The 72,089-nt window shown below is 41.1% G+C and overlaps 3 protein-coding genes across 4 annotated transcripts in view; 1 reads left to right on the top strand and 2 right to left on the bottom strand.

Moving 5' to 3' along the window:
• The window catches only part of LOC110435974 (vegetative cell wall protein gp1-like), a 19,701-nt gene extending 7,926 nt beyond the window's left edge, over positions 1-11,775 (top strand). The window contains exon 2 of the mRNA XM_021462099.1: positions 11,391-11,775. Within this exon, the coding sequence (XP_021317774.1) occupies positions 11,391-11,775 (385 nt within the window). The remainder of the gene's footprint in view (positions 1-11,390) is intronic.
• On the bottom strand, positions 28,864-33,889 carry LOC8064833 (UPF0481 protein At3g47200). Its single transcript, XM_002449590.2, has 2 exons — positions 33,000-33,889; positions 28,864-29,788 (listed from the first exon to the last, which is right to left on the bottom strand). Exons 1-2 carry the CDS (start codon positions 33,771-33,773, stop codon positions 29,078-29,080), a joined length of 1,485 nt encoding a protein of 494 aa, XP_002449635.2. The 5' UTR covers positions 33,774-33,889; the 3' UTR covers positions 28,864-29,077.
• The window catches only part of LOC110435762 (replication protein A 70 kDa DNA-binding subunit B-like), an 11,971-nt gene continuing 2,407 nt past the window's right edge, over positions 62,526-72,089 (bottom strand). The window contains exons 4-18 of one of the 2 annotated variants that reach the window (XM_021461796.1): positions 66,361-66,528; positions 65,902-66,175; positions 65,695-65,797; positions 65,407-65,537; positions 65,232-65,313; positions 64,993-65,125; positions 64,605-64,756; positions 64,089-64,506; positions 63,912-63,976; positions 63,738-63,807; positions 63,587-63,657; positions 63,414-63,471; positions 63,191-63,285; positions 62,910-62,985; positions 62,526-62,803 (exon numbers count right to left, since the gene is read on the bottom strand). In XM_021461796.1, coding sequence (XP_021317471.1) covers positions 62,910-62,985; positions 63,191-63,285; positions 63,414-63,471; positions 63,587-63,657; positions 63,738-63,807; positions 63,912-63,976; positions 64,089-64,506; positions 64,605-64,756; positions 64,993-65,125; positions 65,232-65,313; positions 65,407-65,537; positions 65,695-65,797; positions 65,902-66,175; positions 66,361-66,519 — 1,887 coding nt within the window. In that variant the 5' untranslated portion in view covers positions 66,520-66,528 and the 3' untranslated portion in view covers positions 62,526-62,803. The remainder of the gene's footprint in view (positions 62,804-62,909; positions 62,986-63,190; positions 63,286-63,413; positions 63,472-63,586; positions 63,658-63,737; positions 63,808-63,911; positions 63,977-64,088; positions 64,507-64,604; positions 64,757-64,992; positions 65,126-65,231; positions 65,314-65,406; positions 65,538-65,694; positions 65,798-65,901; positions 66,176-66,360; positions 66,529-72,089) is intronic. The other variant, XM_021461797.1, reaches the window with a different exon arrangement.

The following is a 72,089-nucleotide window of genomic DNA, read 5'->3' as shown; positions in this document are numbered from 1 at the left end:
ATACAAAAAATAAAACATACATACATACTATATATATACTACAAATAATATATTAAAAAAATAATACATACATACATACATACAAACAATTATAATTCATACATACAAACTATATATATGTGTGTGTATATATATGTACAAAAAATAATATACATACATACAAAAAATAATACATATATACAAAAAATATTACATATATATATATACATAAAAATATATACAAAAAATAATACAACAAATCAAAACACCATATATACATAAAAATATATAAAAAAATAATACTACAAATCAAAACACCATATATACATATATATATATATGTATATGGTGTTTTGATTTGTAGTATTAATTTATGTATATATATGTAATATTTTTTGTATATATATTTCTGGTCTAGCTAGTCTATATAAATACATAATTAATCAATGGCGTTCTCGATCTATACTTAGCAAGGCCGGCCGGAGCTAGAGATCAGGGAAGATCGACGTGGCCTGGATGATGTGTGGCCCGCGCGCTCGATCTGGCCGTGGCCCGCGGCGGCGGCGTTGGAGGAGGGCCGCGGCGGCGCTGGTGGAGAGCCGCGGCGGCGCTGGTGGAGACGGTGGTCGCGGCGGCGAGGGAGTCGAGAACGAAACGACGGCGGCGAGAACGAAACGACCGCGGCGGCGCTGGAACGAAGACGAAGACGAAAGAACTGCCGGATCCAGGGAGCCGGCTGCTTATATAGGGGCGGACCCTTTAGCACCGGTTTCAGACACGGACCGGTGCTAAAGGGTCCAGCGCGCGCTAGGGCGGGCTCCTGAAATTTTCAGGACCCTTTAGCACCGGTTCCCACTATGGGCCGGTGCTAAAGGCCCATTTTTTTAGTTTAGGGTTTTTTAATTGTTTTATATATACAGTTTATATTATAAATTGTATAGTAAATTAAATATTTTGCATAATGTTTTTTAAACAGTGACATATATTGTAATTTGTTTTAATATACACATGAAAACTTTTAAACTTAAATATCTTATTGTATTTTTATAATTTGCAATGATTTTGTAAGAATTGTTTAGTATTTTGTTAATGCAAAAATATATTATTCCAATAAATTTACAAAAACTATATCCAATGAACTGGAAATTTATTTTCACATCATATTGACGTAAAACTTTTTATTTTTGTTATTTATTACTAGGAATGCTAGTTGGGTATAATTTTCATCAAATAAAAAATATAAAAATATATATCTTGATGAACACACCCTTTGACCGAACCCTAGATTGTCCCAAATGGAAAAGTCATGAATACAAAGTTTGCTACACTCATCAAGTTCTACATTTTGTCTAATGGTCAACTTTTCATTTGGAAAAGTTTGAACCACTGAATTTTGAATTTTCATAGAACTCATAGCCACGCAGCGGTTTCGGAACCCTAGATGGTCTCGAATGGAAAAGTCATGAATACCAATATTGTTCCACTCATCAAAATCTACATTTCATATACAGACCATTTTTGCATTTGACAAAGTTTTGGGAAGGTGTAGTTGAAAATCCACAATTGACACATATAGTTTCATATAGTTTGTGTGAGATTCAAGAATTGGTGGGTATTGTTAACTTAGACTTTCTCAAATGGAAAAGTTGTGTATATAAAAAGTTTAGATCTTGAAGATATCTAACAACTTGGTATTCAAAATATTTTCATTTGAAGTAATTTAGTTTGTCATTTGACCAAATTTGACCAAAACCCGTCTTGGATTTTATAGAAATGTAATTAGGATTGGCTCAAAATTATCCAAATGGAAAAATGGACAATATATAAAATATAGATCTTGATGATCTCTAACAACTTTGTATTCAAACTTTTTTCATTTCAAGTCATCAAATGGGTTATTTGACCAAGTTTGACCAAAGTCAAAGCATTGGTTTTTACAAACACACCCTTTGACCGAACCCTAGATTGTCCCAAATGGAAAAGTCATGAATACAAAGTTTGCTACACTCATCAAGTTCTACATTTTGTCTAATGGTCAACTTTTCATTTGGAAAAGTTTGGACCACTAAATTTTGAATTTTCATAGAACTCATAGCCACGCAGCGGTTTCGGAACCCTAGATGGTCTCGAATGGAAAAGTCATGAATACCAATATTGTTCCACTCATCAAAATCTACATTTCATATACAGACCATTTTTGCATTTGACAAAGTTTTGGGAAGGTGTAGTTGAAAATCCACAATTGACACATATAGTTTCATATAGTTTGTGTGAGAACTTAGAATTGGTGGGTATTGTTAACTTAGATTTTCTCAAATGGAAAAGTTGTGTATATAAAAAGTTTAGATCTTGAAGATATCTAACAACTTGGTATTCAAAATATTTTCATTTGAAGTAATTTAGTTTGTCATTTGACCAAGTTTGACCGAAACCCGTCTTGGATTTTATAGAAATGTAACTAGAATTGGCTCAAAATTATCCAAATGGAAAAATGGACAATATATAAAATATAGATTTTGATGATCTCTAACAACTTTGTATTCAAACTTTTTTCATTTCAAGTCATCAAATGGGCTATTTGACCAAGTTTGACCAAAGTCAAAGCATTGGTTTTTACAAACACACCCTTTGACCGAACCCTAGATTGTCTCAAATGGAACAGTCAAGCCGACACAACAGTGAACTTCTTCTTGACGTATGACCCTTGGTTATGATCCTGCCGTAACCATGGAGTATCCTCATTGTTTAACAGAATGCTTGGGTCTTTGTTGACTATGAAGGGCGGAATTCGATCATCCCTTTCGTAATCGCCTGACATGTCTGACTTGTCCTCAATTCCGACAATGTTTCTTTTCCCAGAAAGGACAATGTGGCGCTTTGGCTCATTGATGATTGAGTGGTCATCATTTTTTCCTCTCTTTGGTTTCGTAGACATATCTTTGACATAGAACACCTGACTCACGTCTGCAGCAAGGACGAATGGTTCGTCTTTGAACCCACTATTGTTAAGGTCCACGGTTGTCATCCCATACTCCTTGTCGACTGTTACCCCACCTCCGGTCATCTTCACCCATTGGCACCGGAACAAAGGAACTTTAAAATTAGCTGCATAGACTAGTTCCCATATGTCTTCTATGCGTCCATAATATGTTTGCCTGTTCCCATTTGGATCCGTGGCATCCACGCGTACACCACTATTTTGGTTGGTGCTCCTTTTATCTTGGCCAACTGTGTAAAATGTGTTACCATTTATCTCGTACCCTTTGTATGTGAGGACATGCCATGATGGTTGCCTGGCCAACAAATAAAGCTGCTCATCAATGTTTTCATCACCTTGACATTTTTTGCGCAACCAATCGCCAAAAGTTTCCATGTGCTGACGCATTATCCAAGCTTCATTCTTCCCGGGCCACTGGGACCGTAGGTAATCTTTGTGTACCTCAACATATGGTTCCACCAATGAGGAGTTCTGGAGAACTGTGTAGTGTGCTTTATTGAAGTAATCGTTTCCCGTACCAATATATGTTTTCTTCCCAAGTGTTCCCTTTCCGCTGAGTCTGCCCTCGTGTCGAGATTCAGGAATGCCAATTGGGTCAAGGTCTGGAATAAAGTCAACACAGAACTCTATGACCTCCTCTGTTCCGTAGCCCTTGGCAATGCTTCCTTCTGGCCGGGAACGACTATGGACATATTTCTTTAGGACACCCATGAATCTCTCGAAGGGGAACATGTTGTGTAGGAACACAGGACCGAGAATACGAATCTCTTTGACCAGATGAACTAGGAGGTGTGTCATGATATCGAAGAAGGATGGAGGGAACACCAACTCAAAGCTGACGAGACATTGAACGACATCATTCTGCAGAGTAGCTAGTTGCTCTGGATTGATTGCCTTCTGAGAAATTGCATTGAGGAATGCACATAGCTTTACGGTGGCTAGACGTACGTGTGGAGGTAGAATTCCTCTTAAAACGACCGGCAGCAATTGCGTCATTAGAACGTGACAGTCATGGGACTTCAAGTTCAGGAATTTCTTCTCTGGCACATTAATTATTCCCTTGATATTGGAGGAGAATCCAGATGGGACCTTGATGCTGCTAAGACATTCAAACATGCTTTCCTTCTCTTCTTTGCTCAGAGTGTAGCTAGCAGGGCTTAAGTAATGACGTCCATCATCTGTCTTTTCTGGATGCAGGTTGTCTCGTTCTTTCATGCGCTGCAAGTCTTGTCGTGCTTCAAGTGAATCCTTAGACTTCCCGTAGACACCCATGAATCCGAGCAAGTTCACACAAAGATTCTTTGTCAGGTGCATCACGTCGATCGCGTTGCGGACCTCTAGGACATTCCAGTAAGGTAGCTCCCAAAATATGCATTTCTTCTTCCACATGGGTACGTGTCCCTTAGCATCCTTGGGAATAGGTTCGCTGCCTCGTCCCTTTCCAAATACCACTTTTATATCCTTGACCATTTCGAGTACATCATCCCCGGTTCGATTGAGAGGTTTGGTCCGGTGGTCTGCCTTGCCTTTAAAATGCTTGCCTTTCTTTCGTACTGGGTGGTTCACAGGAAGAAACCGACGGTGGCCAAGGTACACGACCTTTCGACATTTTTTCAAAAATACACAGTCAAGGTCTTCATAACAATGTGTGCATGCATTATATCCCTTGTTTGACTGGCCTAAAAGATTACTCAGAGCTGGCCAATCATTGATTGTTACAAACAGCAATGCTCGTAGGTCAAAGTGCTCTTGTTTGTACTCATCCCACACGCGAACTCCTGGTTTGCTCCATAAAAGTTGAAGTTCCTCAACTAATGGCCTAAGGTAGACATCTATGTCATTGCCAGGTTGCTTCGGTCCTTGGATAAGCACCGGCATCATAATAAACTTCCGCTTCATGCATAGCCATGGAGGAAGGTTGTAGATACATAGAGTAACTGGCCAAGTGCTGTGACTACTGCTCTGCTCACCGAAAGGATTCATACCATCTGTACTTAAGGCGAACCGCAAGTTTCTAGCATCATTTGCAAAATCTGAGAATTCTCTGTCTATCGCTCTCCACTGGGATCCATCGGCAGGGTGTCTCAGCATATTGTCTATCTTACGGTCTTCTTTATGCCACCGCAACAACTTTGCATTGTCCTTATTTCTGAACAGACGTTTTAATCGTGGTATTATAGGAGCATACCACATAACCTTGGCTGGAATTTTCTTCCTATGACGTTCTTCACCCTCAACATCGCCAGGATCATCTCGTCTAATCTTATACCGTGATGCCTTACATACTGGACATGCATCCAAATTCTCGTATTCCTCCCCACGGTAGAGGATGCAGTCATTAGGACATGCGTGTATCTTCTGGATTTCTAATCCCAAAGGGCAGACAACCTGTTTTGCTTCATACGTAGTGGTGGGCAATTCGTTGCCTTTCGGAAGCATCTTTTTTATGATCTTCAATAACTGCCCAAATGCCTTGTCAGATGTACCATTCTTTGCCTTCCATTGCAGCAATTCTAGTGTGGTACCCAGCTTTTTTTGCCCCTCTTCAGCGGTGGGATATAGCGATTTCCTGTGGTCCTCTAGCATGCGCTCGAACTTGGCTTTCTCTTTATCACTTTCACATTCTCTTTGTGCATCACGGATGGCATCACCAAAAGCATCATCGCCCCGATCATCTTCTGCCGCCACCTCTTCTTCATTATCTCCCCCCATTGCAACATCATTGAAGCCACCGTACTGAGCAATAATATTGGCATGGTCCAATTCTTCTTCTTCTTCACCTTCATCCATTATAATCCCGCTTTCTCCATGTTTGGTCCAACAAATATAGTTTGGTACGAAACCAGACTTTAATAAGTGTGAATGAAGAGTTCTTGAGTTAGAATATTCCGTCAAATTCTTGCACACGGCACATGGACAGCACATGAAACCGTCCCTCTTATTTGACTCGGCCACACTTAAGAAATAGTGCACGCCATTAATGAACTCTTCGGAGCGCCGATCGGCATTATACATCCAATTACGTGTTACCATCTGCATTAAAGATAACATATATATTATGAAAACCATGCACACATATAGTTTCTCATCTTATTGCACAACATGTCTAAGATACATAGTTGATTAATTTAGAAAAGCTTGGCTACAACAAATACAATCGCAACTAGCATTAAAAAAATAAAACTAAAATGCACTTAAGCAACATAATTAGTTCGCGTCCGATCCCAACTATAATAGATAGATCATTCGCTTGATCAACTTCATTGAACTTCTTTCGTCGGCTCACTGCCTCACCACCTTCAGCCTCAACCACCTGTGCAAAAGATTTCTTAATGTGTTCAATGTATTCTTCCTCCCAGTACCAACCTGTACATCCGCCGGTACCGTCCCACTGAAATTAAAAGAGAGAATCAAAAGTTTAATTAATATCATTTAAAAAAATATGCACATATATAAGCAAATGTCTGGAAATAACTCACATTACGATCTGGACACTTGTAGAATATACGACCCTTGTTTACTCCCTCTTTCGACACTTTGTACTCCATCAAAATCTTCTGCCCACACTTGCCACAAGTAATGAGAGGGAGTTCCGGACGGTATCGCTTTTGAACCCGTTGAGAGACGGAAGACCCGGTCACGGTTGCCATCTACTATCCATACTCAATTTTAAAACAATTATAAATTCCACATTTACTAGTAAACATGTATGATACAATGGACATTATATGTAGTAATAAAAATAAATCAAGTGATATTAACAAACCAATTAATTTGAACTATCCTACTTTCTATGATCATAAAAATATACTATAATTCATTCTTGCAAAATATATTAAAACTAGGTCAACCATGAAATATGATATATATATATGGATACTAATTCATGTGAATGATTCAAAATAACAAAGTGGATTTGAGCTAAAATATGATGGGAACATCACAAGCCAAAAACAACATGAAAAAGATAAGAAAGGCTGAAGTTAGTCACCTCTAAGCGCGAAGAGACGATGACGGAGTCGAAGAAGATCAACGATGGGCGTTGGAGATGAAGAACAAATGAAGAACAAGCAAGAAGAAGCTCCAAGAACAACAATGGTGCTCTCGGTTTCAAATGGGCAGAGGGGAGGAGGGAGCCGGCCTATAAACCGGACCTTTAGCACCGGTTCAGAGCAACAACCGGTGCTAAAGGGTTACCTTTTAGCACCGGTTTGTAACACAAACCGGTGCTAAAGGGTTTGCCTCGGCCCGGGGCTCTGGCCGGTGCTAAAGGGACCCCTTTAGCACCGGTTTGTAATACGAACCGGTGCTAAAGGGTCTCTGCCCCGACAGCACCTGTCAGTAGCCGTTGGGCAGGACCCTTTAGCACCGGTTCGTGTTACGAACCGGTGTTAAAGGGGTCTTTAACCCCGGGCCGCAAAATGGCCGAGGTTTTTGGCCATTTTAGGCATCAACCAATGCCTCATTCTGTAGTAGTGTAATTGATATTCTACATAGCATGCTGCCCTAAAAATCATTTTCAGATCAACTTTATTTAGAAAATGGAAATTGTTCTGGCCTAGGAGCAGTTCATATAGTAAAGTGGCCGATTCTAAAATTGTTTTGTTGATCAATGGGCTTTGCTATAGTACTCACAAACAACTATGAGCCATTCATTTATTTTGATTGGATGGTTACAATCATCTATTATACCTCATATAGGAGGTAATATGTGGAATACATATTTTTTTTATTTTGTAAAATAAGACAATTAAGGGAAGTTTAGATATGAACAATCTTTTTCTTGATTTGATTGATGTGTGCTAACCTCAATGATTTGCATGTGCATGTGCATGTGCATGTCTAAGACCGTGATTATATTCAAATTAAATGCGTGTAAATTGAATTCAGATAGACTATTTACTCTATTTTAGTTTAATTTTTTTCGAGGTTGTATTTTGGCATGTTTTTATTAAGCTGGAGTTTAATTCAAATTTCAATACCGATATAGATAGTTTGAATTTATACTTACATTCTAATATCAACTTTGATTTTGAAGACAACAAATGCAATATCTATTTGCTTTATTGATTATTTAGTAGAACAAATTATAGTTGTGCAAGTAAGATTTAAATTATGAGTGTTAAAGATTTTGAAACATATTTTATAACGTGTCAAGCTGGCTAGTTCCATGAAATCATGCGCTGCTGCCAGTATTAGAGAAGAATCACTTGTTTTCGAGAAAGGAGGATTCCCTACCATGTTTACTCACGTCATTATGGGAAGTGAGAAGAGTTTTATTTGTTTTCCTAGATTTTTAATTTTTTAATTAATTCAAAAAATTCATAAAATCAACTGCTCAGATTTATTTAAAATATTACTTTCTTCTAAGTAAAAAGTGTACAACTGTCCTTAAGATAGTGTCGTAGAAAACAATCAGTAGCATCTGGCTCCAGCTCACTGTCACTCAGTCACGAGATCAGCATGTGTGTTCGCTTGAGTTTATCAGCTAAATAAGACAGAGTATTTTTCTCTCACAACAAATCAGTCAGCAATACCTTTTATCATGGCTTATCAGCCTACGGCTGCAGCAGTTTAAGGCACTGTCGCATAGATAGGAACTGTTAATATCCATCAAAGTTCAAAATGCAGCCTCGATAGGAACTATTCAGTTATTATTATTATTATTATTATTATTATTATTATTATTATTATTATTATTATTATTATTATTATTATTATTATTATTATTATTATTATTATTGTTGTTGTTGTTGTTGTTGTTGTTGTTGTTGTTGTTGTTGTTGTTGTTGTTGTTGTTGTTGTTGTTGTTGTTGTTGTTGTTGTTGTTGTTGTTGTTGTTGTTTCTCGGATGAGCATGCTAACTTCAAAAGATTAGAGTTATGTGGAGATTATTGTATGCGACTCAAATCCTACTTGCACTACAGGAAAACTGGGCTTTGCCGACTGCTAAAATCCTTTGCCACCTGCCAAAGGTAGGGCAGTCGGCAAAGATTTTCTTTGCCGACCGCTTTAAAAAGCAGTCGGCAAAGGATTCTTTGCCAACTGCCAAACAATCCTGGCAGGTGGCAAAGAAAGGCAGTCGGCAAAGACGTCCTTTGCCGACTGCCTGGCAGGTGGCAAAGAAAGGCAGTCGGCAAAGGTGGCTGCCTGGCAGGTGGCAAAGAAAAGCTGGTGGCAAAGGTGGCGGCCAGCTGACGGCCTCCATCTTCGTCCCCTTTGCCACCTGCCAAGCCGTTAGGCAGTCGATAAAGACAAAATTTTTTATTTTTGAAATTTGAATTTAGGTTTTAGACATTCGATGTCGTCACTTGCTCCAAACTTCCTCAAACTTTTTTCATAGCCTCCACATGCAATAAAAGTGAACCTTATAAACTTTCGTGATTTTGTGACCCTTTTTGCTATATTTTGTAAATAATTTTTTTAATTGTATTTTCCACCGCAGAATCCTACTTTGAACTGCAGGTGCATCAAATAATGGAACTTAGCCATTCGAAAAATGATATTCATGTTAGAGAGTCTATTTGAAGGTCGTTTCCCGAAACTCACCCAAAATTTTGATGTCTTTATCCACGGGACATGACCATCCACGTGTATTAGAGGTGATTTTTAATTATATAAAATTCAAACAAAGTCAGAAAATTACGAAACTTGACGAGGTGTCATGTTATCACATGTGGAAGCTATAAAAAAATTTGAGAAAGTTTGGAGCAAGTTGCAGTATCAGATGAACAAAACCCAGACATTTCCAATATGATCACGTGTGATCACATGAGCAAGTGTTTGGGTTTTATACATCTAACATCATAACTTGCTCTAATTTTTTTCAAATATTTATCATTGGCTCCTCATGTCATAACATGACACCTCAACAAGTTTCGTAGTTTTCTGATTTCGTTTAAGTTTTATATAATTAAAAGTCACTTCTACCACACTTGGATGATCATGTTCCGTGGACAAAGACTTCAAAATTTTGGGTTAGTTTTTGGACTAAAAATACATTATTCAACATGAATTTCATTTTTCAAATGGCTAAGTTTTACTATTTCATGCACCTATAGTTCATAGTAGGATTATGCAGCGGAAAAATCAATTTAAAGAAATTAATTAATGAAATATAGCAAAAAAAGTCAAAAAATCACAAAACTTTTTGAGGTTTAATGTTATCACATGTGGACCCTATAGAAAAAAATTGAGAAAGTTTGGAGTAAGTTGCAGTATCAGATGAACAAAATACAAACATTTCCAATATGATCACATATGATCATATGTTGAAGTGTTTGAGTTTTGTACATCTGACATCACAATTTGCTCTAAAAATTTTCAAATTTTTAGCATAGGCTCCCCATGTGATAACATGACACCTCAACAAGTTTCGTAATTTTCTGATTTCGATTGAGTTTTATATAATTAAAAATCACTTGTACCGCACTTGGATGATCATGTTCTGTGGACAAGGACTTCAAAATTTTGGGTCAGTTTTTGGATATGGTCTAAAAATACATTATTCGACATGAATATCATTTTTCGAGTGCCTAGGTTTCATTATTTTATGTACCTATAGTTCATAGTAGGATTATTGAGTGGAAAAATCAATTTAAAGAAATTAATTAATGAAATATAACAAAAAAAGTCATAAAATCACAAAACTTTTTGAGGTTTAATGTTATCACATGTAGACCATATAGAAAAAATTTGAGAAAGTTTGGAGCAAGTTGCAGTATCAGATGAAAAAAAACCAAACATTTCCAATATGATCATCACATGCGCAAGTGTTTGAGTTTTGTACATCTGACGTCACAACTTGCTCCAAATTTTTTCAAATATTTATCATAGGCTCCTCATGTGATAAAATGACACCTCAACAAGTTTCGTAATTTTTTGATTTTGTTTAAATTTTATATAATTAAAAATTACTTCTACCACACTTGGATGATCGTGTTCCCAGGATAAGGATTTCAAAATTTTGGATGAGTTTCTTGACACGGCCTCAAAATAAACTCTCCAATATGAATATCATTTTTCTAATTCCTAAGTTTGGTTATTTCATGCACCTGTAGTTCAAAGTTGGATTATGCGATGGACAATTCAATTAAATGAAATAAATTAACAAAATATACCCAAAAAGGTAAAAAAATCACGAAACTTTTTGAGGTGTCATTCTATCACATCTAGAGCCTATAATAATAATTTCAAAAAGTTTGGAGAAAAAAATTGAAGCAAGTTGAGGCTGCAAATAAATTAGAGAAAAAAGTTCTTTGCCGACTGCCCTAGATCCAGGCAGTCGGCAAAGGATATTCGTAGTTAAAATATTCCGAGCCTTTGCCGACTGCCTTGCCAAGTGGCAGTCGGCAAAGGACTTAAACCTAAAAGGCCCCATCCCACCGTGACTTGTAAAAAAACGAACCCGCAGGCCCATTTCTCCCTCCCCTGCCCACAGCGCCGCCGCCAGCCAACTCCCCTGCCTGGAGCGCCGCTGCCCTCTCCCCTGCCCGCAGCGCCGCCGCCCAGCTCCCCTACGCCGCGCCCCACCCCTCTCCCCTGCGCCACACTCCTCTCCCCCGCGCCCCGCCCCTGTCGCCTGCGCCACGCCCCGCCCCTCTCCCCTGCGCCACGCTCGCCTCCCGGCCGCGCCCTGTCCCGGCACCCGACCGCGCTCTGGCTCGCAGCCCTCCCCGCCCCTCGCAGCCCTCCCCGCCCTGGCTCGCCGCGGCGTGGCGACGCTCGCCGCCGCGGGGATCGACAGCGTCGTCTTCGTCCGCATCTTCGCCGCCTCCGGTGCTCGGCTTGAGCGCTGAGCGCCGCGTACAGTGGTGCGCGACTGGGCGCGGAGCTCGAAGGGCGAAGGGCGAAGGCGCAGGCGGGCTCGCGCCGCGTACACCCTCGTTGAGATCACGCAGTTCGAGTATTCGACCCCGAACCCGAACCACCGTTCGTCATCGATCTGTGCTAGGCCACCAGCACCGCCCCTACAAGGATACTCACGTCCCCATCAAGGTGAGGCCTTCCTCTCCTTCATTCCGATTTGTGTACAACCTAGGATAGTGTAATGTAGGAGACGAGCTATTGCTACCTACAGAAGTGCTAAAGATGAGAAATTGTTTTGTTTGATAGTCAATGTCATATATTTAGGCATAGTTGTGATTGGAGATGGTTTGTGTATTTCATTGCTAAGGTATTATCTTGCGTGGCTTGAAATACTTGGTAATTTTCATGGTCGTGTTATGTGTATTCTAAATACATGAGCTTGGTAATTTTCAGATCACTCCTAGCCACAAAAAAAAAAAGAATATGGTTCTGCAGTTTGCTACTCAATCGCAGTTTCTGTTATGATGGGAGCAAATCAAGGTGTCTACTAGCTAGTTGGTAGCTAGTTGTTGCGGGTGGGAAGCGGGTTTCTCTTCCAGTTCCACTGAGATTATGAATTCTTGTTAGCGTCGATCTGACGTGTATTTCATGGGATGTTTAGAGCAAAAACCTCACACAATTTTTTTTATCTCTCAGTTTCTGGTTAAGAGTTGAGCTTCAGGATGCATTGTTACGATTGAAAGTACCATAAAAATTTACTGTACGAGCTTATGTGAAAACAAACAAATAATTTGATAGCAATTTCAGTTGAACTTTCTGCCATTTGGTCCATTGAATTGATGACTTGTTTTTGGTCGCAGCTCCCACCTACTAGTGTACCAGTCATTGTAAAGAGACTACCGCAGGGAGCACGTTTGGATTTAGAAGCCACTGTTTTCCTTGTTTAGTTTGAGGTATAATAATCTGAACAGCTTTTGCTGCCTTAGTGGAGTGGTAGTGGAATGGTGTGAGCATATGCTAAATTTTAACAGCGACACTGCATTTTCACATGTGTTCTGTCCATAGAATCTCCAGTGATGGACCCTGAAATGTTGTGTTTTGTACGTATTAAAATGCAAGAATCCTAGCAAAACCAGTAAAGTTTGAATTAGCAGCTGTTTATACTGTAATAATAATAATAAAGTATGACAAGCTCTCTGAAAAAAGTTTATCTATCCATCTTGCATTTGAGCAGGTGTGGTAATTAATCCTTCTAATTGTTGGCCTTCGTGCCATTGTGATGTCGGCCTTCGTGCCACTATGGTTATTGGCCTTCGTACCGTTGTGGTTATCGGCCTTCGCGCCATTGTATTTTGCAGGTTTTGGAACCTCCCCGTTTAGGGGAGGTGCTGCCGAAATTTTGAGTGGTTACTAACCTTTTTTGTCCTTTTTGTAGGATCACCTGTGGGAGGTCCTTGGTGACTCCGATCGTGTTCGTGGGTGCTGTGGGTCTTCCTACATCGCGTCGACTCTCCATCGCCCTGCTACTCGCCTTTGTGTCGCTATCCTAGGTATAATTCACCTCTCATCCTTATAGTAGTTATAGATTACGCAGCCAAGTTAGGTGTCTCCCGTCCGAAAGGGATATATGGTCGTTGGTATGCTGATCAGTGCATATCTGCGACAGTATCTCTTTCGGATTGTCCACGTTTTTTGGATAGCCTGCGGATGCGTAGATGGGTTAGCTTCCATGTTCTGCTCTTGTTCGAGTCGGAGTTTCGGCTGCACCTTTCCGTTGTTCTCCGGATACACACTCTCCCCACCAGGACGTGTATCGGGAGAACAGCGGGGAGGTGCTGCCGAAATTCCGTCTCGGACGGGAGCGGAGCATGGAAGCTAACCTCATCTACGCATCCTAGGGTGGGATTAGGACCTATCTTTCACCTATTAGATGGTAGGAACGCCTTGTAGATGTAAATGCTGGTTTTATTACTTGCTTACATTGTCGCATAATAGAGGATGGATGACCGTGAGTGGATATACGCTGGCTGGACAACTAAGAGGAAGAGCGATGAATGGGTTAGGGGGACCAATAACTTCCTGGAGCAAGCATTTGGGCCAGATGCTCACGGGTCGCATCGGACGTGGTGTCCCTGCAAAGAGTGTAAGAACCATAAAAGAAAAGTACAGAGGGAGGTCTACAAAGATCTTTTCAAGTACGGATTTGTGGAAAACTACAAGAGGTGGATCTTCCATGGTGAAGCAAAAACACGTATTAGAGAGGAGGAGGTAAGAGCACGCCTCGAGGAGTATGATGGAGATGCTGGGGTGGCCGACATGGTGGTAGACTATAATGAGGCACATGGCAATGAAGGATTGATGGAGGAGGATCCAGAGGAAACCGCAAAGGCTTTCTATGAAATGATGTCTTCGGCACAGAAGCCTCTTCATGAGAAGACAACAATGTCGCAACTGGATGCCGTTGGTCGCCTTCTAGGGTTGAAGTCGCAGTTGAGCCTGAGTCGAGACGGCTTCAATCTCATGTTGACAGTTTTGGGCACAATGCTTTTGAAGGATCACACGCTGCCGAAGAACACGTACGAGTCAGTGAAGCTCCTCCGTGCACTAAAGATGTCGTATGAATCGATCCATGCTTGTCCTAATGGGTGCGTCCTATTTAGGGGAGAAGATCTGAAGGCTGCAACGCACTGTCCAAAGTGCAAGGCCTCGAGGTATGTGGAGGTAGATGGTGGTGATGGCAAGAAGGTGGAGTCTAAGATCCCCGAGATGGTCGTCCGGTACCTTCCACTCACCCCAAGGCTCCAACGGATGTTCATGACAGAGGAGTCCGCGAAGCAGATGACATGACACAAAGATGGCAAAAGATACAGTGACAAGATGGTGCACCCATCGGATGCTGAGGCATGGCAGTACTTCGATATGCAGTATCCTGACAAAGCTAAGGACGCTCGAAATGTAGGTGTAGCCATAGCAACAGATGGGTTCAACCCGTATGGAACACTTGTGGCCCCGTACACTTGTTGGCCCGTATTTGTGATCCCCCTCAATCTTCCCCCCGGCGTCATGTTTGAACCGAAGAACGTGTTATTGTCACTGATAATACCTGGACACCCGGGCAAGAATATGGGTGTGTTCATGCAACCACTGTGGGATGAACTGGAACATGCTTGGGAAAAGGGGGTAATGACATACGACCGAGCTACGAAGAAGAACTTCACAATGCATGTGTGGTATCAGTATTCAATGCATGACTTCCTAGCGTATGGCATATTCTGTGGGTGGTGTGTTCACGGGAAGTTCCCTTGCCCAGTATGTATGGAATCTGTGATGTTCACCTGGCTGAAGAAGGATGGCAAGTACTCTTCGTTTGACAAACATCGTCAATTCCTGCCTGAGAACCATGAATTCAGACGAGACACCCAACACTTCACTAAAGGTGTTGAAGTCACCGACCCTATTCCTAAGATTAAGAGCTGTGCCCAGGTCCTTGCCGAGTTACAGGCTCTCAAAATCGACAAAGACACTGATGGTTTTATTGGGTACGGTCAGGAACACATGTGGACCCATATATCGGGGTTGACTAGGCTCCCCTACTTCAAGGACCTTCTGCTTCCACACAACATCAATGTGATGCACACAGAAAAGAATATCGCCGAGGCACTTTGGGGAACCCTCATGGACATAAAACAGAAGTCAAAGGACAACGTTAAGGCTAGACTTGACATGGAGGCGATCTGCGATAGACCAAAGCTTGTGATGAAGACCCCTAAGCTGGGCAAGAATTGGAGAAGAGGGCCAGCCGATTACATCCTGAAAAGGAGCGATAGGAAGGAAGTGCTGGAGTGGATGAAGATGTTACTATTTCCTCATGGGTATGCGACGAATCTGAGTAGGGAGTGAACCTTAATACTATGAAAGTGTTAGGGATGAAGAGTCATGACTTCCACATATGGATTGAGCGACTTCTTCCTGCGATGACCTGTGGATACCTCCCCGAGCCAGTTTGGCGTGTTCTGGCAGAGTTGAGCTATTTCTTCCGTCAACTTTGTACCAGAGAGTTATCTCAAGAAGTGATTCGTGACCTAGAGCGTCTTGCACCGCTGCTGATTTGCAAGTTGGAGATGATCTTTCCACCCGGCTTCTTTCTGCCAATGCAGCATCTGATCTTGCACCTCCCACGTGAGGCACGGCTGGGGGGTCCTATGCAGGCCCATTGGTGCTATCCAATAGAGAGGTGTCTAAAGATTCTTCGAAAAAAGTGTAAAAATAAAGCTAAAATTGAGGCTTCCGTGGCAGAGGCAGCAAGAGTGGAGGAGGTGTCGAACTTCACAAAGGCGTACTATACTGACAACCTTCCGAACATGAAACCACTCCCTCGTTACAATGAGGACGAGAATTTATCGACCCTGAGCCTTTTCACGGGGCAACTTGGAAGGGGAAGCGCAGGTACCCCCAAGACGTTGCAACAACTTGAGTTTCGCACTATCATGCTCTACGTGTTGTTGAACCTTGAAGAAGTGGTTCCTTATCGAATGTAAGTTCTCAGTTCTGGACTTGTTACATACGTAGTCAATATCCTCCATGTATCGTTCCGACCACCTTCATCTCTTGTTTTTTAGAGAGTTTTTTAAGGAATACTGGCGAAGGAATACGGCTCCTACCGTCGAAGAAGAAGATGATTTCCTCAAAAATGCCAGGCCTGATTTTATTTCATGGTTCCATACAAAGGTACCATCAAACTTACCTCGTTCCAACTTTGAGATTCCAATTTGCACCTATGAGCGAGTAATGTAACGCTCTACCTAGCCTCACCTTGCAGGCACGCACGGATAAACAAATGAGTCCTGAATTGAAACAAGTTGCATGCGGCTGCAGTAGTAGGGTCAATGCATTCACCGTTTATGATGTCAATGGCTATCGCTTTCGCACGAGAAGCCAGGAGGAGAGTCGGCCTGGTCGAAAGACCACATGCACAGGAGTTTGTACGCCCGGCAACGATGGTGTCAACTATTATGGCATAGTGGAAGAAATATACGAGCTCGAGTTCCCGGGCCCTAAAGCTCTAAAACCAGTCGTCTTCAAATGCCATTGGTTTGATCCTAATGTCACGAGAAGAGCCGAAGACATTGGACAAGTTGAAATTCGACAGGATTCTATCTATAGTGGAGATGATGTCTATATTGTGGCTCAACAGGCCACACAAGTTTATTATCTTCTGTGGGCGTGCCAAAAAGACGAGAGGCTTAAGGGATGGTACCTTGTGCAATTGGTATCGCCACATGGTAAAGCGCCTGTCCCAAACGATGATGATTACAACTTCGACCCGAAGGCAGATAGCGGAGAGTTCTATCAACCTAAGGGGCTAGAAGGGCGTTTGGAGATAGACATTCTTTCACTAATGGGCATGGAAGTAGACAACAACATCGATGAGGATGAGGGTGAAGTGGTGCAAGATGCTAAGGACCTAATGATACTTGAGCGATGGAGGGCTCGGCGCGAACTAGGTGTTGAGGACGATGGAGGTGGTGACGAGAATGAAAATGATGAGGACTTAGGTTTCGGCAATATTGATAGTGATGATGATAGTAGTGATTGTGATGACGGTGGCGGCGATGATGACAATGGTGATAATGATGATGAGGACTTCGGTTTCTAATTCATGTAATACTATATTGTTCTTATTATTACTTTACAATTATGTTTCTAATTCATTTTGTTCTTCTTAGTACTTTGCAATTATGTTTCTAATTCATTTTGTTCTTATTATTATTTGTGCTAATTGGTTTAATCTTTGTCATTGCAGGTATAGGACAAAATGCCAGGCGGAGGTAGACGGCGACGATCGCTACGAAAGGTCACCTCGATCTACATGTCGACCGGCGTCGACGACGAGGCGTAGGACGAGCTGCCGTTGGTCGAGTTCTCGGTGAGGTCTCGCACACGTCGCTCGTCAACAAGGGAGCTCTTTCCCCTAGACGATGACCATGACGGGGGCGGCGAGGACGGGGGCGGTGAGGACGGGGGTGGCGAGGACGGAGGCGGTGAGGGCGGGGGTTGCCAGGACGGGGGCAGCCAGGGCGGGAGCGGGGCGACACCAGCGGAGACGTCTTCCTCAGGTTCGAGGAAGCCCTACCAGCGCGGGATCACGCGCCTCCCTTCCACCCCGCTCGCGGTAGCCCACCGTCCGTTGATTCGACCCGAGGGTCCAAAGTAAGTAACCATTCATGTTTTCACAATTTATTCATATGACATGTTGAAAATTGAACTTTGGACTAACAGTTGTTCTTAATGACTCGTGTAGCAACTGGAAGCTTGTGAATGGGGGCAGTTCACGCCATATTAATGGCATGCTGGGCCTCCTGCTTAAGAAGCACTATCCTGGCCTTGTCACCATAGATGGGATCCAAAAGCCACCCAATAAGTGGCCGGATTTCTACAAGGTCAAGGATGCAGATGAGGTTCCCCTTGCTGACGTGATCAAGAGGGAGTTCTGGGTGAGTCTTCATCGCATGGCTTTGTTAATGTGAATGCATTTGTTGGACATAGTTGAAATAATGAAATGATACAAGATATCTGTATGCAGGAGTGTTACACGTGCGAGCCGGGGCACGAGATCGAGGCGTCATGAGTGCAGGACAGGGTCTGCATGGAGAGACTGAAGGACATGTACTACGAGGCGCACCTCCAGGTCCTTATCAACTACCATGCCGAGGTGCTTGGCCAGTCGCTGCCGAAGTCGCAAGCCAGGGCGATGATCCTCTCGCCCGAAACTGACCTCCCCAGGGAGATCTACCTCCAGGTAAGTAGGAAACATTAATTTTGATTCCATTCTAATTCATCTTCTTACTCACCCAAATGCATGTTGTTCTACAGCATCCTGCTGATTGGTGCAAAATGCACATGGACTGCTGGGAGGCGATTGTGGACTCGTGGACAATGCCTGAGGCATACGTGAAGCGCAGGGAGAAGTCCGGACATGCCAAGGGGAGGACAGGTGCAGCACACCACCAAGGGAGCCGCCCCCTTGGAGCTTACATGGACACATGGGTACTCTTGACACTACTTTATTTATTTATTTATTTATTTAATTATTCATTCTCATTACGTGTAATCATTCTTGTGTTTTCCTCGTAGACCCAGTCGCATGGTGGCCAGGTGATCAACGAGTTCACGGGCTATGTCCTATCTCACCAGGGCAAAGCGACAGATCCGGAGAACGTCTATGACCCAGCGAAGGGGGCCGACGCGTTCACCAACCCGAACACCTACGAGAAGGTCGTCCAGTACACCGAGGCAGTTCGCAAGCGCCATGGTGAGGCCTATGATCCGGCCACCGAGCCCCTTGACACAGACGTCCTGATGAGGACGGGAGGAGGGAAGCAGCATGGGCGGTACTTTCTTGCCCACAGCGTAATCGACCCGGCCACCGTTCCCACCCTTCATGAGGTTCGTCGATTAGACAGCACGACCTCAGCGGACGTCCCCATACAGCCTCGGCGGCCAAGCTCTACGCAGATGATGGCGGTGGTTCAGGTAACTATTTATCGTTTATTGGATTTACATATGTAGCTTTCCTTATGCATTATTTAAACATCACGAGTGTAATATTGCAGTCCGAGCTGGCCGAGCTACGGGCCCAACAGGCGGCCCAAGAGGAGGCTCATCGGCAGCAGCTGGCGGCCCAAGAGGAGGCTCATCGGCAGCAGCTGGAGGCCCATCGGCGGCAGTTGGAGGCTATGCAGGAGCACTCGGCGCGTCAGATGAAAGAGTTTGCCAGCTTCTTTCAGGGCCTGGAGATCCCTGGTTTCAGATGTCCTCAGTTGCCAGCTTCTTTCTTCGCTCCACCCCCTGTTCTTGCTCCACCCCCTGTTCCTAGCACTTTAGGGACTCCGATGAGTTTCTAGCAGTCTATCCATTGTTTTCGTTTGTACGGCTATCCCACATGTACTAATGACATCACTTCTTTGTGCAGCCACCGTTGGTAGGTTCAAACCCGACTCCACATGGCCTTTCTCCAGGCCTGGTGGAACCAGGTGGCGTTCCTCCTAGGCTTACGCAGGCGGGGGCCTCCGGGTGGGGTAGCGACCCTCCGCCTGCCCAGCAGGTCGGATCTGGATGGGTGTACAGCAGCGCGCCACAGATTGGACCGTCTTCGTGGCCTCTGTGGCCATCTGGGAGCTCTTCACACCACGGTGGCGACGGGTCGCAGGACGCGTGACTAGCTATGTGGTTCTTCTACTTTGCAGGATGTTGGATGTTGGTTTAGCACACCATGTTGGATGTTTGATGTTGGTTTTGCACACTTAGTATGATTTGTTGGATGATGGACTTGTTGAACTCATTTATTATGGTTTATGTGTGCTATATATGTGGATTTGTGTGATATATATGTGGATCTGTGTGATATATGTGAATTCTAGTTATATAATCATATTTGTGATACAAAATAAAAAAAACAGGCTGAAATTTTACTTATTCCAGCTTTGCCACCTGCCAAAAAAAGGCAGTCGGCAAAGAGCCCTTTGCCATCTGCCAAAAAAGGCAGTCGGCAAAGAGCCCTTTGCCACCTGCCAAAAAACGCAGTCGGCAAAGAAATTCTATTATAAAAAAATAAGAAAAGCCTTTGCCGACTGCTTTCGGCAGTCGGCAAAGGGGATGCGCTCCGTCATCTCACGACAACGCTCGTTCCCTTTGCCGACTGCTTTTCTCTTGGCAGGTGGCAAAGGTTTCTTTGTCGACGAATTTTTTGCCACGTGTTCTTTGCCGACTGTCACGTGTAAAGCAGTCGGCAAAGTCTTTGCCACCTGTTTTAGGGCCTTTGCCGACTGCTGTTGGCAGTCGGCAAAGAACAGTTGGAATATAACTCAAGAGACGTGTCCTATTAGGACTTAAATGGCACTTCTTCACATCACTGTCAGTTCAAAATTCTCCTTCACTGCCGGATTTTTGAACCGACAGTGGTGTACCAGTAATGATAAGGGGTTTATATTACTACCAGACTAAAAAATAGGAACAAGAATTTTAATACTAGGAGAGGCCCCATTGGTCAGCTTAGCGTCTTCAACCCCTAACCATTCCACCTGCTATAGTTGTTTGTGTCTAAATGAGATTTTTGTTCTAGCCATTTTATGTCCATCTTATTTTAAAATAAGTATTTGGGACCCTAACTGAATTAAATAAAAAATTTGTTAACTAAAAAATTTTATAACTTTTTAAGATTTACAACTTTTATTTTGGTAGTTTCTCTATCCGAAGTCATTTACAAAATTTGAATTTTAAATTTTATAAATTCAAAAGATGTTTTCCTTGACAAGATGATTTTGAATTAAAACATTATCATCTACAAAGTTTCATTACTTTTTGAGATCTACAGCTTTTATTTTTGTTATTTATTCATCTGATATAGTGATGGTAACATTATTCACAAATGTTACATATCCCTCTTAAAACTATAAGAGATATGTAAATTTTATGAACAACGTTACTGTCACTTTTTGGATAAAGAAATGATCAAAATAAAAGTTATAGGTCTTGATAAGTTCTACAACTTTTGTATTCATAACTTTTTTAGGTAAAATCATTTAAGTGATCCACAATGACATTTGAAGTTACCATTTTTTGAAATTCAAAATTCAAATAGATAAAACACAGTTATATGAAAAGATGGATAAAATAATAGTTGTAAGAATATAATAAATTGATGGCAATTTTTGCTGTTAGACATGCCAAGTGATGGCTCTTTGCTCGCGAACACCTATTTTCGAGTGATTTCTGAAAGACACTCTAGTTCTTGACAAATTGGTTGGTAGACACCATGCCTAACAAAATACTATTATAAAATAGATATAAAATCATATAAGTGCCCCAAAATTATACTATATAATCTTCTAGACTCTACATGATGAGAACCACACGGTAAAATATTGTCTTGCACTGAAAATGATTATTTTGCCTCTCTTCATAAATAAACAAAGTTTACCATGGTTAACTTGTTCATGTATTTGTAGGAAACTAAAAATCTTGAAAAAAATTATTATATGTACATCGCCAAATCATGACTATGTTAAAAATATCAGCTCAAAATAATAAAATTCATAATGGTATATTTAACATAACTAAGTCATAGATTTATTGGAAGTTATGCTTAATTGATATATGAAACTTTATTATTTTGAGCTGATATTTTTTAGTCATAATTTAGTGATGTAAGCAATCTATGATTTTTCTAAGATTTTTAGTACCCTACAAATATATGAACAAATTAACCATGGTTAACTTTGTCTATTTATGCCACCGCAACAACTTTGCATTGTCTTTATTTCTGAACAAACGTTTCAAGCGAGGTATTATAGGAGCATACCACATGACCTTGGTAGGGATTTTCTTCTTGCTGGACGTTCTTCATCCTCAACGTCGCCAAGATCATTTCGCCTGATCTTATACCGCGATGCTTTGCATACCGGGAATGCATCTAAATTCTCGTATTCCTCCCCACGGTACATGATGCAAACATTATGACATGCGTCTATCTTCTAGATTTCTAATCCCAAAGGACAGACAACCTGCTTTGCTTCATACGTAGTGGTGGGCAATTCGTTTGCTCTCAGAAGTATCTTTTTCATGATCTTCAATAACTACCCAAATACCTTGTTAGATGTACCATTCTTTGTCTTCCATTGCAGCAGTTCCAGTGTTGTACCTAGCTTTTTTGTCCATCTTCAGCGGTTGGATAAAGCAATTTCATGTGATCTCTAGCATGCGCTTGAACTTGGTCTTCTTCTTCTCACTTTTACACTCTCTTTGTGCATTGTGAATGGCATCACCAAGAACATCAGCATCAGCTGCCACATCTTCTGTCACTGCCACATCTTCTTCATCATCTGCTCACATTGCATCATCATAAAAGGCACCATACTGAGCAATAATATCGGCGTGCTCCAATTCTTCATCTTCTTCACCATCATCCATTACAATCCTCTTTTTCCGTGCTTCGTCCAACAAATATAGTTGGATACGAAACCTAACTTGAACAAGTGCGTATGAAGAGTCTTTGACCATGAATATTCCTTTAAATTCTTACAGACCGCGCATGGGCAGCACATGAAACCATTCTACTTGTTAGCCTCAGCCACACCTAAGAAATAGTGCACGCCAGCAATGAACTCTTTGGAGCGGCGATCAACATTATACATCCAATTGCGTGACGACATCTGTATTAAATATTACAACCATGCACTTAATTAGTTCCTCATATTATTGCACAACACGCATGACATCACATGATTGATTAATTCAAGCAAGCCTAACTACAACAAAGATAACCGTAGCTAGCAATAAAAAAATAGAACTAAAATGCACTTAAGCAACATAATTAGTTCTTGTCCTATCCCAACTAAAACAGACAGCTGCACATCCGCTGGATCAACATCGATGGACTTCTTCCGCTGGCTCACTGCCTCATCACCTTCAACGGCAACCTCCTGTGCAACAAAATTTCGTACGTGCTGAACGTACTTTTTCTCCCAGTACCAATCTTTACATCCGCCGGTGCCCTCCTACTGTAATTAGAAGAAAAAATAAGGAATTTAAACAACATCATCAAGCAAAACTAGTACAAACTAACCATATTAATCAAATGTGGGGAAATAATAACCCACCTCACGGTTCGAACACTTGTAGGATATACGACCCTTGTTGATTCCCTCTTTTTTCACTCGGTACTCTTTCACAATCTTCTGCTTACACTTGCCGCAAGCAATGAGAGGAAGATCCAGCCGCAACCACTTTGGATCCCGGTGATGAGAGACTGAGGACCCGGTCACGGTTGCCATCTACTATATCCATACTCATTTCTTTAAACTATGCATTGATTTTATTTTAATTTTTGTCTATTCTCTATATTCATTGTTGCAAACTATTATAAACACAATATTTTCTAAAGAAAAGTAATTAAAAAGACACTAATAATAAAATTCTATACTTATCTTGTTTTAACCATGAAAAATATAATGGATACTATCTAGCAATAAAAAATATCAAGTCAATTTGATGAACTCTATGCTCAAAATCTACATGCTCAAACTAACAAGTCTAGCTAACAAGTCGATTTGATGAACCCTATTAATTAAATTCCTTTTATGATCTCAATTATATATAGAATAAAGATTAAAAAAGACACTATAATTTTTTAATCTATACCTAAACCATGAAATATTACATATATGGTTACTAATTTAAGCTATGGATACTAATTTAAGCTATGAATTCAAACTAACAAGTAAATTTTAGCTCAAAGTGGTGGAGAAATTACAAGGACAAAAACAACATGAAAATGACATGGGAGGATGAAGCTAGTTACCTCTAAACACGAAGAGTCAATGGCGGAGTCGAAGAAGATCACCAATGGGCCCTGGCCATGTCGATTCAAACTATAACCATTGTAATACCTGATTTTACGGATAAAACTAGATATGCACCATATGTGAGTCTTAGGAGTCAAATCTCACATATAGCTACAAATAAGGGGTAATATCAAAGGACAATGCATAAATATATAACGTACTTAGTATAAAAGAGATAACCTTTGATAGCAAACAATGGATAGCCAACTCCAAACTTCGGGTATTAACTCCTCTCTACAGGATCCAACTGATTGGTTGATCACAAGCCCAAAACTCCTCCAGAGTGAGCACATATCGTACTCAACAAGTATAACCAGGGGTTCATGAGGCTCAATAAGCTGACATTGGTTTGACTGCATTTAGCTTTTATATGTAGATAGCATATTTATCATTGGATAGCAAATGTCAAGGTAGCATAATTAAATCCCATAACCACATGATCAATGTATACAAGAATTAAGAATAACACATATAAACAACATAATAAACCATCATTTATCATCATTAATCATGTTCATCAGTGTCCATCTATTCCGTCAGTTTTCCGGGCCGCCCGTATCCGTGGGCACGGCTAGTATACCAGATTTAAAACTCTGCAGAGGTTTTACATCTTTACCCATGAGTCGTGACTTACTCTTTCGCCCGAGGTCATGAGTCTCTAAACCCCCTTCCTAGGGAGGTTGGCAGGGTTCACTATGAAGCCTTTCAAAAGTTCATCTAACAATTAGGGCCGCAAGGTTTCCCGGGCGCGCAGATATAAAGCCCCCCTTCCGATGGCACAATGGCGCGCAGCCTATACACATACAGACAGAGGCCACACTATAACCAAAACGGTTAGGCACCTTTAGCGCCCTTTCGAGTAGCCTCTAACAAGCTAGATAAGGTCTTCATACTGAGCTAAAGCCAGAGCCATATAGCCCTCATGGTTGTACGAATTGTCCCAGCTTTTGCCAAGGGATAAGTCCTTATGGAGGGTTAAGATCAATCTAGCAAAAGCCAGAGTTCTTTTCACCCTTTAGATTCAAGTTGCTAGAAAGCTTATTTATTGTTTATTGTATATCCAAATATTCATGTTACAAGATCATGAATTAATAATCAAGCACTAGCAAGAACTACCCAAATGTATATCCAAATAGGTCACAAGGAATTCAGGATAACAATCATCTATGATTTTACTAAGGTTGTCAAGGTGGACACATGCATATGATATATTGTATTAATTGTGTATAGGTAACAAGGATGATCCCAAGTTATACTTGCCTTGATCAAAGCTCTTCTGAGCCTGCTGGTCTTCAAAGGCTTGGTCTTGCTCACCAACGTACAGCTCACCATCTAATCCCAACATCAATCAACAACACGCATTCCAATGAACAATCATACACAAAGCAAACAAACAATAATTATAACAATACATGGTAAAACAAATATAAGAGTTTATAAAAATATTCTACGCAACACTACGATCACACAAACGTAAAGTTTACGAAAATCAGAATTAAAACGTATAAGTTATGAATTTCCTAAGATTTTACATAGAAAAGTAATTAATTAATTAGGGTCACGAAATTAAAAAGTTTCAAACTGAGTAAATAGTATTACTAACATGTAGAGCTCATTAATACGAACCTAACGCAATTTGAATGGGCCAAAATAGAGTTAAAACTGAGAAGATATGGCCCAAACAAGCTAGTGTATTTTCTTTGTATTTCTAGATTTATTTCTGTAAAGAAAAACGGGCATAAGTCTGTGTGTTGTCATCACGACATCATCCTTACATCATCAAGCTAGCAAAACACAGGCCATTATCGATCTTCTTGGTCACGAAAAAGCGAGCCAAGAGCATGAAAGAGGAGATCGTCAACGTAGTGTTCACCTAGAGCGAATCCACGGACTGGAGCCCAATAGCGATGGTGGACTGCTCGATTCGGCATGCTGCGAGAGTTCAATAATAAATCGTGAGCACGATAGAAAAAGAAACTAGAGGATAAACGGTGCATGGAGATCAACCACCACCTGGAATTGATCTATGATATACTTGATCTCGTCAGGAAATAGCAGATGGATGCGGCGCTTACGGCGGCGTAGCTTCTTGGTGAGGCACAAACCAAGATGGAGAGCGCAGCTAGGGCTTGGGCTACGGCACGAAGTCGAGAACAACAAGGAAACTGCGGATGAGCGGGTCGGCATGCGGCCGCAGCAGCGAGGGTTTTCAGCGGCGATGCGACAAACTTGATGCGAGGCGGCTGCTTGGATTAGGGTTGGAAAAGTGCGACACATGTATGAGGCTCGGTCTTTATAGCATATAGGCTCCTTTGCAACCCAGCTTCGTGTGCAACCTATGCAACCACTAATTAATACTACAAGATTTAGATCTAACGTCTGAGGTTTTTTTCACTTAAACCCTCCTATCTGGATACACATGGGTTAGATTTAAACCCACAAGTGGAGAGGTTTAAATGAAAAAACCTCAGGCGTTGGATCTAGATCCTGTGGCCTTAATTGGTGGTTGCATAGGTTGCACACGAAGCTGAGTTGCATATGACCCGTTGCCGAGTAAGATTGCTGGTCCTGCGCGTCAGCCAGATAAGAAGTGAGCCCGGGTTGGCAGCCGAACAGAGAGGAAAAAAAAGAAGTATGCACCTGTGTTGCTTAGTTTCTTGACGCACAGGCTAGAAGCGGCAGGGGCTGCTGCCACAAGGCACAAGCACGAAGGTGGCCACGGCAGGAAACAAAAGCCAGCAGGCCAAAAAAAATGAATTTTTCCAAAGCTATTTCAAAAGGACTTTTAATCTTCTTCTGAGTTCTGAAACAAGGAAATCAATACAAAATAAATGCAGCAGCATGTATGCACAAACATGTTCCTAACCTTATGATGGATTTTAATTTCAATAAAATTTATACATGCTAAATTAAATGTTCACAAAAAAAAATACTTGTATAAATCAAATTAAGTCCTATTAATTCGAAATCAAATTTTGGGTGTTACAACCATTGATTTTGAGCTTCAAACGGAGGAGGAATCATAAAAACAAAAAATAACATCAAAAAGATAAGAGAGGATGAAGTTAGTTACCTCTAGACTCGAGGAAACGATGATGGCGTCGAAGAAGATCACCAATTGGTGCTGGAGACAAAGAACAAGCAAGAAGAGAGGGAATAAAGCTCATTGAATTTTCAACGGGCTCGGTCTCAGAGAGGAAGAAGGGAGAAAGATATAACCCGTGCACCTTTAGTCCCGGCTGGAAGTAAAAACGGGGACTAAAAAGGGTTCTTTTAGTCTCGGGCAAGCCACCAACCGGGTTTAAAGCTTTAGTCCCGGCTAGTGGCACCAACCGGGACTAAAGTCCCCCATTTAGTTCCGGCCCGTAACACGAGTCGGGACTAAAGGGTCCCTGCCCCGACAACTCTGCGCAGTAGCCGTTGGGCAGGACCCTTTAGTCACGGACCGTGTTACAGGCCGTGACTAAAGAGGTCTTAGTCTCGAAGACCAAAACTGCCGAGATTATTTGTAATTTTGGCAATCGTCTAAAGACCTCTTGTGTAGTAGTAATTGTAGTAGTAATGGTGGCAATTAAGACACAATTCACTGCATGTTGTGCACGTGCAGGTTACTTGCAATGAGTGGGCCTATCTGTTGTCCCTTTTTGGGCCACGATGACATATATGGAACAGATCCAGCAAAAATTCGTGTGGGCTCAAGTCACACTCGACCCCATAAAACGCCAGAATAAATAGGCTGGCATTTTGCCATCATGTAATCTGAACTTTTTCCTTTATGTACGTGCTGTGTCATTTGTGATTGCTATATTTTCGTAGTCGTACATTAGATATGCATACACACACATGAATGTCGTCTAAAGTGACGGTTTTATTAGTTTCACTATACTCACTAGTTGTGTCAACCAAATAACAGTAGCTACTAGTTGGCTAGCTAATATTACTAGCTATGAGCGCTGGATAACTATTAGCGGCTAACGCATCAAAACATGGCCATCACCTCTATCGTATAGCATATTGCTCCGTGTGTACTTGGCAGCGGAATGGAAATTATAGTATAAATCTATGAAAGAAATCAAGCCATCGGTTCCCTCAAAATTGAAATTAGCAGCTCAAGCTCAGAGGTATAGCCCAAACCTGCATCGGAAGCCATCTCGGACAGAAAATAGCAGAAAATGGACCAGCCATTAGTCAAAAACAACTAGCTAGAGTAAAGGGCCAATATAATAGCTCATTGCTAGGCATGCTAGGGGATCCAAATATGAATGGGCTGTTAGCTTATTAATTTTTAGCTTGGTAATTTTTAACTCTAACTAATAATTAGTTTGAGCCGATCAGAAACAGGCACTATAGCTATACTTATGACCACAAGTTAAGTAGTACTCCCTCCATCCCAAATTGTAAATCGTTTGACTTTTTTTACACCAAATTTGACCACTCGTCTTATTCAAAAAATTTGTGCAAATATAGTCAAATTTTAAGTCATTCTTGAAAAACTTTTATTAATAAACCAATACACAACAAAAAAAAAGTGATATTTTGTACAAAACTTTGAATAAGACAAGTGGTCAAACTTGATATTAAAAAAGTCAAACGACTTATCATTTGGGATGGATTGAGTAAAAAGGAATACCTGAATCTTTGCTCTCCCTCAATTTGTTCCAACACATACAGTAATCCTTTCATCAAATAAATTGTACCATCAATAGAAACAGTTTAGAGGTCCGCACATATACAGAATAGAGAGTCACATAATTAAGCAGAGCTCAAACTTCCCGTAACATAATTTCTGTCCAAAACTTTTACACACAACAAGATCGACACATATACAAAGCCAAAGACATAGGTTCAAACTCACCAGATTGCACGCAATAATATGTGTCCAGAGTTCTTGTCAACCCTTTCTGGTGTAGAACGGAACAATCGTGTAGACGGTCTGCAGGAGGGCGACGACGAGTAAAATGAAGGCAGCCACCATGGAGGTGAACACCCAAGGGTTGCTCAGGTAAGTGTTCATGAAGCTGGCTCGCCACTTGTTCCGTCGCTTCTCGCAGTGGCTGTTTACCATCCAAATCACCTCGCCTAGCTTGCTGTCTGGCTCTGGCGCCACTGCTAACTTTGTGAGGGTGTTGAACATCTCGACCACCTTCTTGTCGCTGCCTACCATGTTTGCAATGATCCCTTGGGATCTTAGAAGAGCCGCATCTCTTTCTGACACGATAATTTTATCCACAAAGGCTATGTACCACCGCATGTAGGAATTGGCATCAGGGTGCAGCCACTCAAATGCCATCAGGTTGAGCAACTCTGCCTCCGTATCGTCGTTAACTTCGAACAGGGGCATGCTCAGCACGCCGTTTTTGAAGCCAACGTCATGGATGTTTTCCATGTTACTCTTCCTGAACTGGATTCCTGCCTCGCTCTGCTCAACCGCGCATGGCATGCGAGTCTCATGTTTATCGGATGGTTTCCATGGTGGAGTGGTGCCACAGTAGCTTTTGTGAAAAATGTCTAGTAAGTGAAGTCCTAGCTCGTCCATGCCTTCACCAAAGCTTGGGTCGACACCCGAAAGAGCTAGCAGCATACCGTTGATCTCTCTAGCTTTCTGTGCTCACCATTAAAACAAAAGCTGTAGTTAGAGGCAAGACACAAACGAAATGCAGTTTTTTAGTCCCCCCAACACCCCCCCCCCCCCACAAAGATATTTTGTAATTTGTAACAACATGCATTCAGCCTCCTTATTTATGACCTCAAATTTCCCAAGCATAGAAATATTCAGTAATTACATGTGATTTTTTGTTTAAATGTGAAGGACTAGAAATGGCGACCAGAGGAGAGTGAATGAGACCTCAAATTTTTACAAAAATATTTGGCTGCTGTCCCAAATCACCGTCAAACACAAGCAAGTACTCGAAACTAAATTACTTAAGCCAACCGGTGACAAGAGCACTTAGATAAAATCCTCGCAACCGTCACTAGTACAGAATTGCTCAAAGCCAGCGCTCGAATATAATTTTTACAGGCGGTTTTAATTAAAGAACGCCTGTGGAAAAAAATTGGCTTACCCGACTACAAAACCGCCTGTGAAAATCAATTTCTACAGGCGGTTTCTTAAGAAATCCGCCTGTAGAAATACATTTGAACTTGAATTTTTTGAGCTTTTCAAATGACCTCGTTTGAAAAACTGTCAAAATGAAAGTTGTAGATCTTGAAAAGTTATGAAACTTTATAGTTGATAACTTTTTCATTTGAAATCATCTTGTCATTGAAAACTACGTTTGAATTTCTCAAATTTGAAATTCAAATTTTGTAAATGACCTCGGATGAAGGAACTACCAATATAAAAGTTGTAGATCTTAAAAAGTTGTAAAACTTTGTAGTTGATGACTTTTTCATTTGAATCCGTTTAGGGCCTCAAATAATCAATTTATGTTTGATTTATGATAGTATGTGGGGAACTAAACTCTAATCCAAACACAACTAAGTGATAGGTGGAGTGGTAGAGGAGGGTACACACGAGGGTGAGGTCTCAAGTTCAAATCCCACCGACCGCGTAGCACGCGATTTTATGTGAAAAAAATGCGCGACTTCATATTTTCTGGATTAGTGGAAAAATTTATTTCCACAGGCCACCAAACACAGGAGGTTCGTCAAACCGCCTGTAAAAAGGGGTTACGAACCGTGTGTACTGCCTAGAAGGCCAATACAACACACGAAACTCAAAACCAAGTACAAATGACCAAGCTGCGTGCAAAAAGAAAACCAGAGCTGCGAAAAATTCACTAGAAAATCTCCTAAAAAAATATTCAACCCAGAGGGCCTGCACAACACGGTGGTGTGCCTGCCTCTGGCTCTGCTCTGTACGCTGGCTTCAGCGAGCACTGGCAAAGGCTGCCGCCTGGGCGAGTTTACCGGCCACGACAAATCTGGGACAACACTAGCTTGAGCACCAACAACCATCCAAATTGGTCCACTCAACTGCACGCTAGGTGCTGGGCAGTAGCTCACGGTGAGCACTTGCTCACGGTCACGTTTTGACCTGAAGCCGTATGGAAGCACACAAAAAAATCGATGAACAGAGAAGGCTTGGTGGTGCTGCTGCGCGCCTCCAAGCAGCTCAGAACAATTACTCACATACAGAGCTCAGCTCTCAGTTGTCCAAGCGACCTGCACTCCTGCTAGGTGGATGAACAAGAGCCCGAGCTCTAGGAACTGAAAAGGGACCGCTCAGAAATCCTACGAAAATCAGACAAAACACTCAACAAAAAAATCTCAGAAAAAGCAAAGAAGAAAATCGACCCAGTACGAATTCAACCTCAAGAAATCATAGCCTGAAATTAATCCAAACTCCAGAAAAAAATCAGACTAAGGCCAAGAATAAGGTTTTCTCTCAAAAACGAAAATCGGATAGATCTACGAGCTCGTGCCAAATTGATTTGAAATAGTGGATGGATTAGTTCAGCACAGGTCCTAACTCATCATGGATCAACCCAAAGCTCCCCAAAACATCTCATACTAAAAAGATGGAGCAAGAAAGGGGGAGAGGGAAGAACGACGAACACAGAACAACCTGACATATGCCTTGGAGAGAGACATATGCCTTGGAGGCAGCCTCCTCTTATTTAGGGCTATTACACATTTCCCATTTGCTCTTGGATATTTTAGAGTAAACCTGTTAGCCACAGAGTCATTCTAGTCCAACCTGACATAGTTGTTATCTCACCGCCAACGTGCCCTTCATGAGGTAGATTAGCCTTGATGCCAACTCCTCGATACCGCCACGTGCCGTCTGTTTCTCTCGGAACCTCCACCCGAGTTTTGAGGCCTAAACCCGCGAAACCTGCCGCGAGTAGCCTACTCCATAAACGTCCCTCACAGATCGACACGTGTCCCCGCCGTCCTTGACCGGTCGGCCCGCCAAGTCTTCTTAAGCCTCGCTCGACTCGCACATCCGCCGTCTTAACCTAGTCAACACGGTCACTCCCATGTACACTTGCAGTTGTCGATGTCCCAAATGTCAACCGCTGCGACTGGTCAGCCAGCCTCCTGGTTCCCTCGGTCTAAGTCTCACGTCTGCCCTTCACTGCTCCAGGTCCATCGGCATGACACGTCTCTACTTGACCTTCTCCTCGTCGTCAACCACCGCCTCCGACCTCCACACCTCCACACCACAAACAATGAGACATATTGCACGACCCAACTCACGCTAATGTTAATCACCAACTCAACCTAGGTCGTAGATCACGTTGACAATCACTCATCACAAATCGAACTACAAGAACATATATCAACCTTGTGCTCGTAAAATGGAAAGATATAAAGTGTTGTGACTGATCAGAATGAGAACGAGAACAAACAACATTAAGGTTGTCGCACAACTGTGACACCAAAGGACAGAAGAGAAAACTAAAACTATAATGAAAGTCTCACAACTACACAAATGATGTAATATAATGCAACTTTGATATAATATGTCCATGTCACTCATCCAAGTTTGTTTGAATATTCTAGTTTTAGATTTCAGAATCTATGAAATTAAGACAATATTATTGGACTATGAATAGTTTCAAAAAAAAAACGTCTCAAATACAAACTAGTAGATCGCATTGAAAACTATAATTTTAGTATAAGTTTGTCTTCATCCAACTACACATTGGTCTCTAGAAATCATTTTGCAGCAGTGATAGCTGTTTGGACTGTACAACTATATACTATCTTTGAACAAAAAACAGAGCACTCTTTGCGGCGAGTAGGGAATGACACAGTTATAAGCTAAGTATGGTTCTCGATATATACGCGGGAAGAGAAGTACATACCAGGAATTTGCCACTAACAGCTAAAAGCTTCTGCAGAATGACTAGAGGTAGTTGGTTTTCCATAGCGATCATGTCTCTCCGTATAGTTGCCCACAATTTATTAAACCCTCCCACACTGAAGACCGGGTCGTTGGTCGCGTAATCAAGCGCCTGAACATTTACATTTAGCGCGGCGGCTAATCCTGACCATAACCACTCCAGCAAGAAGCAGCCATCCATAACCATCATCTCCACAAAGCGACCCTTGTTTGCTCCACGCCATTTCTCATCATCCAGGTCACTGTAGGCAGCCTGGAGCTCATCTGCGACTTCATCGATGGCTGCCACAAACTCCTGCACAGGCTTCCCACACCGGTTGACCATGTGCAGCACGGCCCGGCGCTTGTGCTCCTCCATGGGCAGGAGATGGGGCTCGCCATGGTGCAAGGGCCCCAGTGACACGAACCGAGGGCTGTACGCCTCGCTATTGGTCATGTTCTTCATGAACTGCGGCACCCGATAGATGGAGTGCCGACTCCACCGCGCGCTCTCCACCAAGGGGTTGGCGTCCGCGCGCATCTCCTCCATCTCCATCACCCAGCTGCCGCAACTGCCCTTCTCCATGATTCTCGACAAGCCAAACCCTGCTGACACCTCCAGCAGCTTCTCGTTGGCTTCACCACCACTATAGTGCTCCGGCATCTTGTCCATCGTCTCGATCTCCACCACCAAGCTGCTGCGGCTGTCACTCGCCTTCCCATCGCCTGCCCCCGTCAAAACCGAACCCTCTTCCATTATAGATCCCCTCACACCGCGCGCCCGACTTTATTTGTAGTTGAGTCGTCTCCGATTGCATTGAGCGCTAGCTCGGGCAGCTGTGTTCAGCTCTCTTAACATGGTAGGTACAGCCATCATCGTCGCCTGCTCCTTTGTCACATAATAGTAAAGGCCGAACTGGCCCATTGGCATCACATGTGTCTGGCATGTCCCCATTGCATGCATTATGGCTCGCCAGATGATGGGGCAACGCTGTCAATTCTTTATGGCACGGTGGCACTAGTGCAGGATTATTGAGCATTAATCCTGGTTGGAAAACCCCCTAATCTGGGACCCGGTTCTTGGAAACGGAAGTGAAAATGGACCTTTAATCCTAGTTTCTACTACAAACCGAGACTAAATGTGCCTATGTTTAGTCCTCCTTGGTGTTTTCAATCGATACTAAAGGTTCAAACTTTTTTCTCTATTTCTTCTGTTCATTTTATGGTTTCTTTTCAATTTAATTCTTTTTGGATTCGATTAGCTTTTCGTATACTAATTCTATGCTACTAATATATGTAGGTATAAGGTTCCATTCGAGCATTATACATAAATAACTCACTAAAATGTATGGAACTAAATATATACAAATATTTTAAAGAGATTTTGCATCCATAGAATATGTACATAATAAAGTCACAAAAACCTTGTACTACTCATGTTCTTAGCATTTCTTGCAACCCTAATCTTTCGTCGTTTGTATTCTTTAGGGTCATTGTAGTACACGCCCTTGAGATTTATGACCTGCTGGTCCGTAAAAATCCTAACAACAATTAATGCCTCTTTGAATTGCTTTGATCTGTTCACATCGCAGGACCTTCTGCTTCCTCCATTCAACCTTCAATTCAAATAAAAGGAAAAGTATGAATAATATATATATCAACACAACGGTATAATAAAAAAAATTGTATATTATTTTTTATGTGCTTCGAGAAATTTTGTGGTTCAAACTTGGACTATATATAGGAACTTCTGTTCACAGTTAGAGCGACCAACCAGCAGTCTTAGTTTGTACCTTTAACAGGAACTAAAGGATCACCTTAAGTCCCGGTTTAAGCCACTAACAGGACCGCCACTAACCGAGACTAAAGGTCCCCTCCTACAAAAATTATGGCTGTTAGGCAGGGCACTTTAGCCTCGATTGGTAGCTCCAATCCGGACTAATGTTTTCTTTAGTTTGGGCCCAAAAATAGCCGGGACTAAAGCGTCGAATCGAAAGTCTGCTCTCGTGTGGATCTAGATGAGTCAGAGATGTAAACGGGTTTGTTTGCGAACCTAAATATATTTAATTTCATGAGTAGTACCAACAGAAATTAAACCTGCAGCCCCTAGAGGTCCTGCATCTATAGCCCGTGCACACTTGGGGAAAATCATTGAACTATAGGTATGGACATAAAGGCAGTTTTTTTCCTTTAAGGACATGTGCTCTTATCACATAGACCACTTAATTTGTATTAAGAAATATGCATGCACATATCTCAGTGCAGATTCGTATTAAAAAGTATACATATATATATATCTCAATGTAAATCCTGTGGTCCTTGGTGAGAGCACATGCCTTTGAGGGCATATTTTACCTTCTGAATTCATAGCAGGTGTGCATGGTTGCTTCATAAAACCATTCTCGGGTCTTAGGTACTGTAGCACTTTTGTTTTTATTTGATAATTATTGTCCAATCATAAACTAATTAGGCTTAAAAGATTCATCTCGCGATTTATAGGTAAACTGTACAATTAGTTTTATTTTTATCTATATTTAATGTTCTATGCATGTGCCACAAAATTTGATGTGGCATGAAATCTTGAAAAGTTTTTGGTCAAATTTTTTCCCATGGACTGTACCTAGCTTCAGGCCTTGTTTAGTTCGTAAAATTTTTTGTTTTTGGCTACTGTACCATTTTGTTTTTATTTGCCATCTGTATGCAGCCCTAGCTTATTTGCTGCCTAGATTCATGTGCCTGGTCGAGTGGACTGAGAAGAGCAAAAGATGGGCACTTGTAAGAGCATATTTAAGGAGCTTTCGCATGTGAAGCTGTTTGAGAAATGACCTTATTTTGGCATAAAACAACTGCAAATAACTGGTGAAGCTGCTGGAGAAGTTGTGTCAAACGAGGCATTAGTCGTAGATTATGCATAAATTGCTTTTTCATACGCTTTCAAACTTTTGATGCTAACGATATCGACCATGCATGCATCTACATATTCCTAATGTTAAAGAGCAATATGTTTCTTGATCCTTCATCGCTCACAACCGTCTGACAGAGGTGATATATACTCTCGGTCTTTCACGTGCCCAAATCAAACTCGTTGCATGTCCATGCTGTCCCAAATGGAATACAAAGTATTTTTATGATATATCATTCTCTCCATTTTAGCTGTACAAGTTAAGTATTCGAGCATTGCACAATCCTATGCCACAACAAACTGTAACATATGAAATGATCATTGTTATAAATCTATAAACCTCCTGTACATACTATATGAGAGAGAGCAGCATGTGTATGTATCTAGGGCAAAGTATGGACGACTTTTGGTTGCTGGGCAAATTAGAACTTATATGGAGTTCGATTCCTAGACAAATTAAAACTCATGACGAGATCGCTAAACAAATCCTCAAGCTACAAATCAAACCATTTAACCACAGAATGGTAAATGTTATGTCTATAAGATAACCACACAGCAAAACTTAAACCTCTCATTGCCACGGACAGGTATACCACCTTTGCTAGCTAGTCTACCAAACGACTACACGAAAAGGACGTCTACCTACTCTAGCCCTCGATTTATTGACTTGTCGGCTGCCACGCCAGTCGCGAAAACCACCCTCCGGCTCCGCCACTAGTACACAGATGCTCTAAGCCGGCGGGGGCAAAAAATTTTCACAGGCGGTTTTACTTGTAACACGACTGTGTTGTAAATTTGTACGGCAAGATTTAAAAACCGCCTGTGTTAATGGATTTGCACAGGCGGTTCACATAAGGAAACCGCCTGTGTAAATGGAGCATTAACACAGGCGGTTTTCTTATGTGAACCGCCTGTGCTATTCTTTCTATAAATACCCCACCCCTTCTTCCTCCTCGGGCAGAACTGTAGGTAGCAGCCACATTCCATTGGAGCACATCTTGGAGGTCCAGTTTTTCCAAAATACAAGGGGGGAGGTTTTGATCTTCATTTCTTGGAAGGAGGTGGCTAAGAAAGGTTAGTTGATGCCTCTAAAGGCTCTTTTTGTGCCCCCTTGCTCAATTAGAGCTACTTTTTGGATCTAGGGTTTCACCATGAGAGAGAGAGAGTAGAATAGCTAGGTATGGACTATATTTGCTCAAATGATATTGCTTAAGATGGTTAGATGATGTCTCTCCTCTCTTTTTTTCTATGTTTTCTTCTCTAATTAGTGAATCCAAGAAATATATATGTAGTGCTTTCCATGAATGGTGTTTCCATGCTTGGGAAGAAAGAGAAAGATAAGTTTTCTATTGTTTAGGATGTTCATTTTTATGTAAATTTGATTTCATTATGCAATATGTATTTTTATATATTTCCATGTTTCCTTATCAAATTTATTATAGTGAATCAAGGTATATATTTAGTTGAATCCATCAATGGTGATTTTCTACCTTGTCAATTTGATTTAGTTGTTAGTTTTTTATTATTACTTAGGGTTTTGTCTTTATTTTTAATGTTAGCTCCGAGGTTTTCATCTTCACAAGTTGTTGTTTGAAAGGTTAGATGACAATTTTCCTAAACTACCTGTTTTGCATTGAGATCAATTAATTTACTAATTTTTGCACAGCTCATGATGGAGCGGTCCTTCTGGATGTATAACTTATCAAGACTAGATCCATCATACATACCTGAGGTCCATAGGTTTGTTGATGCTGCTAAGAACCATGCTTTGAGAACAAAGACGAAGCACATATATTGTCCATGCATCGACTGCAGAAATATTAATATTTTTGAAGATACTGAAGCAATCATTTCTCATCTGGTATGCCGAGGATTTATGAAGGATTACTTGATTTGGACAAAGCATGGAGAGGGTAGCTCGGCACCTTATACAATTGGGGACCCTGCGAATATTGATGTCGACGGTCCAGACATGCCTGATGAAGGATTTCAGTTTTTGCACGACACACACCGAAGTGAACATGTTGTGCCAAATGTCACTGCTGGTGGTTTTGCTGGGAGAAATGCTGATGACAGAACTCATGTCTTACCAAATGATACAGCCGCAGAAGATTTTGAATTCTTAGAGGCAATGTTGCATCGTCATACTGAACCATCAATGTTATTAATGAAAGGGATGGAGGCCTTGAAGAAGGCGGCTGAAGAGCCTCTGTATGATGAGTCCAAGGGTTGTACCAAAGAGTTCACGACGCTGAGATCTGTGCTAAAACTACTGATGGCAAAAGCCAGGTATGGTCTGTCTGATGTTGGATTCGATACGTTCTTAAGTATTATCGGAGACATGCTTCCCAAGGAGAACAAATTGCCTGCTAACACGTACCATGCAAAGAAGCTGATCAGTCCGCTCACTATGGGTGTCGAGAAGATCCATGCGTGCAGGAATCATTGTATCCTATATCGCGGTGATGAATACAAGGACTTGGATAAGTGTCCAAAGTGTGGTGCAAGTCGGTATAAGACAAATAAAGACTATCGACATGAGGATTGTGCTGCCTCCATGTGTACAGCAGAGAAGAAGCGAAAGAAGACCCAAAAGAAGACCCAGCAGAGTTCAAAACCCACCAGCAAAGATAAAGAAGAGGTTGATTATTATGCGCAGAAAAAGATTCCTGCTTTAGTGATGTGGTACCTTCCAGTGATAGATCGGCTGAGGAGTTTGTTTGCTAACCCTGACGATGCAAAACTAATGAGTTGGCATGCTTCGGATGAGCACAAAAATGATGGCAAGCTTCGCCATCCAGCCGATGGAAAGCAGTGGCAAGATTTTAATGAGAACCATCAAGACTTTGCCAGCGAACCAAGAAATGTTAGGTTTGCACTGAGTACCGACGGAATGAATCCATTTGCTGAGAGGAGCAGCAAGCACAGCACATGGCCGGTGATTCTCACCATCTACAACCTTCCTCCATGGTTGATGCAGAAGCGAAAATACCTTTTGCTAACCATACTTATCTCTGGACCAGTCCAACCTGGAGTTGACATGGATGTTTTCTTGGAGCCCTTAATGGAGGAGATGAAAATGTTATGGATACAAGGTGTTGAAATGGTAGACGAGTATCTCAAAGATTCATTCACACTAAGAGCAATTATTTTTGTTACGATCAATGATTACCCTGCTCTCTTCACATTGTCAGGGCAATTCAAGGGAAAGGTTGGTTGTGTGGTGTGCATAGATGGAACCCATTATGTGTCCCTTAATGCATCTAAGAAAATAGTGTACATGAGGCATAGACGATTCTTATCAAAAGGGCACAGGTACCGCCTAAAAAAGATGGATAAGTACTTCGACAATAATGATGAAAGGAACTCAGATGCACCATCAGGTAATAGCAAAGGCCAGAGAGTTTTCAAAATTGTGAGCAACATCAACTTTGTGTTCGGAAAGAAGACAAAGGATGGAAAACCAAGAAAGGATGTGAAACCAACTCCAGGGGCAACATTCAAGAAGAAGTCCATTTTCTTTGAGTATTTGCCATACTGGAAAGAATTGGACATACGACACGCGATCGATGGTATGCACGTCCAGAAGAACGTGTTTGAAAGCCTAATTGGCACATTGCTAGATATCAAGACGAAGACAAAGGAAGGACTCAATTCACGCTTCGACATGGTACAGTTAGGTATAAAAAAAGAGCTTCATCCTGTTCTTCAAGAAAATGGAAAGTACCATCTCCCAGCAGCAAGCTACAACCTCAGCATAGATGAGAAACATGTGATGTGTGAGTGGTTGAAGAATTTGAAAGTACCCTCTGGATTCTGCTCTAGTATACGAAGTATTGTGTCAATGAAAGACCTTACACTCACCAACTACAACTCACATGATTGTCATGTAATGCTGACTACTTTCCTCCCTATTGCAATAAGGGCTATCAATCCAGTGTTCTTGAAGATGGCAGTCACACGATTGTGCTATTTTTTCAATAAGGTCACACAAAAGGTAATTGACCGTGATGAGTTAGAATCCCTTCAGCAATTCGCAGTGGAGACAGTGTCACAGTTTGAGATGTGTTTTCCCCCATCATTCTTTGATATCATGGTGCACCTTGTGGTGCACTTAGTTCCTCAAATACAAGCATTGGGTCCCATGTACCTGCATGAAATGTGGACGTACGAGCGTTTTATGGCAATACTAAATGGCTATGTATCAACTCGTGCTCGTCCTGAGGCATCCATGATAGAGGGGTACTGTACTGAAGAGGCAATTGAGTCCGGAGGACCATTCTGCAATAGTGTCCTAAGAGACCAGGTCGCAATAGGTTTGCCTCCATCAAGGCATGAGGGTAGGCTGCATGGAAGTGGGAGGATTGGACGGAAATCATTCATCCCGCCAGATTACAATACAGTCCTTGAGGCACATCACAGCATCTTACATCAGCTCTCGATTATGGAGCATTTGCTCGGTCAACACTTGAATGAGCTTCGAGAACATAATCCTGGGCAAACGAATGATTGGATAATGAAGGAACACAAGAAACAATTGTACACATGGCTAAGGGAGCAGGATATTCCATCTGGGGAAACAATTGAGGAACAAACCATCAAGGCTTTGGCATCTGGACCATCACGCCAAGTGACAACATGGCAAACATATGACATAAGTGGATTCACATTTCATACCAAATCCAAGGATAAAAAGAGCATGACACAAAATAGTGGTGTTCGATGCGAGGCCATAGACGACGAAACTGGTGATATTATTACATACTTTGGCTTCATCGAGGACATATGGGAACTAGACTATGGTACATTTCAGATCCCCGTGTTTCGATGTCAATGGGTAGAAGATAAACATGTCACAGTGGATAATTATGGGGTCAGAGTTCTTGATCTAAGTAAAGTGGGATACAAAGATGACCCGTGGATCCTTGGTAACCGTGCTGCACAGGTGTTCTATGCTGAACAGATCCTTTCTAAGAATGAGAAGAAAACTACTGACAAGCTGAAGCATGTAGTTTTTCCAGGAAAGCAACAAGCGATAGGAGTTGATGGTGTAGCGGATCTGGAGGATTTTAACCAGTTCAGCGACATGTCCCTCTTTGTGGATGACTATCCTGCTAAGATAAGAAATGTTGAGCGAAGCATCTCACAAAGTTCTTTGCCTTGGGTGCGCGCTGATGGACAAGGAAGAATAGTAACTGCCTAGATTGTATTTGTCATTCATCATGTAAACTCTAGTCATCATGTAATCTCACTCAAATTTATGAAACTATATGTGAGACCTTTCGATTTCGATTTAGAACTACACTTTCGTAACGCTTTGTCAAATGCCACATAATTATGTTACAAATAATGTAGGAACAATATAATTATATTATAATATCAATACATAAATAATATATATAATACTAAAAATTAAAAAGAAATTTAGAAACAATATAATTATATTATAATATCAATACATAAATAATATATATAACACTAAAAATTAAAAAGAAATTTAGAAACAATATAATCATATTATAATATCAATATACAAAGAATATATGACACTAAAAATTAAAAAGAAATTTAGAAACAATATAATCATATTATAATATCAATATACAAAGAATATATAACACTAAAAATTAAAAAAAAATTTAGAAACAATATAATCATATTATAATCATATTATAATATACATTAAATATATGATACAAATATATTTTACATTAAAAATAATGTAGAAACAATATAATATACAAGTTATTTTACATTATGTTACAACAAATAATGTACAAACAATATAATTGAAAAATATTTATACAGGCGGTTCACATAGACAGCCGCCTGTAGAAATGCCGCGCATATAAAGGGCCACGTCCAGCCCCTGAAATTTTCCAAGTCCCTGGCGCCACGAAGTTTCAAACCTACGCCGTCAGGCTGCCGATTTTCGCCACCGCCGCCGCCGAGCTCGCCGCCGCTCCGCCTCCGGTCTCCGCCGCCGTTGCTCCGCGCCCGACCCCAAGCCCAGCAGGTATGCCCGCCCTCCCTCTCTTCTCCGACGTCCGCGCTCCGCCTCCGGTAACAGCCACCACCGCCGCCCCGCCGCTGCGCCCCACGGCCTCCCCATCGCCGCCGCCGCCGCCGACCCCCATCTCCCTGTTCCCCACCCCCTCCCCTCCCCTGCGCACCACCGAGAAGGTCCCCCACCCTCCCCTACGCAGCACGGGCACAGAATCCCTCCCCTGCGGGGGTTGAAGAAGACCCTGACGTGTGGGGCCCACACGTCAGTGACCATGTGATTTGTTTTTGGAATGATATTTGGAAAATCATAGTAAATGCTAGAAAAATCGTAAAATAGCAAATATAGACTTTTTGGAATCCTTGTAAAATTGTCTATCCAGTAGATCTATAATATGTCATGTTTTAGTTTGAAATTTTAGCTTTAAAAATAGATTTAGGCAGTTAGGTTTTAATTGCTTATTGTATTTGTCTTTTTCATAACTGTAGTAGTATTGCTCAAATAAATATGAAATTATTGTGATATGCTTTTCATATGATATTGGAGGCCTAGTAATTGTTTCATGAATTTAGGAATAATAGATTAAGAGATATAAAAATAACTAATGCCCTATGTTGCTTTGCTCTTATTCTTAGTAGATTTGCATGTTTATATTGTTTGACTCAGTTAAGATGTGTTGCTTTGCTCTTATTCTTAGTAGATTTGCACATGTGTAGTTATAGTATTTTAAAGTAATGTTTAGAACAAAGTTCACAATTTAGTAAGCTTTCTAGAAAAGATGTAGCAAATATTCACTTTTAATTATTTATAAGTCAACTATTTATTAGTCAACGATTGACTTAGAGTATTATCTTCAGTGTTCATACTATACTATATAACATTTCTGATAACATATATGCTTTAGAATCTTGCAATGACGACTTCTCCAAGTGAAAACACGGAGCAGGCACAAGGGTCCGGCCCTATGGAGCAAGCACCAGGGTCTGGCCCCACCGTGCAAGAAAAAGGGACAGACCACACCGAGAAGGCACCAGGGTCCGGCCCCACGGTGCAAGAAAAAGGGTCAGACTGCACCGAGAAGGCACTAGGGTCTAGCCCCACCGTGCAAGAAAAGGGGTCCGAGCACGTAGAGAAGGAACAAGGGTCCCACAACACGGAGCAGGCAGAAGGGTCACGTGAGTCAACTCCTTCGTACGAGACCTCGGTAAGCGACATTCCTGATCCTCGCATAGAGAGGAACGCCCGTCGTGAGTACGCACGTGACCCCGATTACAACCCAGAGATAGAAGAGGTGAATTACTCATTCATAATTATATGTTTCTATACTTTTATGCGCCTCATTCATAATTACATGTCTTTATATGAATAGGAGGTGCTATCTCAATTGAAAGAAATGGAGGAAATCCTATCCCAAGAAGAAGTTGCACATGAAAGTGCACCTGAGCCGACGACGGAGACGACCACTGAGACCGGGAACAAAAGGAAACGAGGTGAAAGAGGATTGAATCAGTTCCCAAAAGTAACTTATAGAGTTACAGATGTCAGTGCGACTGGACAACCCTTAGCTCCAGCGGAGACCTTACCTAAGTGGCGTAACACACTCGGTTTCTTAGTTAGGGACCATCTTGACATCACCGTCAGGGAGTGGAAAAATGTGGACAACAATGAGATCAAAAGAATGTGGAACAGGCTGCTTACGAGGTTTGTTTTACCTCAGGGTTCAGAAGACCTCGTAAAAGAGCACACATTGAAGCAATGGGGGATCATGTTTAGGAATTACAAGTCTGAGTTGAATTCAAAGTGGGCAAAGAAAGGGTTGGACCCGACAAAGAGGTATAAAATCACGGCTGGTCAGTGGGCAGTGTTTCTAGAGCAGAGGAATTCTGATGAGTTCAAAGCTTTGAGCGAATCCAAATCTGAACTCGCAAAAAGGAACAAGTACCACCACCACCTAGGCACAGGTGGTTACCAGCGCAAGCTTGCCCAATGGGAGCAAGAGGATGAAGCGCAGAGGGCTCAGGGTTTGCCGGCGCTCCCTGACCAACTTGGTCGCAGGGGCTCGCGGTGGGTTCGTGCTCGGGTACCGGCAAAGAAAGCCAATTCTGGCTTGTCATTTGCTGACCCAATGGTCGAAGAGGCTGCGAAGAATATTTTCAAGGTGGCAGCTAAGCAGAAAGCAGGCGAATTTAAGCCACAAAGGGAGAAGGACGTTCTTACTGTTGCTCTGGGTAACCCAGAGCATCCCGGTCGTGTACGAGGTATCTCATCCAAGGAAGGATGGAAAGAAGGATTCGGACCAGAGTGGGAAGGAATGTATAGAAAACGCGATCGCTACAAGGAAGAATTGTCTAATTTTTTTAAGGAGGAGGCTAAGAAAGAAGTCGAACAGGTGATGAATAAAATGCTCTCCGATCCTCCTCCTGAGTTGATGCAGCGACTGGCGTCTGCAATGTCTAGCCAATTGAGTGGTCAGCCTCGCCAGATGCAGCTAGTGGTCGCCCCGACAACATCACAACAGGCTCCAGTTGTCCCAAGTAGTGTGGCGTCTACTGGAAACAAGGACCGGTATCCAGTTGACGAGATTGAAAGTCCTGTTCGTTGCTCCCTAGTCATAAGGTACGGTCTTAACAATAATCGTACAAGGGAAGTAGCCACAGGACTTGCAATCCCGGGGCGCCAGTTTCATGGTAGCAATATTCCAGAGGACTATTGTAGGGTGGAAGTGCAGACAGTTGTCCAAGGATATGAGGATGACATGCTAGACATTCCTGGTCCTGAGGGTATTGAGAAGCTGGGACAAGCTATCAAGAATTTCATTCTTTGGCCTCGACGAGACGTCCTGTTGTCTGAGGTACCACAACCTTCATCCCAAGAAGTACCACTGACTCAGGAGTCGTCCCTTCCAGATGTCGGTGGTAACATAACTCTTCCGAGTCTACCACCCTCTCCGATCTTCGCTCCACCATCCTCACCTATAATGCCTCACCCACCATCCCCACCACCATCACCTAAACCACAACCTTCGCCAGCACCACCAGAATCTTCCACACCACCACCACCCAAAAATGCCGAGACACCACCACAACCAACCAAAGATGACGAGACGACACCACCGCCACCAAAAAAGTTAAAATTTTCGGTGCCGAAATTGGTTTCGCCGTTCGAGCCAAAGAAGAGGAAGTCTGCTGGTACTGCCCTATTTTTGTCAGGAATTGCTATGAGCCGCACGACAAAATTAGTTGACTTGGCTGAGCACGAGAAGGCAGCGAAGAAGTCTGAACCAGCTTTTGTAAATATTAGGCCACCCACTAAAGATGATTATAAGTATGTCCCTAAGAAATATGAGTTGGGTAGGCCTCTACTCACTTGGGATAAACTTAAAAAGGTCCCAGCTGGTGTAAAAAGGTTCCATGACTGGTATATGAGAGCAGCTTCTGTTGGCATTGACACGATCAGTGTAGATATACCAGCAGAGGCATTTAATAGTGATCATACAAGAGCAATTGTGACCTTCGAGGACATGTGGTTAATGATGAACCTACAAAGACTCGATGTGCAGCTCATAACTGTGTTTGCATTGTAAGTGTCACTCATACATTGCTTTAAATTTGTGAGTTATTATTTGTGAGTTACATTAAATTTTAATACTAACATACAAGTGCACGTTGCAGAATGCAATATGAACAGCAACAGATGCGGTACGGTCCGGATCCAAGCACTAATGCGAATAAAAGGGTCGCGTATATGAGCCCAATGAGGATATGTGAGGACGAGCACACTTTTAGGATCGGAAAAGATCATGACTCCTTAAAAGGTTTGGATCCAAAAGAGCAGGAGGACGAAATAAAGAAAAGGGAAAAGAAACAAATAGCTAGTTACGGCCTCTACCTAGCCATGACAATGCTAGAGTTTCAAGACAGGGAATTAATATTCGCACCATATAACTTTAGGTAAGTGTCAGTTTGCATGCATCGTATTAATAGTTAAAATGCGCACTTTGATCACAAAGTTCATTCTCTCAGGGACCACTGGATCTGCTTAATGATTAATCCCAAGCATGGACGTGTGCATGTCCTAGACTCCGCAGACTATGAACCAACAACTTATGCACCATTCATTTCTCTCTTAGAACGGTAAGCTAAGTAAAATATGCATACAAAATTTTATAAGAGTTTGACAATAACTTGCAGAATGTTTTTGATATCATAGGGCCTATAGGTATTATAAGATTAAAGGAGGAAAGTGCGAGTCAGGAATACAGGGGCAGCCTTTGAGGTTCTTTTATAAGTGGCCGGTACGTATGAAAGTTTACCAAGTTATTCTCGCTAGCTATATACATAGAATACGCATCATGTTGCAACTCACAAATATGCTCTTTTTCTTTATATAGTGTCACAAGCAACCACTAGGATCGGTCCACTGTGGATTCTACGTATGTGAGTTCATGAGAGAGGGTGGAAGATATATGACTAACCCTTATAAGGTAATTAATGCTCTAAGTAATTAAGGTTGTTAATTATGTATTATGAACATTAAATATATGATGTTTTCTAACTTCCTGTGCAGCAAAAAGACTTTGAAAAGGCGAAGAGCATGAGTGAAGCCACTTTATACAACATAGTTGAGGACCTCTGCAAATTCATGTTGCGAGAAGTCATTCCCAGCGAAGGGAAATATCACGATCGGACCAGCGCCCTAGCAAAGCCTGAATACGGAGCGCTAAGGGAGATTAGTAGGCTTAAGCTAACTCGATCCGGTTATTAGAGCAGAGGTTTCAGAGGTGAAACCTCTAATGCATGTAACAGAAAAAACTTGATGTGTGATCATGTTTGTAATTAATGTAACCTTATGTAAAGTAACAGTATATATAAATGAATTGCATGTTGCAATGGTTTACATGATCTCTAGGCTTCAGTAGTTTGAATATTACGTGTATATATATATATGTTGTATGTACATATTAAAATATAAAATGAAAAAAGGTTCTAGTGGGAAAATTTAGAAATTTAAAATTTTTAACACAGGCGGTTATATAATGAGAACCGCCTGTAGAAAGTTCATTTCTACAGGCGGGTTGCATAGCTGAACCGCCTGTAGAAATCTATTTCTACAGACGGTTCTAGGTTACCCGCCTGTGGAAACTCTTGATTTCCACAGGCACCCAGCGCAGGCGGTTCTCCAAACCGCCTGTGAAATGGGGTTGGAAACCGCCTGTATAGTGCTTCTGTGTACTAGTGCGCCACAGCTTTGTCCATCATTTCGTCGCACTGCTGCGTGAGGTTAATACTACTGTCACACTGCGCGTACGTTGATCATCGACATGATGGCATCATCCAGCATCGTCCATGTGTCGAGTATGTGACTTGTCTGGGACCCAGGTGGGTAAATGGTGGTCATACTTTGGCCTTGTTTAGTTCCTACCAAAATTCAAATTTTTTTTTCAAGATTTTATGTCACATCGAATCTTATACCACACATACATGGAGTACTAAATGTAGATGAAAAAATAATTAATTACATAGTTTATCTATAAATCACGAGGCGAATCTTTTGAGCCTAATCAGTACATAATTAAATAATATTTACCAAATACAAATAAAAATAGTATAATAGCAAAATCTAAAAAAATTTCACAACTGAACAAGACCAAAGTACCAATATGGTTGCTCATCTGTAGTACTCCTACAGGGCAGAGCTGGTCTCGCTAATGACAGCTCAATATCTAGAGATGAAAATGAAAATAATAATCTCTGATTTTTTGAAATTGTTTTCGAGTATTTTCCCATTTTTGGCCTAAACAAAAACAGTAGCGGTAACTGAAAAAACAAAAACGATAACGATAACGATAAAAAAAATCGCAAGCAAAAGCAAAAATGATTTTGTCCTCTTCCAATTGTTTTTAAAGATTCATGTATTTAACTGGTAATTTACCGTTGGTAATTACCGATTCAAAGACCTTTAATTAATAAATTCTAATTTATTTATAGAATGTAAAATGCATTAGCATCCCCACACACAAGCACATAAGGCAAATATTTGTTTTTTCAAAGAAACACATCTCCCCAGTGCTCACGCAAGCTGCAAGCACATAAACGGCATAAGGCAAATATATATTTTTTTAAGAAACTATCTATATAGAAATTATATTATATGTATAATGAGAAGGCAATCAGCCAATCACCCTATCACTTGCTTCTTGGTCCTTGCTGCACCTGTAATAGCCACGAACGCAAACGAACTCGGGCGGTGAGCTCCTGCACCTCTCTATGCAGCAGCCGACGGCGCTAACTTGTTTGCCTTCTGTCCATCCTGTCCAGGCATCAACGGATCCATTGAGTTGTTAGTTGACAATGCCTCCGGCTGGATATTAGATTTGGTATGCCGAGCGTGATTGATCGAGCCACCACCACCATTGCCTGCTGATGTTGCCGTCTCTCAGAGCTCAGCAGTGGCCGCACCATGTTCAGGGTAATATAATTAATGCTCATTTGTCTGTGTGGCTATGATCTTGTTGTTGTTCTTTAGACTTGTAAACTTGTACTTAGGTCTAGAGTGTGCTAATGGTTGATCTGCAACTACCAACTAGGTTGAAGCCACTAGTTAGTAATTACATACTTGATGAACTTTTGACTGAACTATTGTTGTGTCCGGCTATTTTCTTGTACGTATCACCTATACTTCATGTTTTTTATCACTATGCAATGTCGAGTCAACTTTTGAGTCACTATAGCAATGTCGAGTCACTAATGAGATACGGAGAAAGATGAGATAAACATTTGAGTTGAATCAAGTCCATTAACATAGAGGTATTGTTTTTTCTCCCATTCACAGGCACCTTTGCTACTCTAATATTAAAGTGATAAAATTGCTGTCATAAATTTTTTCGTCCAGACTAGTACTTTCCTATGTTCTTTTTCTCTACCCGTCTTAATATCTGTTACTTGTCCGCTCGTTGATTGTGTTTTCCCCTTCTCTTCTTTTTCGGTTTCTATCGTTATTTTTTGTTCAGCTGATTGGCTCTGGTTTTTTTTTTGTTTTATTTACGTTTCTTCCTGTTCAAATCGGTGGTGATTGGCTCGGTTTCTGTTTTCAGATTTATTTTTGTTTCCACTTAGGTTTTCTCTTTGCAACTTTTCTGTTGCTCACTGTTTTTGGGTCTGATTTTTTACCTGGTCTTTCACTATAACAGTTTTGATTATAAACAAACTGTTGAATATAATGGGCCTTTAGCCCATAATTATATTTAATGATTAATTCAAGGGCCCATAATTAATGCTATAATGAAAACGGTTTAGTACCGTATTGATGATTGACCATTTGTTAACTCAACTTAAATAGGTGGCCTTTGTTAGCTCCTATGGAGAAGTTGAGGGAGAGAAAAGGGGTGCCACACGCGTGCGCCGCCGCCGAGCCGTGCCTGTCTTGTGTGCAAAATTAATTGCTAATTGATTGACTCGTTAATGACAATTAATTGTGATTGATTACCATTAACTAGACGTTTCCTCCGGCCTCCGGAACCCAACGCCTTGCATCGAGACACCTGCTCGGGTGTTGCGGCCTTGCATCGAGACACTTGCTCGGGTCATTGACCCGACGCCTTACATCGAGACACCTGCTCGGGTGTTGCGGGCAATCAGGTTTTTGGGGAGCGTCTTCCGCGACTACTCCCCGGCGAGATCGTCTTCTTCCACTCCGGTGAATCAGGATCGTCTTCTTCCTGGTGGACGGTCGAGTTCGGAACTGCGACTACTTCATCTTCGTCATCTTCTTCCTAGTGGACGTTCGCGGGACTGCACTGCGATCATCTACCTACATCGACTGTGGTCTACTACTACAAGCAACACACTATGTCGACTAGTGCGAATGGAGCCGCCGGTTCCTTCGGCACTGGTCCCTCCTCGGGGTACAATCCGTACAATCCTAATTGATTGTCTTTTATTTTCAGTATGTCTACAGTAGTATCTGCAATGTTTATATCTAATCTGAGTAGTGATAAAATTGCACACGTGCACATATATGCCACCACAATATTATGCGTAATTTTCTAGATTAAATCAAACATTAAAATATCTAAATTTCTAACAATCCAAAAACCTGATATTAGGCATTTTTCTGTTAGTGGTTTTACTGCTGCGTTAAAACCGGATCCATTTGATGGTTCAAACTATAAGCGGTGGCGCACAAGAATGATATTGTGGTTGACTGCTATGATTTACTATCACGCCGCAAAAGGGGAAGCCAGAACAGTTTACTCCTGAGGAGGAGCAAACGTTCCTGGCTGTTGATAACCTCTTCAGAGGCGCCGTGATTAGTGCGCTCGACAAAAAGTACGTCGATAACTATATCATTTGCACCACTGCTAAGGAATTATGGGATGCGTTTGAGGCCAAGTTCGAGGTTTCTGATGCTGGTAGCGAGCTGTACCTCATGGAGCAATTGTTTGATTACAAGATGGTGGATAACCGTTCTGTGATTGTGCATTAGCTAAGGAACTAGAACATTTCCCTTGTGTGTTGCCTGAAAAGTTTGTGGCCGGCGGTATAATCGCTAAGTTGCCACCTTCTTGGAAGGATTTTGCTACTTCTCTAAAACATCAGAGGAAAGAGTTTGGTCTTGCCGAACTCATGGGAACTCTTGATGTTGAGGAGAAGGCGAGAGCAAAAGATACACATGGGAAAGGCGTTGAGTCTTCTAGTGCCAATGTGGTGCAGAAGAAAAAGCAATTCGCATTCCGTAATAAGAAAAAGAACAAGCAAGAGAACAAGCAAGGGACAAATCCGAAGCCAAAGCAAACTAAAACTTTTAAGAAGAAAAAGGCAGATGGAGGCTGCTTTGTTTGCGGTAGCGATGACCACTGGGTAAGTGCTTGTCCAGACCGCAAATTCAAACGAGAAGAGAAAAAGTCAGTGAACATGGTCATTAACGAGGCTGAAGGAGAAACATCTGGGTATGGTAATTATTTACCCACTATTCTTTCAGTCTGTCATTCACCTGAGTGGTGGATGGATACTGGGGCTAATGTTCATGTATGTGCTGATATCTCTTTGTTTTCTTCTTATCAGGCCAGCGACACTGGAGCCTTACTGATGGGGAACGGCTCTCATGCGCGTGTTCTTGGTGTTGGTACGGTCATTCTGAAGTTCACTTCGGGAAAGACGGTGCTGATGAAGAACGTGCAGCATGTCCCCTCCATCAGAAAGAATCTAGTTAGCGGCTCACAGCTTTGCAGAGATGGCTACACAATAGTCTTTGAGGCCAATAAAGTTATACTTTCAAAGTTTAGAACTTTTATTGGTAAAGGTTATGATTGCGGAGACTTGTTCCGCTTATCTATGCATGATGTGTGTAATAAAATTGTGAACCATACTGTTATTTCGAATGAGTCGAATATTTAGCATTCGCGATTTTATCATGTTAATTATGGTTGTTTAACGTGGCTAGCAAATATGAATTTAATCCTAAAATTTAATTTAGTCAAAGGTTCTAAGTGTCATGTATGCATGCAATCCAAGCAACCTCGCAAGCCTCACAAGGCTGCGGAGGTGAGGAACTTGGCACCATTAGAATTAATCCATTCCGATCTATGCGAGATGAATGATGAGTTGACTAAAGGTGGTAAACGATACTTTATTACATTTATAGACGATTGTACTAGATTTTGTCATGTGTATTTGCTTAAAACAAAGGATGAAGCATTACATTATTTTAAAACCTATAAAGCTGAAGTAGAAAATCAACTTGAGAGGAAAATTAAACGTTTAAGGTCCGATCGTGGTGGCGAATATTTTTCAAGTGATTTTTCTGATTTCTGCGTAGAACATGGAATTATTCATGAGAGGACACCACCATACTCACCACAGTCCAATGGGATTACTGAAAGAAAGAACCGTACTCTAACTGAGATGGTTAACGCCATGTTAGAGACTTTGGGACTATCTAAGGAATGGTGGGGTGAGGCGATATTGACAGCATGTCATGTCCTGAATAGAGTTCCTACAAAGTATAAAGAAATCATACCATTTGAGGAATGGGAAAAGAAAAGAATAAATGTCTCCTATTTGCATACTTGGGGTTGTTTGGCTAAAGTGAATGTGCCAATAAACAAGAAACGCAAATTCGGACCTAAGACAGTTGATTGTATTTTCCTTGGTTATGCTACTCACAGCGTAGGGTATAAGTTTCTAATTATAAATTCTGGAGTATCAGATATGAATGTTGGTACTATAATGGAATCCAGAGATGCAACATTCTTTAAAAGTGAGTTCCCTATGAAAAGTACACCTAATATTTCTAGTCATGAGTCTATAAATTCCCATGAGCAATTTATACTGATAGAACAATCTGAGGAACCCCATGTTCACTATCCTGAGGAGGATGATAATGTAGTCACTCGAACGAGCAAAAGACAAAGAAAAGTGAAGTCTTTTGGAGATGACTATATTGTGTACCTCATGGATGATACCCCAACAACCATTAAAGAGGCATTTTCCTCTCCTGATGCTGACTTGTGGAAGGAAGCAATAAGAAATGAGATGGATTCAATAATATCTAATGGATCTTGGGAAGTGGTTGAACGGCCTTATGGGTGTAAACCTATAGGGTGTAAATGGTGTTCAAGAAAAAGCTTAGGCCTGATGGTACAATTGAGAGGTACAAGGCTAGGCTTGTGGCTAAGGGTTATACCCAAAAAGAAGGGGAAGATTTCTTTGATACTTATTCACCTGTTGCTCGTTTGACCACAATTCGAGTGTTACTATCTTTGGCTGCCTCTCATGGTCTTCTCATTCATCAGATGGATGTGAAGACAACTTTCCTAAATGGAGAGTTAGAGGAAGAGATCTATATGGATCAACCTGATGGATTTGTAACAAGTGGTCAAAAGGGCAAGGTGTGTAAGTTATTAAAATCCCTATATGGCCTAAAATAAGCTCCAAAACAATTGCATGAGAAGTTTGACAGAACTTTAACTTCTGCCGGCTTTGCTGTTAATGAAGCTGACAAATGTGTGTACTATCGGTTTGGTTGGGGTGAAGGTGTGATCCTTTGTCTGTACGTGGATGACATACTGATCCTTGGGACAAGCCTTGATGTGATCAAGGAAGTCAAAGACTTTTTGTCTAATAACTTTGAGATGAAAGATTTGGGAGAAGCTGATGTTATTCTAAACATAAGCTTTCAAGAGAAGGTAATGGTGGGATTACACTTGTGCAATCCCACTATGTGGAAAAGATTTTAAGTCGCTTTAGGTATAGTGACTGTCAATCAGCTCCTACGCCTTATGATCCTAGTGTGCTATTGAGGAAAAATCGAAGAATAGCAAGGGATCAACTAAGATTCTCCCAAATTATAGGCTCATTGATGTACCTTTCAAGTGCCACGAGGCCTGATATCTCATTTGCAGTGAGGAAACTTAGCCGGTTTGTGTCAAATCCGGGAGATATTCATTGGCAAGCTCTTGAGAGAGTGATGTGCTATCTGAAAGGTACTGTGAGCTATGGCATTCACTATACCGGATACCCGAAGGTATTAGAGGGTTATTGTGATGCAAATTGGATATCTAATGCTGATGTGTTAAAGGCCACAAGTGGATATGTGTTTCTACTTGGAGGTGGCGCTGTTACATGGAAGTCTTGCAAGCAGACTATCTTAACGAAGTCAACCATGGAAGTAGAACTCACAGCATTAGACACCGCCGGCGCTGAGGCCGAGTGGCTTCGTGAACTCCTGATGGATCTACTGGTGGTTGAAAAACCTGTGCCGGCTATTTCCATGAACTGTGACAATCAAACGGTGATCACAAAAGTCAACAGCTCTAAGGACAACATGAAGTCTACTAGGCATGTCAAACAGCGTTTGAAGACTGTTAGAAAATTGAGAAACTCCGGAGTTATAGCGTTGGACTATGTCCATACGTCTAAGAATCTGGCAGATCAATTCACAAAGGGACTATCACGTAATGTGATAGATAGTGCATCGAGTGAGATGGGTTTGAGACCCACGTGAGGTCTACCATGGTGGCAACCTATTCTATATGATCGGAGATCCCGTGAAGTGGAATGGTGAAATAAGCCAGAAGTAGATTGTGAGGAAAGACCCTTTACTTAACTCATCTCAATTGCACTTCTTTCCTAAGTCTCTAAGGAAGGCTGATTATACACCTCAATGTATTCCAAAGCGGCTTGTGAAGCGATAGATGTTGTCCTACAGAACATCTTTAAGGAATACACCTATATGAGTTTGACTGCTAGTCACAGTCTATGAGATTTGGGTGATCTCTAGATACTCATGAATGGGCTAGAAGTATGACTTATATGCTTCAACCAGAGGGGATGTTCATGCAACCCGGTATCAGTTATGAGTTTAGATGAAGCTGATATCACACAAAACTTGCAATTTAAGGCATAGTCCATTGTTCAAGTTGTGACTAAGTGTAGTCTGTACTGTAAGTGGAAGTTCAACTTAACAGTCTCCACTGAAACGACTGGTATATGAAACGACATGGAAATTCGAGAGCTTTTCTTATGTGCCCTAGAAATAGGTGGGGATTGTTGAATATAATGGGCCTTTAGCCCATAATTATATTTGATGATTAATTCAATGGCCCATAATTAATGCTATAATGAAAACGGTTTAGTACCATATTGATGATTGACCATGTGTTAACTCAACTTAAATAGGTGGCCTTTGTTAGCTCCTATGGAGAAGTTGAGGGAGGGAAAAGGGGTGCCACACGCGCACGCTGCCGTCGCCGAGCCGAGGCTGTCTGTGTCTTGTCTTGTCGAGACGTGCGTGACGTGACACACGAGGACCAGACCAGACATGACGTGGCACATGCGTGGTGAATAAGGAAAAGGAGGAAAACGGGATCTGACCGTTGTGCAATTAATTGCTAATTGATTGACTCGTTAATGATAATTAATTGTGATTGATTGCCATTAACCAAACGTTTCCTCCTGGGGCCTATATATTCCATACGCAGACACTCTTTCCTTACCTGCGAGACACACTCAGTCCTCTCATCTCCTGTCGAGTTGCTCTCTGTTCATCCCCGTCTCGAGCCTCTGCGCGCACAGAGATCGGGAGAACAGGCCTCCGGAACCCGACGCCTTGCATCGAGACACCTGCTCGGGTGTTGCGGGCAATTAGGTTTTTGGGGAGCGTCTTCCGTGACTGCTCACCGGCGAGATCGTCTTCTTCCACTCCGGCGAATCGGGATCGTCTCCTTCCTGGTGGACGGTCGAGTTTGGAACTGCGACTACTTCATCTTCGTCGTCTTCTTCTTGGTGGACGTTCGCGGGACTGCACTGCGATCATCTACCTGCATCGACTGTGGTCCACTACTGCAAGCAACGCACTATGTCCACTAGTGCGAATGGAGCCGCCGGTGCCTTCGGCACTAGTCCCTCCTCGGGGTACAATCCTAATCGATTGTCTTTTATTTTCAGTATGTCTACAGTAGTATTTGCAATGTTTATCTCTAATCAAAGGAGTCATAAAATTGCACACGTGCACATATATGCCACCACAATATTATGCGTAATTTTCTGGATTAAATCAAACATTAAAATGTTTAAATTTCTAACACAAACTGATATTCTTATTAGATTAAATGAGTTGGGGACCTTCGAACTTATAAGCGTGTGCCACATATACCTCTAAACTTTTAAAATGTATTTCTGGTCCGCTAAACTTGTTACGTGGTACACATAGGTCCTTGAACTTTGAAAATGTATTTCTGACCCTCTAAACTTGTTACGTAGCCATACATACCAAGCGGGCATTTTTTGCTAATGTGGCATTGCTATGTGGAGAAATAAATATGCACCAAACCCTCCTAAAACCAATATTTGTCATCGTCATTGGCACAACAAACTTGACATGTGCACAACAAATTTGTTGCTGACTTTAATTAGATATGAAAATTTCCATATGTTTACAGGTTCTCAAAGAAAGTCATGGAGCTCGATATTTAAGTGTAGCACCATATGAATGGATAAAAAATGAAATTCTTGCTTTACAACAGGATAGGTTTGCTAGGCTTATCTATGGCTTTTTTTTATTTTTTTATTTGATTAACTAAGAAGGTCATTTGAACTGCCTCAAGTAAAGCTACAATTAATCATGACCTTTCCATTGAGGCGGTTCGAAAAATCGCTTCGGTTAATACCGTAGTGGTTTCGCTTGATATTTTATTTTTATCCCATTACAACATATAGACATATTTCGCTAGTAATTAACAAAAAAATGTGAATTTCTACTAGTAGTGGGAAAAAAAGATCTAATGGGATTTGCATTAGACCTTGGCTCCTCGGCTTGGGCTCGCTTGGGTGTTGTTTGACGAGAGTGGAGAGGCACGGCGCGTCAGGCCGTGATCCCACTCTCACGTATTAGTGGGCCATTGGCTGATGGACCCCTACTAGTCTGAGGCCTCTGCTACTCTTGAGGTGATCCTACTCCATGAACCATACGGGCAGTGGACTCTCATATACGGGCAGAGGACTCTTACAATGATCTTGTATGTTCGTATATATAGAGACACATTATCGCGTTTTTTTGATAGCTCGAAAGGTTGAAAGTTTGAAAGGTACAATTTATTGAATTCATTAGAGCATCTCCAAGAGCTTGGCTAAAATTAGTAGCCAAATTCTAATGTTTAGCCATTTTGTAAAATAGACAACTTCTTAAAAAAGAAGAGGTCTACAACAGCCTTGCTATCAGATAGCTAGTGTCAGTGGTTGACTATAAATGGCCAACGAAAATCAAAGAATAGCAAACTTTCTATTTTACAAAACCAAATAGCACATCTGTTGGAGCCTATTTTTCTGCTATACAAGTTGTAAAAAGCCTTCATAATAAGAATAGCAAAGCTGTTGGAGTTGCTCTTACCGAAGTGGTGGTGTTGGTCATGTAAATGAGTTTGTTAGATAGTCTCGGTTAATTAGTTATGCATGAGATGTGCATGCGGTCTATAGTTTGTTAAGATGCTTATCTTCTAATTCTGTTGTAACAATCTCCAGCCACGCCGTGAGGCTTTTCCCGGCTATATAACATGCTACCGAGATCCCTGATGAGAGGTTAATCTCGTTCCCTCATTATCTTATATATAGGTCATACGTATATATATATGTAACACCAACAACTCCCGTAATACATATATATGGATGTTTTTGCGCAGATCTAATCAGATGTACCCTTAAGGACGATGGCTCCGATGACCCGCCGATCCAGCGGGCGGGCCTTCGCCGAGCTCGCGACGGACGTGCTGTTCGACGTCTTCCTCCTGCTCTCGGCCAAGGAGCTGTGCCGCCTCCGCGTCGTCTGCCGCTCATGGCGCTCCCTCACCTGCGACCCACATTTCATCCGCGCGCACGCCGCCCGGCATCAACGGGACGACCCGCTCTTGGTGGCGACCTTCTTCGTTTCCGGTCCTTCCCAAGGGCACACGATGCTAATCGACCTCATCGATCTGTCAGGCAAAACGGTGAAACGAGTAACCAGCGCCATGAACCCCGGGCAGGTGCTGTGCCCACGCCTCGGCCTCGTCTTCGTGGCCAATAACTCCGACAACACCTGCCGCGTGCTCGATCCGGCGGCGGCGGCCGCCGGTGCCGGAGCTCGCTTCAGTCTACCCCTGCTCCCGGCACCATCGCATCGGGGTCGGGGTAGCCGGCGCCGCCTGGGTAAGGCGGCCACCTCGTTTGCCTTCGGTAAGGTTGCCGCCACGGGAGAACACAAGGTGCTGCGGATTTTCCACCGCCTCAAGAATGACGACGAACACCACCACCGTCGACATCTCTTCGAGGTGCTGACCCTCGGCGGCCGTGCACGGTGGAGAGACATGCCGAATCCTGACATGTTCGTCTGTCCGAACAGCAGCGCCGTCGTCGACGGGGTGGTCTACTTCTTGAGGAACAATGCCGTGTACACAGGCCGGGCGGCGGCGGCGGCGCTGCCACCAGGCGCTGGCATTGTTGTTCCTCCAGCAGATTGTGTAGCTTCGTTCGATCTTGAGAGGGAGGAATGGAGGAAACGTCTCCAGGGGCCTATAAGCATGGGCTTGGGCTACGACGACGACGACGGCAGTGATGACTCGGACGACGAGCTCGAGCCGGACCATCTCCGCTTGTGCCAATTCCAATTTGCTTTGGCTGAGCTGAAAGGCTGTCTAGCTCTGGTGAACTACTACTGTATGTGTAGGACTACTGACATCTGGATTCTGAGCGACTTTGAGAGAGGCGTATGGGTGAAAGAATATAGCATTCTGGCTACCTCCAACAACGTGCCGGCATATCTGCGCCGTCCAGAACCATTGTTTGTGCTAGATGACGGGAGGTTGGTGGTGAGGCAACACGGATATGGGTTGGCGATATATGACCCCAGGACCGACGCTTGGGCGTGGGTGGTGTTGAGACCTCTTCGTCTCGGGCCAGTTCGTATCTACGCAGGCAGCATCTTGGGTTTACAAGATATATATCGTGACACGCTACAGTAAATGTATAATGGATAATACACTTTTTTTTAGCGTTGTAAACACGCTCAGCTCCAAGAACTCTGCTTCAAGTAAAAGATGGAGCTGGGCTAACTCTATGTTTCTTCTAGAGCATCCAAATGTACTTCAGTTTTTTGAGTTTTGTATTTCTATATGGAGTTAGAGGAAAATTGCTCACTTTGCCACTCATTGAGGGCTGTATCAGTTTGTTTTCCTATACACGGCTCTTTCTACGCTGCGGCCCACATGAAGGAAACGTGCCTTGATTTCCTATGACTCACGTTGCAATTTATTGCACAATTATTTGTGTTGGAATGGTGGAATTATTTAGCCATAATTTTCTTTTTGTTGTTCTCAGAAAAATCAGGATTAGCATAACAGACTATTTGCATTAAACTAATCATTGTTGGACTTGAAGGCTGTGTGCCAAATAATTCCAACTGCTCCGCACCTCCCTAGATAGAGTTGGTAAAGTAGAGCTATTAAAACAGGAGCAGACCCGTAATTTTGTTGTATCATGTCTTGGTGAAACCTCCCCTCCAACGACTAAATTTGCTGCACACGACTTAGGGCATGTTTGGTACAGTTTAATTTCACTAGTGAATCAGCTTTTGTTAGCTTTAGCTTTAAAAACAACTTTATATGTAGAGCTAAAGCTATCTTGATAGAGTGTTTGGTAAAATAGCTTCACATTGTAGATGAGAAAAACAAAATGACCATAATACCCCTTTTTTCTTTTTTCTTTTCTTTATTTCTTTATTTATTCTAGAGTAAAGTCCACCACCGGTTCCTAAACTTGTACTATCGTGTCATCCCGGTCCCTAAACTCACAAATCGATCATTTAGGTCCTCAAACTTATTCGTCTGTGTCATCTCAATCCTTAAACTTGTTCAGTTGTGTCATCCCGGTCCCTAAACTTAGAAATCACCCGTTTAGGTCCTCAAATTTGTTTAACTATGTAATCTCGGTCCCTAAACTTGTTTTTGAATCTCATCTGGGTCAAAACAAAGCGATCTAAAAACTCTATATCAAAAAATAATACATAACTTTTCCATAGGAACTAGAATGAAAACAAACTTTATACCAAAATTATAATCCTCAGCACAATCTACAACTTTGTAGTTGAATTTTTTTTATTTGAAGTCGTTTAGTGTTATAAAATTTAATTTTAAATTTTAAATTTCAAAATCTATAAACTTATAAAAAATATTTTGGGACCTAACGATTTTAATTTAAAAACTTTTCAACTGCAAAGTTGTAGATCGCGTTGCTATCTATAATTTTGATATAAAGTTTATCTTCATTTGAGCTCATATGAAAAAGTTATGAGTTATTTTTCAAATTAGATTCGTCCTGTTTTGACCCCGATGAGACTTAGAAACAAGTTTAGGGACCAGGATGACACAACTGAATAAGTTTGAGGACCTATATGAGAGATTTTTAAGTTTAGAGACCAGGATAACACAACTAGGTACCTAAACGGTCGTTATGCGAGGTTAAAAACCGGAATGACACATTTTATGTAGCAGTGAAAGACCGACTAACTTTTTATTCTACCTTTCTCTTTTCTTGGTCCTTATCCACTTGCATGACGAACTGTTCCTGTGCGGTGACGATGGAAGTCTGCTGAGGCAACCATTCATGTGCGGAGGTCGGAGCGACGGCGTTTGCTGGCTCCGCGTCAAGCTTCACCTTCTCATCTACTAGTAGGAGTGGCGCGCCCTTGCGCGCCAGGGCGCTCTGAATAAAGGTCAACAATAATAAGAATGGATTCTGCAAATATATGTCTTGCATAGTAGGAGGGGATATAAAATTATAAGAGTTCATTGTAGGTTTGATACATCACAATAAGGCATAGATGAGAGATCACATAATTATACATAACATGATACATAGGTTTTCTGTCAGGGATAGCCTATTTTACGGAGCGATATTGCTGTTACAAAAGGTCGTCATAAGATTGGATGTTTTTTCCTTTTTTTTCCGTTCATGGGACGCCGGAGATATGATTGTTTAGTCTGCTTTCCAGTAACTGCGGTCTGACTCCCAACCCGGTTTATACTCATCAGAATCAGAATTTCTTCGTGGTGTAACTGAAAAAATGTTTGTATTATTATAAATATGTTGTACGAACTGGATTCGAAGTTTATTGGAAGCAGTATGCACGTACCATCATAATCTGAACTGGGGTCTGGTGATTCTGTAGAAATATATATACTTAATAAGTGTTGCTGTATTGATAATGGTAAATGTATGTTCAATTTATGACAGAGTATGTACCTTTGAGTTCTGAAGTAGTTTCATTACCGTGGCCTGTTTAGCGAACACAAAAATAGTGTCAGTTTGAATCATGTAGTTTTTGAAAAGAGACAGGTTCTCTGTATTTTTTTTGTGTGCAGGAAGGGACGAAAATATTTGTTACCTGTGTTGTTGGTTGCTTGGTTTTGAAGCTGGTGGTGATCTGTGTTGTTGGGGGCAAGGTCATCTGTATTTGGTAGGGCTGCAGATGTTAGTCTTGGTGTATATAGTGCAAGTAATTTAATCAGTATATTACAATAATTTGGTAAGTAATGATAATTTTGTATCTGAAGTAAAATTACCTTCAATGTCTTGATCATCAGTCAGTAGGCTTGATGGCTCTATGAAGGGATACATCTCTGCTGTTGTGACTTGATACCAGAGTGTCCAGATATTTAGAATATCACCTGCTTGGGTAGATTTTTTGATAGCTATATGGGCAATGTCTGGAATGTTTGCGGGTGGAGTATTGGCGACTACGGAATATGTAAGATCAGCTCGGATGAATTTTATGTGAGTAACAGCACAGATTGTACTGAAAAGTTGGTGCAGTGTTGACTGATAGCATAGATGTGGCGGGAGTCCAGAAATCTCAATTGCTACGTGTTGGTTGCATGGCGCTATTTGTTCTTGGGCTTGCGGTATTTGAATGTTTGGTAATTGTGTGTGGAGCGGTACGGTTATGGAGCCATATTCTGTAGTCCATGGCAGTAATGCAACGGTGAAACTATTGATAGCAAGGGATCCTTTATTCAGTATTTGCGTTGCTATGGTTGGTGAATCTGCTAGGATGAGGTAATCTGGACCGAACCGTGAGATCTTTTCAATCTCTATATCTATCTCAAATTCTTCTTGAAGTGCATCTCTTATGTTGTCATGACAAATTGATTGACGAGCTGATTCTGGAATTCTGGCAACTATCACACGACCTAATATAGTAGAAGCAATCTGTTCTACTTCTGATTCATCAATGATTGTGAGATTGGGATATTTGAAAGGGATCATTTTCTTTTGTCGCTGATTGTCTTTAGGAATTTTTTCCCTGAAAAAAAAGAAAGTAAATAAGGAAGGAAATGGTGTAGGAGTTAATATAAATCTGTTTTTTAAGAATGCAACAGTAAAGAAATGCACGCGTAAATTAAACTGGGCTATAATATATGCAGAATCCTATTACGGTTGGTTTTTTGGTGATTCAGCTGCGTTGACTTTACTGTGCTTACATGTTGGGTTGGAAATAAAGTTGTATAATAAAGGATGCAAATTAGTGAAAGCATATATAAATGTAAGGGATTTGTTACGGGTTTGAAACTGGAAATTCGCCGAGAGCCTCCGTCTAGTGCTCGGCAAAGCGAACGGCAGAGCAATGGTTTGTAACCATGCCGTGAAAGTTGTGCTGAGAGGCCTTTTTTGCCTAGGGGCTGCCGTTGGCGAAGGATGTTTTGCCAAGCGTTGTTGTTTGTCGATGGTTTGGCTCTCGGCAAAGACATTATTCACTGAGAGCTTGATTTTGCCGGGTGCTGCGCTCGGTAAAGGGTCGCTTCGCCGAGTGCCTAACATTAAGCCCTCGGCAAAGATCTAACGCTCGGCAGCCCCTGTCTCCGGTAGTGTTGCAAGGAGTATCCATGAGACCATGATTGAGCTGAGATGTTTGCGGGGAGGCGACTATGGCAGCAGGAGCTTAGTCTCGACAGGGAGCGGAGACGGCGCGGTGACGTTGGCGGCGACGTAAGTATCGTGAGGAAGTGGAAGGGCAACAAGGCGTATTCACATACACATAATTGTTGGCTGAATGATGTAGATAAGGTCGTCCACACATAATAAGAAAATTTTTATATAAGGTCGTTCACACATAATATTTTTTAGCGGTCTTACCAACTGTTTAATAAACTATAAGGTCATTCACACATAATAATTTGTAGCGGTCTTAACAACTGTTTAACAAACTAATAGTGATAATTCAGCAAATACTACAACTAATATTTCACAAACGTAGGCTTTAAAGCGTTTGTGTGTGGGCATAAACAACGGGCAACATGCTATAGCTCCTACAATACTGCAAAAGGAAGAGCCAGGCGTCTGCAGTGTTATGAGACCTACAATAAGACATTAAAAAGAATTGCTGAGAATTGTATATATATGCCGCTTTAATTTAATTCTGAAACTACACTATCTATATAAGTGGCAATCTATTCGAATTACCTATTCTGTGGGTTTTGCTGTTGTAGACTTCTGGTTGGAAGACCTCCCCTGGTTGATAGATTCATCAGTTTTATGCCTGTTTTTTTTGGTGACAATAAATGATTATAAATCAAAATGAGCTCAATCTCGACATGAAGACTTTCACAGATTATCATGTGAATACATTTATCATTTTTGTTTTTTTTTATTTATTGTTCTAAATAAATCATGAAAATAGTTGGAGTTATTTTAATGTTGGCATGGAAACATTATCGAACTAACATAAAAAAAATTGTACTTACTTCTTGGCTTTATGCTCTAATGTCAGATGAGATTGCTGGTTCAGGAAGTTGTAAGGGAGGTCATCGGACTGGAGGTTTTCATCAGTAACCATATCCTAGAAGATAAATGGTAATTAAATAGAAATGTTAGAACTTTTATAGCCGATAGATGTTGATTTGATATTGGGACTCAGTATTGGTCAAATATAAACATAAAGTCAACAGCGTAGAGTTCATGACAGACCTTATCTGTGTTTGGAGCTGATGTACTGTTTCTAGATTGCTTAATCACACCAGGGAAACTATTTTATAAGCATAGATATCCACCACAGGAAAACTTAAGTAACCAATCAAGACTTATTCATTGTTAATGAAAAATAAAAGCACTAATGTCGGTAACATTGTGGAAATACTTACTCCTGATGGATATCTGTGGATAGCATTTCATTAGTGCTTGTAGCGGCATTCATAGATGATTGTGCCTGTTCCTGTAATTTGACTTTACTTTAAATATGCATTTAGCATTATAGAATACAGTTAAGAATGGAGTAAGATAGAATTATCATACCTTGCTTATGTTAACATGATCTGCAAATAAAGCTCGCTGAACCAGTGTCTTTTCTTTATCCATACTAATACTATGGCATTATGTGATTATTAGAAAAAAAAAAGTGCGTATATAATAAGTATAAATGAAACTCAATGATTTCTGTATATAGATAGCAACAGTGAAGAACTTTACCTGCGTGTTTCAGTTGGTTTAGGTGTTGCATCAGGTGTAGTATTTGGTGGAGGTGTATCTTGCTGCTACAGATAACAAGAAACACTGTTAATCGAAGAGTAGGACCAAAATAGGTAGATAAACAAATACAAGAATGAATAAGCATGTAATATATAAAGTTAGATCTAGTATATGTACCAAAGAAGCTTCATTGGTAATGATATCTGGTATAGGAGTTGCTGGTTCGTATTGGGTGCTAGATTTAATTGTTTGCATATTGTCCATCATAGTAGGTACAATTGCTGAAGTATTAGCAGATGGCTCAGTAAGCAATTGTTGTTTTGCTTTATGGGCTTGCTGTTGATGATCTATTATGACTGATTTGACAACGTAAGTTCTGTCTTCCATTTGTCCAAATGAGTCATCTGATAAACCAATACTGAAAGTGAATTTTTTTGAGACCACATCTGTTAGGAAACGTGGGAAACCAGATTCTTTCCTGAGTTGATTAAGCACTGCAATTACATTCCGATGAATAATGTTACGTGCTGGGTCATCATATGCAAAAAATTGTGCTTCAGTTGTATCATCTGCAGCGTTAAATGAGAACTTGTACCTGTCGACATTAGACATGTTTTAAATTTAACAAAGAATGTTTTTTTTGTTTAAAAAAAAATCAAGGTTGCATGTGCTATAAGTTAAGATAGATCTTACAGTGTCTTGCTTTCTGAACATTTGCATGGTCCACACCAAAATGTTGATGTTTCTTCCTTGGGAGCTTTTTTGCATTTTGCACAGCCAATATACCACCATTTCTTTTCTGGAGGAATTGAGGTGATTGTGACAGTGCATTTACAACCTTGTTCCTACATGAATTTGAAAAAAATAGATAATTAGAGTTTACAGGTTTGAAATCTTCATGTATCCTTTTTTTTATCAGGATTTATGTATTAATTTGATATTATTTTGTCTGAGTTTTTTTTTGTTGTTCTATACTTTTTAATTTTGTGGTGTATAAGATAGTTATAAAAAATCATAAAGAATACTGCTGGTGGCTGAAAATGTAAAAATATATTAAGAAGCGCAAGTTATGATAACTTACTGGGAACTCAAATGGATCCAAATCATTAAGTTCGCTTAACTTTTTGTGTTCTAATATAATTGGAAGTACTGGTTCCTGTAAACTGGGATCTGGTGGAGGTGCTTGATATACTGGCACAGGCTTCTTCTGGAGACTATTTATTTAGAAGATAAAGCAGACAGATGGTATTATAAGTTTGCGAATCATAAGTAAAACATTTATATAAATCAACTAATTTAAGGGAAAAAGCTCTAGTTTACCTCTTGTAAAAAGCTTGTGCCTCTTTGATGTCTGGGTTAAAATACCAGCGACAACCATTTCCTCCACTTACCTGAGTTTTGCCTGTTTTGGTCAAATAAGAGCAAAAGTTTATACAATGGAATATTAGGTATATGGTGTAAATATAGTAACATTGTGAAGAATATGTGAACATACGTTCCATGGTTTTTGGTAAACAACCAACAAAGAGAACGACAATAGAGTGAACTGGTTCTGAGGTTGATGTCTCAGGTAACTTGAAACTTGTTGCATGTTCAGCCCACAGCGTAATTTTAAGTTCCTCGTCACTGTAATATAATAGGATCAGTAGGTGCTAACCCAGTTGAATAGGCCATATTACTTTTTTTTTTGTGTATGTATGGTGTGTTTTCAATGTTCTTTCTTTTTTCTTTCTTTTTTCTTTGTCTCATACAATAGATATATTTTTTGGTGAGTACGTCGTACCTCAGGTTTTTTATGAGAATCTCTCTCATTGGAACCACCTTTTCTTTATTCCTGATTCGTTGATGCACCACATTTTCAACTGAAGTGATGATGCCTAATATATCTGTATATATAAAATAAACAAAAATTAAATGTGAATTTGTGTGTTGTACGTTTTTGGGTAACATGAGTTGTCGTAATATCGTAAGTATTTCTTTGTAAACATACCGATGTATTTTGTTGATGATGGATAGACAGGATTTATCTGTGAGTAAGGAGTGATGGTGTAGACATACTGTGGGAAACCATTTGGCGGATTTTTCATCACACTTATATTGGTGAAAGATGTAAACTCAATCATCAACTCCTTATCAAAAGGAACATATGTTTGTTTGGATGTCTTTACATAGAACTTTGTGATGTGGTATGTGCTGTCAACCTCAAGCAAAGATCCTTTGGTTTGAACATCCCTCTCTATAATATGACCATAAATGGAATTTCCCTACATAATACAGAATATTTACTATTAAAAATGTTAAGGAAAACAGATACTACATAAATGTGCTTATAACATAGGAAAATGTATGGAAAAAATATTAGGAAATATAGTTGCATTGTAACATACTTATAATTTTCAGGGTGTATTTTGATTGTCAATAATTGTTTCAGAAAAACATTGAAATTTACCTTTTCATCTGCAAGCACAAGACCTATGTAACGGATTGGACCACCAGGTTCATTACCGTCATAACTCCATTTCCTCATCACACGAACACACACTGCGTCTGCTGTTGGTCCATGTGTGAGGTCTGAGAGGTACAGCTTGCGCGGCTTGGATTTCTGCATTGTGTGTATCTGCATAATAGTGAATATAAATTAGTTGCATTACTATGAAATCTGACATTAAAAATAGAATATAATTAGTAACTATATTACAACAAAACTTACAAACAATAGAAAAAAGTATGAACTTAAAACATAATATATAGGCTCGCATGCAGAAACCAACATAAGGATCATTACATCGGCAAACGCTATAGTGGTATTCTAAAATCCATCATTAATAAAATGTATGTACAAATAGTCAAAATACTGACCATTTTTTATTCAGCAGATAAGGTTATATATGATACTAAATAGTCTGCATCGTAGCAAATGAAGCAAAGACTTCACGATATACAACATTCCTTGTTTCATCTGTGCAGTTGCCTTTCTCATCTTCAATGATAATTTTAAGACCTTTCTTTGATGTAACACGGGAAATCGCAACATATAATTGGCCATGTGAGAAAACAGGTCTTTTTAGATAGACACCTACATAGGAAAGGGTTTGTCCCTGACTTTTGTTGATTGTCATTGCATAGCATACTTTGATTGGAAATTGTCGCCTTTCAAGTATGAATGGATACTTATTGCATTTCAATGTTAAAGTAATGCGAGGTATCAAAACATCATGACCTGCATGACTGCCTGTCATTAATCTTGCCTCCACAACTTTATCACCTAAATGTGTAACAATAAGCCTACTGCCGTTGCAAAGCCCTTCTGTCTGATTGAGATTGCGTAGAAGCATAATAGGAACGCCTATTTTTAGACGTATGATATGCTGCGGAAAATTGTTCCCGTTTAAAGAGTTCAAAAATTCAACAGGGTACAATAATTCATAAGATTCATGACCACCTCCAGATTTAGATATGGTGTCACAGCTTAAATATTCTTTGCAATTGCCCGGCACTAAAGAAACAATATGATCGTTAACCATTTCTGATGATTCATTTGTGGGTGTAAGAATAGCTCGGCCTTTGAGGTATAGCTCACTTCTATAATTGTTCAAGAAATCTGGGTAAGTTGCTTCAACTATAGCAGACATTTTATCTTCAGCATTCATAAGAAGCAAATCTGACGGTATCTTAATCCATGAAGGTTCAGTTTCTCCTTCTCTAGCTACACAAGGTACTTTTCCTTCACCAATATCTAATATCCACTTGCTAAATTCAGCAAGCTGCTCACTCACAATAGGTTCAGTTTGGCATGATGTTAAACGCATATTTTGCGTTAACTCAAGTACTTTAACAGTTGACCAAAGAGGCGAATTGAATATAGCGGAGCTAATAATTTGGGCCTTTGTGCCACCCTCAATGACAGGCAATATTTGTCTGACGTCGCCGCCTAGAACAACAACCTTTCCACCAAACGGGATAGAGGAAGCATCAGGAAAGTGAGCAGATTGAATGTCCCGAAGACTTCTATCTAAAGCTTCAAAGGCCCGACGATTAGTCATTAAAGCTTCGTCCCATATTATCAACGATGTTGCCTCAATGAGTTCAGACAACATGGTCCCTCTACTTATACCACACACAGAGGTATCATCGAGGTCACATGGAATGTTGAATCTTGAGTGTGCTGTACGGCCTCCAGGTAATAACAATGATGCAACACCGGAAGAAGCAACAGTAAGTACTATCTTTTGTTGGGACCGAAGGTGTGTAACTATGCAATTCCATAGATAGGTCTTTCCTGTCCCTCCATATCCAGATACGAAATAAAATCCTGATTGATTATTAAGGACTGTATTTACTATGGTTTTGAAAGCTCTAAACTGATCTGAATTTAATGATGATAAAAGCATGTCTTCGCTAAGCTGTTCATGAAAAGAGTATGACATTTCTTCTACAATAAGTCGATTGAGTGATGGACAAGGACTAGGTGTGGTTCTCCGTGGAAGGTTGAACTCACGAATGTTTCGGCCATTATTAGAGAATAGTGTTGTCAGTTCATCTAACACACCATCTCTCAAATCTTCATCAGACATATGGTAAGATCTATTGCCAACTATGTCTCTCATTTGATATTGGATATCATCAGCTAGCATTCTCCAAACTTTCTCAAAGAATGTATATTCATCACCAACCTCACAAAAAAGAATCATGGTAACAAAAAGCTTACGCAGATGAACTGATGTGGCCCAAGAAGCAGCTTCATTGAAGGCCTCATACCATTCATGATCATCACCGATAAGTCCACGTGATCTACAGGCTTCTTTAAATGTGGAATACTGTATGCCATTATGATATTGAAGATTCTTAAAACTAAGTGATCCCTTCACTGTTAATAAGAGCATTCTAAGGTAATATCTTTCCCCAGCAGAGGGGTGGACATAATGCAAGCGACCTATTTTTGGACGTCTATCTCTGCGACGTTCCCATGATCTTGATTGAGGTTCCCATTTCCATTTAGTAGGGAACTGAGGATATGTCAATTCTCTAGCAGTGATATGTATTTGATTAGCTGTGAACCATTCAGTAAGCATAGTTTTCCTAAGGAACTCCTTTTCTAGTATACTTTTCATCTTGGCTCTGGCACTATAGGTTATAAAATTATCATCTGGCAAATGAACCGGCATTCTCTCAACAGCAGGGTAGTGTCTATGTATATCATAGCCAAATATGCGCCAGCACGCATCTTGTTCACAAATATACCTACAGTCAAGATACTCTTTGATTTCATTGACAGTTTGAGTTTCATTATCAAAAGGTGTAGCTTCTCCGTTTCTGATTCTCTGAAGATAAACCTTGCTACAATCAGCACCTTTTGTGACATACTTGAAAAGGTACTTAACAAAAATTGTCTTGTTGCACCATTCTACATTGATATGTGCTTGGTATTTTTTTAGCAACTTCAGATTATATGGCACGATCCATCTATTATCAAGGCGATGACCTCCTTTTTCAATATATAGCTGATTTGAACGGCGCCTATATACAGCAAAACCATCCTGATCTACAGATGTTTCTTCTCGATATGGTTTGGGAAAGAACTTTGAACATTTTCCTTCTTTCATGCAAGGGCATACTTTATTCAGTTTACCGCATGGACCATGGACCATATGTTCAGCCACGAGAGCATATCCTAATGGATCAGTAGCAGGATCAGGTATCTCAGCATTGATGATAGAATCAATAAGAGATGGACTCGGTTCTGATGTGTCAATCTTAGTCCACATGATAATATGTGCATGAGGTAATCCACGTTTTTGGAATTCCACAGTATGAAGAACTGCAGTGGCAAGGGAAAATATTGGTGTCAACTCAAAGGACCTCTACTTTATAAAGCTTTGTAGGCATAAGAAGTAGATAAGACCTAAAACCTATTAAACGATAATGTTAAACAGTACTAACACACCTGCTGTACATGGACCGAAAATGGCACCATGACGTAGGTCGTGTAAAAGTTCTTCAAGCTTCATGTGAAATACTCTCACAACTATATCTCCTCTATCAGTTGAGCGTTGACCTGCCTCCATTATCCCTTCAGATATCTCAGGCCATTTAGGATTGCATGTGAAGGTCACAAAAAAATCTGGGGGTCCATATTCCCTACATATAGCTATCGCATCATGATAGTTTTGCATCATGTAACGACGACCACCAGTAAAAGATGCAGGCAGGACAGTCATTTTGCCCATTTCATTGCCTTGTATGCAGCCACGATTCACTGCATCAGTGATACCTTGGATGCTTTCCATCCTTATATCTTTCTGATGCTCAAGGATATAAAAAAGCCTATTCTCATCAATACAGGCTCGAGCATCAACCTTGATTTGGCTAGACAAAGCACCGTAATTGAGATATGGATTTGGTTGATTATGCTTGTAATGTAACATATACCGGAAATAATCCTGCATTGTAACTTTATTGCGTGTATTGGTCCTTGTAGACTGTATACCTTCATATAATACACCAACTTGAAACCCTCGTTCACCAAACGGAAATAACAAAGGATATTGCAGTGACATAAAAGCAGGATGAAGAGCGGATATCTGCTTAAGTTCACCGGAGTGACTCTGTATGATTATATCTCGTTGGTATGTGTCAACTGTGAAATCACCAACAACAAGCATGGCAAGATGATCTGTAGTAGGAAGGCTATACTGTGGTGAGTCTCCTTCTCGAGGCCCTATAATTCTGATAACAAATTCTTCATCACCATATTCTTGCAGCCTGTCTCTTGCAATTCTAAACTGCCTTGCAAAAGGATTGTGTTCATCTAGCATGGATATAAGAGACTCTATAATAGAAGTATCTAAACCTCCATGAGATGTTTCTGTTTGGTCTAGTGCCTGTATCCTGTTTCTGATCTCATTAGCTGTATCATAGACATACAGCTGTATAAATTTTGGAGGTGCACCTTGTAATGGCAACAAAGAGCCTATTCGATGATGGACCTGACCACTAACTTTAAACACAGGAGGGCCACGGCCATCATTCATTGAACGATCTATGTTTGCTCCCATCGAAGTGAAAGCAAATAGGCAATTATATTGTCGTATATTTTTCATAAATCTATTGCACCTTGCATCGCCATTAAACCTTGCTAGTGAAGTTAATGGCTCTGGGCGTGGCCGGAATGGTGGTATGACAATTTTACCACCTTTACAACAATTGTTGTATATTGGTTGGCCTGACTGTCGCCTTGAACCTTGCTTAACACCCTCCCGCAGCCAAAAAATAGCTTGGCAATAAGGACAACGATACTGTGGTGGACCATAATATGATCTTCCTGGATGTGACGCTGCAATTGTTGAGGTCATCTATTTTAGTAAAATAACTAATGAACTGTGAACAGAGAGGAATTTATAGTATAGGTTTGAAGCAGCCTACAACTTAAGGGCATCTACTTTAGTAGAATATCTAAAGAAATGTGAGCAGTTACGAACTTGTATTCTAAGTTTGGAGCAGCCTTTTTTCTGAGGCTATCTAGGCATTAGGTCTTTTAAAGCAAACGAACCTTTTAGCGCATCTACATAAGCCTCATCAAATTGGCCGCAGGTACGAGCTGTATCGTCGATGCTAGTCATCCCTAATTGAAGACATAAAACGTGAGGGAACGCATGTGGAGACAAGAATGAAGTTATCTCTAACATGAATATATGTTAATATAGATTTTTGTAACCACTAAAGCACTGATTTGACCTGCCCGAGCAAGACAACGTTGATTAAGTCTTCTCCTTCGCTTACGACGCGCTTCAGTAGCTTCAAGACTTGAAACAAGATGACGGTCATGTGTGTTTGTGCCAACAGAGGCGTCGTGTAATGGCAAGGTAAAAGGTGGCAGATGTGGCATTAAAAGAGTCGACATATCCACTGAAAAAAAAACATGTCCATGGGTCGTAGGAATAATATGAAGCACGGCCTAAAATATAGATAACTCATTACCTGTAGAATTGGAAGCTACGGAGTGCAGATTAGCTCCTGTAGGCAAAGGTTGTGGAAAAATAGGATATGGAGATAGCGAAGAATGATAGAAGTTCTCTGTATATATTATTGGATTAAAAAGTACCAGAATAGAAGTTAACAAAATTTGAATCCTAAACAATTTAAGTGAAAAGTAACAATGGAGGAGATCATACGAGATGT

The sequence above is a fragment of the Sorghum bicolor genome, chromosome 5, assembly GCF_000003195.3.
Source record: "Sorghum bicolor cultivar BTx623 chromosome 5, Sorghum_bicolor_NCBIv3, whole genome shotgun sequence".
In the NCBI taxonomy this organism is placed as follows: domain Eukaryota; kingdom Viridiplantae; phylum Streptophyta; class Magnoliopsida; order Poales; family Poaceae; genus Sorghum; species Sorghum bicolor.
This window is presented reverse-complemented; position numbering and strand designations above follow the sequence as displayed.

Coding starts and splice junctions, on each gene's coding strand:
- LOC8064833 (XM_002449590.2), bottom strand. CDS start 33,773: ATGGAAGAGGGTTCGGTTTTGACGGGGGCAGGCGATGGGAAGGCGAGT. Junction 29,789..32,999: donor CTGTTAGTGGCAAATTCCTG/GTATGTACTTCT, acceptor TGGTGAGCACAG/AAAGCTAGAGAGATCAACGG.